This window comes from Lytechinus pictus, chromosome 17 (genome assembly GCF_037042905.1).
Source record: "Lytechinus pictus isolate F3 Inbred chromosome 17, Lp3.0, whole genome shotgun sequence".
NCBI lineage: Eukaryota > Metazoa > Echinodermata > Echinoidea > Temnopleuroida > Toxopneustidae > Lytechinus > Lytechinus pictus.
Window position 1 is genome coordinate 8,854,546 of NC_087261.1, and position 65,408 is coordinate 8,919,953.

A 65,408-nucleotide genomic window follows, 5' to 3' on the forward strand; every position below is an offset into this window, starting at 1 on the left:
GAATACTGAAATTAATGTTAAACAAGTTAATGTCATGATTGTCTCTAAATTTACAATCCGTCCAACGGTTGGCTTTAATTTGTCTTAAAAACTGACGATTGCTGACAGAGATAGTATGTGGTCAAAAGTAGATTCTATTGTGTTTGTACGAGCGAAGCGAGTCACATTCTTTTGTATGTGTATGATTGTCTTCCATTTTTTTTCCATCTCGATATCGAGATAGAGGTAACCTAAATACCCTGACACACATTGCCGTCTGACGATATATTGTTGCCTCTTTCTAAAACTTTCGTTAGAGAGTGGTAAAATGGTCACAACACTGCACACGTTTATACAGCAGATGTAACTGCAAAGAAAGTCAGGTTCCACTCGCTTTACAAAATGTGATCCAAACAAGGGGAGGGGGTTCTGTAATTTACTATAATTATACCGGGAGTCACCATGGTGGAAATTTTTCAATTGACCCGTGAATTCATTTAATTTTATGAACGTTCATTCCGAGGTCATTTTTTTCTTCTATCCGAGACTTATTGCGTGGGGCTACCAAGGTATCACGCTCCATGCAATCCACAATTCTATTTATCCAATGTTGGTAATCACCTATGTCTGATATCTGTCATTACTTGTTGGTGTGATGATTAAGTAAAATATGTTAAACTTCAATCTCCTCTGTTAATTAGTCTCAATTTCCTTCTGTCGTGGCGTCTTGTTGTCTCATTACCTGTTGAGAAAGCAAAAAGACAGGAAAAGGTAGATGAAAGAGCACTCTCAGACTTGACTTTAATAATACCATCATAGTTTACTTTATATATAGGTATTGACGAAACGAGATATTGTGACGTAATAATCGGATGCATTTCCAACTGTCTCATAAAATTACAAATATTCCAAATAAAAATGTGTCATATCGATTTGTTTTAATGTTATAATGATGAGGATAATGATAATAATATCAAGAAGAAGAAGAAGCAGAAGTAGTAGTAGTGGTAGACTTAGTAGTAGTAGTAGTAGTAGTAGTTAAATAGTATCATGAATACTTTATAGTTCAACTCGTGGTAGAATAAGAGTTTCAATAGTTTTGATTTTATCGTGTTTGAAATGTGTCGAAAGAGAAGCTCCATAACCAATGAAGAAATTGACAAAGTCCGGGTAAATGATAAATTTTTAGGGAAAAAATAATACGTAATTATCATGAATGTTTATGAGATGCTCATCAACAAAGTCCTATCACCTGAGTTTCTGTCAAGAGGTTTAAAAAAAAAGAACAACAAATAAACATTCTATCGCCTGTGGCTGAACACCAAGGTGTCAATCAAACATTACTCACAAAATTAATTATTCCCTGTTTACAAATTTAATTTCCTCGTCACTCCCCCTGTGAGCTAAACGGTGAATAAAATATTTCCTCACATCTTGAGGTTATTCGGATTACTATGGGGAGAATTTGAGAAGAAAAGGTAGATAAATAATTTTCTTGTGAGTTGTGAAGTTGCCATCCATTACAAAAAAAGTTAACTCTGATATCAGCATGCACAGAGGATGAATATCACAAGCTCCAATCGAATTTATTCTTTCCATACGACATTCAATTAAAAAAAAAAATATTTCAGGTGTGATTTAACTCGTTACTTACTGCCAACTCGTGATTATTAAGTGGAAATATCGAAATGAGATAAGGTTATCATCTTTCCCATTTGTTTTTACCAAAAAGAAAACTAATCTATCAACAGGCCGATCCCCATATATTGTCCCCCCAAAAAAAAATATTAATAATATAATAATTAATAAATAAATAAATGAATAAAATAAATAAAAATGAAATAAAAAACTAAAAATCCAAGAACGATAACATATAATAAAAAGAAAAGAAAATCGTAAAACATGTGATTAATCTTTTTATTTTATGTTGAATCTGTCACAAAATTCGATTTTCATTTTTAAAAGGAAATTTATTACGAGTTCTCTTCGCTCGCTCTCAACTATTTAGACATTTCCCCTTTACGTCAGGTTCTCATGACACTTTGTGCCTCTGGTTTCTTCCATGTCCAATGATGCAGCTTTATTTACTCGTAAAAGTGCCCCTAAATTTAAAGACGTACCTCACGCTGAAAATTACATGAATGAACAAAAGGAGAAAGATCTGTCATGTCCTTAAGTATATCCAAAGAGCAAGCTGTTGACCCCGCTTTATTTATTCATCTTTTTCATTTTGTTATAAGCAATTATGCTCATTAAAATTGCATCTTCTAATTATACTAAAATCAGAAGGAAATTGATTTCTTACGTAAGATAATCATTGCTGGATTTATTTTGTTATATCGGAGACGTGTTTGTCACGCATACATGAAAATAATCATGAAATAAATATTTGATTTCATTAAATAGAATACTGAAATAAAAGTTGATACAAATCATTTTACCATTAATAGGTCAATGATCAGCCAAACCTAATAATAATAATGATAACAATAATAATAATAATAATAATAATAATAATAATAATAATAATAATAATAATAATAATAATAATAATAATAATAATAATAATAATAATAATAATAATAATAATAATAATAATAATAATACTAATAATAATAATAATATAATAATAATAATAACGTTTTATTTACCCAGGGTAGCCACTTCAGTTAGGAAACTGTTTACCAGCGGGCCCTGCATGACATGCATGACATGATATTTTATCATGAACCTCCAATCTAAATGCTGAGCGCCCAGCAAGAAGGCAGAAGGTCCTTTTTTTTAATCTTTGGTATGACTCGGCCGAGGATCGAACCTACGACCATGACTTCTGATAACTTCAAATTTCGATAAATTCGGTTTTGCTTTAATCAGATTTCGATGAAAGTTTTTCAGCGTGTTTGCTGATTGTATCCTTTAACAACAAATTAAGGAAGATTCAAATAAACCCATTAGATTTAAACAAATATTGAGATAATCAGTTAGCAAGTGGATCAGACGAGGGCATTCGAAGAGTTAAAACGGACTAAATAAAAGATTAATTCGTCTGTCACTCTTCAATCACAGGTTGTGGATTCTCAAAGGAACTTTCATTGTTTCCTCTTGCCATAAATCAAATTAACACGTATGAAATGCCTCCATATCAAGGGCATGGTGAGGTATCCATTGTTACGTCATCACTAAATCGTAAAGTGCATATCACCCCAAGACCATGTGGATCCATTCGATCACTAACTATCCTGTCAGTCTGATCATCTCATACGGTTTACCACCCTTTATTACATGTTTACTCCAATAATTATTTATATAAAAGACCAAAGCAAACTGCATCATATATTATGAGGATTTCGAAATAGATCCAAAGCGATTGGTGACCAGTCGAACTTTCGATCTATTTTTGAATCATAAGGATTTATCTTCAAATCTGACCGGGGAAGTCCCCCTGTGAAGGAAGGTCGTGGCCAATGAATTAAGAGTACATGAAATTTTTAGTCACTTAGTGAGCGCGCTTCGCGCGCTCAGTCACCAGGTATACTGACCTAATAGAGACAATTTAAGGACAGTGCCATTAAACGGATATGTATCTCACTGATCAAATAATGCGAGCGAGAAGCGCGAGCTGAAATTTTTTTATATTCAGACCTAAAAGGGGACATTATAAGCTATTTTTTGTAGTCATGATACGTACCTGCCTCGCTAAACAAACAATGCGAGCGCGAAGTGCGAGCTGAAATTTTTGTATATAATGACCCCAAACAGGGACATTTTAAGGACTATATTTTAGAAATCCATTAAGAGTATATACATATCTCACAATAGTCATCTAATGCGAGTGCCAAGCGCTTGCTGATTTTGTTAGAATTACATCTTAACACGAAAAGCACCTTTAGTCATTGTAATCATGATTAACATACATATCTCACTAATCAAATATTGCGGGCGCGAAGCGCGAGCTAAAATTTAGGAAATTCAGACCTGAAGAGGGGCATTTTAAGGTTTCTTTGTAGGAATTCACTAAGACCATACGTATTTCACTAACCAAATGATGCGAGCGCGAAGCGCAAGCTGAACATTTTTTATATTCAGATTAAAAAAAGGACATTTCAAGAATGAAATTCATGAAGAGCAGACATATCTCACCAATCCACTAATGCGAACGTAAGCACGGACAGGAAATGTTTTATATTAAGACCTTAAAATGCGGCAATGACTGTAAGTAGTCATGAAAAAGAAGCATATGTCACTACATAAAACAATAAAAAATCGAAGTGCGAGGAAATATATTATATTGACTTAAAAACGGGAGGTTTTAGTACAACATGAGTATATATCTCGTCAAACATACAATGCGAGCACCAGGAACAATGAAGACATACGCCCTGAGCAAATTATGTTTCATAAAGTTATAAAAAATGTTTTTATGTAATATAACATATAATTATAATACAATATCACATTATAATGAAGAATAATTTCTTTTTTTCTCACTACGTTTCTTTCCCTTTCTGCCTCTTTATCTCCTTTCCCCGGTTTTTTTCTTTTTTTTTTGCTAGCCGATGGGGGGGGGGGGGGCACGTGCCCCTCATAGTTACACCACTGATAACATGTATACTATGATTATATTGGGTAGGGGATGAGGACGCCCTTTACAAAAAATCTTTAAGAAAAAATGTGGCTGAATAATCAATTTTACTCGATGGTTACACTCTAAAAAAAGGTTTACCCAATATTGGGTAAAATGGGAACATGCATGTTGGTTGGCTAAAAAGATTTGACGCAATGTTGCGTTGAAATAGCCCAATATGGGGTTAAAAAAATACCCAGCAAACATGCATGTTCCCTTTCTATCCAATATTGGGTAAAAATCTTACTCTGTGTTCTTATAGTGTATAAAACAATATTCAAATCATTTATCTTCCAAGTCCGCCTCAAACATGACTGTGTCAAAGATTCAATCTATCGTATTTGTTTTCTTGCGAGGTTAATAAAATCTTTCAGGCCTGTTACAGAGAGATCCCATGTTACATTATGAAAAATGAATAGTTGTTCTTATGTTACCTATCTATCATCTTACATAGTTAACATTCATTTGGCCGAAGGCATTATGCCCCAGGCGGTCTGTCTGAGAGGAAAAGAGATTTTGTTTCGCTATCATTACACTGTATATTATAACAGAGAGGGGAAGAGAGGGTGAGAGAGGTGAAGAAAGGATGGAGAGAGGGGAGAGAAGAGAAGAGAAGAGAAGAGAAGAGAGAGGGAGAAGGGGGAGGGGGGTTGTTAAGATTTATTTCCAATTCGTATGCCAATTCGTCCAATTGCCAACTCGTCTATTGTCATTTGGTCTACCATCAATTCGTCCACTATTCAAATGGTCTAACGCCAATTTGTCAACTCACTATTTCGTCTAATAACCAGTTGGTCCAATAGCCATTTAGTTCATATGCCATTTGGTCTAATTGGACTTAGTGTTCACTGTGCAAAATGAATGTAAATGAGTTGAATATTAGACCAACTGGTTATAAGACGAAGTAGTCATAGACCAAAAGGTGATCAGACGAAGTGATGATTGGACCAAATGGTAATTGGACTAAATGGTTTTTGGACGAAATGTTGATGGACGGAATGGCATTAGACTAAATGAAAGTAGACCATGTATTGAATGGGCGAGTTGGCAGTAGACGAATTCGCAATTTACCGTTAATAACATAGAGCGGGATGAAAAGAGTATGATTTCTATTGTCTTTTGTATCATCATAAAGACATATGGTAATCTTCCATCACACATCTTGACTTCACATCCTTAGTGACTCAGAATTATATGAAGACAAATGATTCAATGTTATGTAGCCAAATTACTCTAGATTTTACCCTTATATCTATGTCACTTTCTTTTCTGAGTGTACGTATATTTTTTAATTTAAAAAAAAAAAAATTCTGCATAATTCTCTAATTATAGCTTATTTGGACTGTAAATTCGATCACTTAAGACAATGAGCTGCTATATTCTTCCCTGTTATTCTAATTATATTTTTGTACCGCGAATGAAACAACCAAACAATCAATGGCAATAGAACCCCTACGACAACTGTCCTCCTGGGTAGGTCCCCCGGACAATTTCTCCCCCCCCCCCCAAAAAAAAAAAAAAAAAAAAAAAAAAAAAAATTATAATAATAAATAAAAAAAAATAACAAATAAAAATTAAAATAAAATGAATTAATAAATACAAATTACTAATAATCATAATAAGAATATAAAAAATCTTGCCCTTAAATTACAACCATCCTATATAGCAAATAAACCCATCGACTTAAAGAAGAAGTAATGTAAGGTGTTTTGCCATTCTCTCATCAATCTTAAAACACATTGAGTGTTTGATATCAGGGTTCATCTTTGCATTAATAAAAATATCCATAATTAGATGTAAAGAAAGATTATAAAAAATAAACCGTAAATGGATGGCCAACTTCAGATTAACTGTGAATGAATGGTTAACCTGTTCTTCCTTGGCGTCCCTCAAGGAAGGTCCATGGGGCCATTCCTTGAGGGCGGAGATCAAGGGGATGATATTCCGGTGGAGGGTGGGGGAAGGGGGTATAAGCGTATATCGGATAAACGAATCAGCCAAACAACAAATTAACCATTAGGTTATGCGATACATTTAATGACCAAACAGTCAATCATTTAATTTACCCAATCAATCAATCAATCAAATCAATCAATTAATTAAACGATCATTCAACCATTCATTCCAATCAATCCAGTCGATCGATAAATCAAGCAATCAATCAACCACTTTATCAACCAACCAATCATTCAGTCAATCAACCAATCAATTTATATATCTATCAGTCAATCAACCAATCAATCAATCTATCTATCCAATAAATAAATCAACCAACACATACATCAATCAATCAATCAAGACAATAGTTCAATTATTATTATTTTTTTAAACAAGTGCACACCTAGTCACCAAGAATGCATATAGCATTTCCATTTATTTGAAAGTAGGATAAAAGAGCATTGTAGATTAAATGCCTTGCTCACGGGCATAGGTGCCGCGGCCGGGGATCAAACCCCGGACTTTCCATGTATAGCCAGGCGCCTTAAGGCCACCGCACACCTTACGACTGGTCTGCGACCCGATTACAGAATAAAATGTAATATAATTTGATGCTAATATTGAGACTTGGAATATCTTACTGTGTAATGTTCGAAATCATCGTACGAATACTTACGATCAAATTTGTGACTATGCTATCATCCTTCTTAAAATAAAAGCGAATTTAACATCTAGTCGTAATGACGTCATAGCAGTCTTACGATTGGCTACGATTTGAACCTAATTTGGACTTTACTCCAAAATAAGAACTTGCAATCTTTCAAAATTGTTATAATATTATTATTTCAATTAATTTCAACCTCAAGTAGAATTATATGTTCCATTCACATCTTCAGAAAATGAGCAAAATGCGATTTGTTCCTAAATCTGCTCGCAGACCAGTCGTAAGGTGTGCGGTCGCCTTTAGACCACTCGGCCACGGCACCTCCAAATTATTCAATCAATCAATCGATCGATCAGTCACCCAGTCTATCGACCAACCAACCAAAACTCATTCAGCAAAAATATCAAATCAAATCAACCACCAACCAATCAATCAAGTACTCATTCAATCAGTCATTATTTTATCCAACAAACAAACGAACAATAATATTAATCAATTAAAAAAATCAATCAATCAATTAATCGACCACCAATTACCTTGCATTGCATGCATCACACTAAACAATAGATCAATCATTCATTCAATTTAACCCAAAAAAAACTTTTAGTACAACAGGTCACTTGAACATACAGTATACATGTAGTATAACGACTTGGACAAAATGGAATAGAAAGTCAATTTATTTATTTACAATATGTACAATGCACTAACGATAGAAACAGCAGACAGTGTTGATTTGACTTAATGAGTCGTTTTCTAATAAAATATTGCAATGATGATTATAATTAAAGACCCCCCCCCCTCCTCCTCCTTGAGGATGGGGGATTTGGATGAATAGAAAGAGAAAGAAAGAGAGAGAGGCGGTGGGGTAAGAGATGAATAGAGAGGAAGGGAGTTAAGAACGGTAAAAGCGTAATAATGAACATTACTCGATTTAAATACAATAAACACGTTGCGCATGTTTTAGGCCTAAGACAAACGAACGAGATAAAGAAGATATTATGGAGTTTCAGGTTTACATTAAAAAAATAACCAATATTGAATAAAAGTTTTGAAGAGACTATAACACAGCATGAAATTAGAATTAAGGTACACTTCACTCTTTACGTAATAATAGTTGTTTAGAACATACACTACTTCAATTAAGAACATTTTCGTGTCAGTAATCTAATCGAATCGTCTTAATAGTTGAAATGATTTTCTTCAGTAACTTTTCCTTTGATCACAACATTTCTTACAAGAACGACGTAGTCTCTTGTCATTAAGTGTCTAATTTGCCCATTCTGTTCTTCATATCCGGTTTTCACACTACAATATGGTTATTCAAATAGCCAACATATATTATGTTGTAATAAACGTTATTCATGCAGAGTGTTACTGTGTCTCGGCTAACAATTGAAATAGGGGTCTCACTAAAAATGCACTGTTTGGATCAATCTTGGTTCAACAAACAAATACATTGCGCATGCGTTCATCACAAAGATAATGTTATTTAAAGGACAAGTCCACCCCAACAAGAAGTTTATTTGAATAAAAAGAGAAAAATCCAACACACATAACACTGAAAATTTCATCAAAATCGGATGTAAAATAAGAAAGTTTCGCTTAAGTTCACCAAACAGTTATATCCTGGTCGTTATGCATATTAAGAGACTGATGACATCATCCACTCACTATTTCTTTTGTATTTGATTATATGAAATATTCTAATTTTTTCCTCATTGTCAAGTGAACCAACAATAATTCCTCCCTGAACATATGGAATTAGCATTGTTTAAAACTATATGGTTTAGTCAAGTTGGTCCACATTGTCAAATTTGTACAAAATGAAACATTGTATAATTCAAACAATAAAAAACAAAAGAAATAGTGAGTGAGGGACATCATCAACTGTCTCATTTGCATGTCACTAAGTTGTGAATATCACTGTTTTGTGAAAAATAAGCGAAACTTTGAAATGTAATAACTTTTTTTTATTTTACATCCGATTTTTAATGAAGTTTCAGCGTTATGCTAGTTTTTCTTTTTCTCTATTTATTCAAATCAATATTTTCCTGTGGTGGACTTGACCTTTAGTGACGAAATATTCTTCCTTTCCAAATTCGTCTCCGCAATTTTTCGTTTCTAGAGTCTATTTCAAATAAAATGAAATAAAAAAAAAAACAACGAGAAAGTGGAATGATAGCAGTTTTCAACAATAATAAATTACTAGTATACATCAAAGATACATTTGGATCCTTCCTTCCTTGGTTTTCCTTTCCAATGGCTGGATCAAACGTTTATGTACATATACTTTATTTTTTTTATGTACAAACATGGCAAAGATGAGATATGTCTTAATTTCGCAACGTCATCAGAAAGCACTTGTTACATACTATAATTATAGGTCTCCCCTTCGACGAAATGACGTAACAGATCGCTTTAGTGAAGATGGAGAATTACATTTTGAGATGAAGTAAAATTGCCGTACGGAGGTAGTCTGCTGTGCAAAGTGCAAACCCTTCACTCGAATTAAGGGTCCGAATGTGCAGTCTATAATGCCTTGTCTAGTGAAGGCCTATGTGCTAGTCTTTGCGTGGAGACCCACCTGTTGAGCAGAGTTTCAATCAGGGTCTTTGCCTGCAGACTAGTACGGAGTCAGGAGCTGTCCACTGAATAAAAACTGAATTCGGGAGAACAGTTTCTTCCTCAGTTGCTTATTCGCGTAAAGACCGAAATAATGGAATCAGTCAACCGATTAAAATGGTCTGCATTGTTCCATCTTTTATTTTATTTTTATTTTGTAAATTTGTTCTTTCTTGTAACAAAACATGCTGTAAAGTTCATAAGTCCAATGAATATAGGATATTACGTGCACCATCCCCCGTCTTCATCTGTCTTCTGATTGGGTGATGAGACACAGGTATCCATGACGTCACAATGACCATTATCCTGGTCATCACTCTCTGTTGGCTTATTGGTGATCGCAAATGGCCAAGTCTGAGGAGTTAATCAGCAATAGAAAAGAAACAAGATAAGTTAGAAAAAGACAGAAAGAGGTTAACTGATTGATTAATTAATTAATTTGTTTATCTATGTATTTATTTGTTTGTTTATTTATTTATTTACTTACATATTTATTTACTTTTTTAATCCATTTATTCATTATATTCATTTATGTTTTATTTATTACAAATGATAACATAAGGTGGAGGGTAGTCCGGTTCAGTTATAAAAACTGCTTCACAACGGATCCCTCCAAATTAATCAGTGTTCCGACTAAAAAAATAATAACTGAGCGGATAGTCCACCAAATATTATAGGGTAATAATTATGTATATTCATGTGGAGCGTTGTGGCCCAGTGGATTAGTCTTCTGACTTTGAAACATAGGAGAGTGGGTTCGAATCCCAGCCATGGCGTAATTTCCTTCAGCAAAAAATCCATCCACATTGTGCTGCACTCAACCCAGGTGAGTTGGAATTTATTTCTTGAAATGCCACCGCGCTGTAAAAGGCTGCTAAACCTGGGGTAATAATATCCAAGTCCTTTGGAAGCGCATGGGGACGTTATGACATACAAGAACTGCGTTATTATTATTATATTATTTAATATAATAATATAATCACAGGAAGCATGGTAACGAAAACTAAGTGTTTCAGGATGAAAAACAAAACGTGAATACTATTTACAGTCATGTAGAATACATGTCATAAAATTATGTTACATTATTATACATGAATAATTATAAAGAAGTAAGAACTGACGGTTTTTGCGATGATGAGTTTGATTAGGATAATATGAACTATATATAAAAAGATCCATTATGTGAACAAAATGTGAACATTTTATTCTACATACACACATAATATATATTGAAGTATGTCTGTGTGTATATACGCTGCAGGTCGGTTGTCATTATGAATATATATTCTTCTTTGTCTATTTTCTTAACTAACTAACTAACTAACTTACTAACTAACTAACTAACTAACTAAATAACTAACTAAATAAATATAAATATAATCAGATGGAAAAGATTCCCCGTTGAGATGAAAGTAAAAGGAACGTAAAGGAAAATGGCATCTGCAGTTTTTTTTATTTCAAAATGAGACAGGGGAATAGCTTCTTCAAAATAGTATGAAAAGGGCACAGAAAGTTTCAGAAACTAACTTCTCTGTGATATTGTTCCGACTCGTTTGCGACAAAAAAAGAGAAAATGTCACAGTGGACCTTTCTGGTGTTTGTTTCACATCCATTTCCATGAAGTTTTCCCCGGAGAAAACATTCATGACAGTTATTATGATTGGGTTACCCTACCTATCTGTTACCCCTGAAACCGGGTCTTGTTTTGATGCCATACAGTTTATTGAACCCAACAACCTTTGACATTGCTCATGATGACGTCATGGCTCATGAATAATTATAGAGTTAAACAATAAAGAGATTAAAGACAACGACAAAATATTCATTAGGCGATCCTCTAACTAATATTGTGACACGACATTTTCTCCTGCGACAATTGCTCCGGGGTTTATATTTCGTCTCTGATAAAGGGTTAGGCCAGGTTAGGCTTAGGATTGCGGGTTTTACTTTAGGTTTAGGGTAAGCCTGAGCAGGGAAGTGTTATCCCTGGCCTGAGTATACAGACTTACAAATCGTGGGTTAAAGTTGGCGATTCCATTAGTGTGTGGAATTGATCGCGGAGCAATTGGCGCCGGAGCAAATGTCATGGAACCCCCCCCCCCTCAAAATTGGTCAAGGAACAACAAATTAACGACATTTCAAAGCTTTGCCTTATTTTTGACCTCTTGGTGAAACGACTCTATGTCTTCACAAAATGCGATTGGTGGGCTGAAGAAGCCATGTCCCTACCTATTTTTTCTATTTTATTTATGAAATGACACTAATTCAAATATTGTCCTCCGAGAATAATAGAAATTGAATTGACCACACCTATTGCCGCAACTTATTTTGTTACAGGGGATACATATAATACACACATTATTGAAAATATGACGTAATTAATATAATTTCATGTAATTATAACATAAGAATAAGGAAAGGGTGGACACCATCAGCGCACCTATTGCATTTCGCGATGGCGTGTTATATCATAACCGTTTTTACAAAATGTCATTAACTTATCAATTCAGTAACTTCGTTTAATATCTGTGATCAAATTTCGATGATTTTTTTTTTCAGCTTTGGCTCAGTGAATGTAATTATATCTATGTAGATGTAGTAACGTCATGTACATCTTCTCCGGAAAAATTATTTTACCCCCCCCCCCCTGAAAAAAGGGACTATGAACTCCATTATCGGTTGCAGAGGTGGGTGGGGTCACTTTTCTTGTTATATTGGCGGGCATTGGGCAACCTACTGTCCACACAACAATTGGTTGAAAAAAATATCCACCTCTGGGTAGTTTTCAATCAATACTCTGTAGTTTTCAACCAAAGCAAACATTATTGGTTTAAAACTACCCAGAATTTGATAAAGTTTTAACTAATTGTTGTGTGGACAGTATGTTGCCCAACATTTTTAAGAGTTTATGTTAGCCAAGGGAGAGATTTCCGATACATATCGTGAAAGTAAAGTGAGAATCAAACAATAACAAATAATTTCTTGATTTTTTCTGGTGACTAAGTAAACCAGGCTTTTTGTGCACCTTTTATGAATAATCGTGTGTCTCATGTAAATATTTTAGCAATCTGTTAGTTCAGTAAATTTGAAGGTTTTTTTTTAATAATTTCACCACTGCTTTACTCAGTATATAGGCCTACTTGGCAAGTTTAGATCAGTCAGATCAGCATTTGTGCTTATTTATTGTTCATGATGTCATTGATATAGCCATAGGGCTTATATATCTCTAACTTTTTTTTCGAATTGTTAACGTTTAAAAAAGATAATTAAGACAACGTAGTTTCCTTGTCATCACATATATCATCTCATTTTTTATGTATGAATCTTTATCATGATTGTGTCTTTGCTGAGTTGGCTCCTCATAATTAATAACCTCTCCAAAAGTACGTTGTACTAACGACGAACACCATCTAACCAGCACTAACGTACAGAGGGGGTGGACCCCTCCCCCCCCCAAAAAAAAAAAAAAAAAAAAAACCTTTATAGGACCAAGAAAAGAAGGGAGAAAAAATAGAAGGAACGTAAAAGGGGTGTCAATTTTATCATTCATGAATATTATGCATTAGTCTTTCACAAAATTAGAGTTGTGATTTAAAATGAAAAAGAAATGCAAAGGGAAACGACTGGTATAAAACAGGTTACGATGAAAGTCCCCAAGTTTTACGACCATCTCTTTGGTCGTTATTACCGGGCGCGTGTCGGCCTGGGAATACCTAAGGTTGGTGTTCTCCACTACACGCGAATAAACAAACCGCGGCGGTTATAACCTACCTACTAGCCCTCTTTGAGATGCCGTTTTATGTTGAAGCGAAAATAAACGAACCCTTAAATAATTTTGGACTTCAACTTGGCATTTTGACATTTGTTAGCAGTTCAGTCATTTCATTCAACATTTCACGAGAATACGACGTTAGCCACGATCACAAGTCACTGCAAATTGCTATACAGCATACAGATTATTATTGCCATTTGATTACAATATGATTCAACAAGAATATAAAAAGGGTCAACATAATATTATTATTCAATCGAGATTAAACCAACCAAGATGCAAAGAAGAGTTTCAATGTAGACTTTCTTGTTGTTATTGTTGTTGTTATACAAGAATATAATAGGCAGGTCAGACAGAAATATCTTTCCTTCAATAATTCGCAATATCGCATAAAATAGGCAAGCTGAAAATATTGACATATAGTAAATAAAAAGCGTTTTATAATTAATATTTCAATCAAATTATCCCAGAAAAGATGGGGTATTGAATTTAAAATAAATTCAAATAAGAGAAAATAGATCTGTTCATGTCTTGTGGGGGTAAGCGACTTGGATGTGCAGAAAAATAAACCCAAATGTTTCACCAATTTATTTTGATCAATATCTTAAAATTTTAGTTTAAAATGGTGGTTGGATGTGCCCACTGTTTTGTTGTCATCTGATCATGATGTAACCATGATGTAACGACCCATTTTAATAGTTAGTACAGAGTTGAATTTTGTTGGAATCATGATGACAAAATCAAGTACGGTTGTTGCTATTATAATGAACATTGCAAAATTGATTAAAAGCTGCGATATATCGAAATTATTCATTCATAAAAAGATGAGTGCGTTTCCCCCTCCCCATCTTGGTATGCTCCTCTTGCAGTTTGCCCAGAGAATTCCTGGTTTGCCTCCCTTTCTAACGGACATGTTACTTTGTTAGAGCATGGTCCATGGTTAGAGTGTCGTGTCAGACATGGAAAGGGATTCTTGTCTTTTATCTCTCGATCTAATTTACGTCGCTCGCGTTCCGTCCACTTTATGCTTTCAAGTTGGGATGTAAGAAAACAAATACTTGATAAATCACTGCGAGCCTCTTGTCAACGTCCAAAGAAACGAGACCGTTCAGAAAATGCTTGACCAAATCACTACTCAGTTGGTATTAATATATACATTACTACCGACGTCGGATTCAACTTCAGCGAAGAACTCATAAGTCATAATATTGAAATATTGCTTAGAGAGTTTTTGGAATTCTATCCATATTGCTTTTGACAGATAATTTACGTGATGAAATGGTAATGAATAGATATTCATACAATTTCATTCCAAGTAATAAAACACAAATATACGATTAAAAACATAAAATTAATTTCTTAAACTAAAGAAAACCATATACAAAGAAAATCGAATATATGCAGAGCCCGCGAGAGATGATCGACACGGTTCATTATGATAAAACAATTAGTAAAAGAATTACAAAGTTGAAAGCCTTGCATGATTCAGTAACTGGACAGGTGTATACTGGTAATGACGAAGTGGAGAGAAGCCAGTGCTGCGTTTCTCCCAAAGGCCAAACGTTTCTTCTCGATTCCTTTCTTTTTTTTTTTTTTTTTTTTTTTTGGGGGGGGGGGGTCTTTCAACATCACAGGTGAATGGTTTGACAATCACGCCTTCTATAGTACATGTATGTTTCCATTGGTTTGAATTGATTTTTGTTCGCTCTCTTTGCTCGTTCACAAAAAATAATTGTGCCCCCCCCCCCCCATTGGAGTCCATACGCCTTTGATTTCGGATAACGGGTCATGCAAGACTATTGGTCATTGTTGTACCATGGAGCTAGTAACACACTAACTTATTTCGTTACAAAGAAAATATGTTTACATGCCTGTGTATAAGGGGGAAAGGGAAATAAGCTTTAAAGTGCGACGGCGGTACGATTGATATTGATAATATTATTATTTTAAGGTCTAAATGATGTCAGAGACGCAATTGATTAATTAATGATTTTATTTTATCAATTAATATGCAACACAACATATACAAAGGTAAAACATATATATAACAAAACAATAATACATAATCGTAATTTATAAATAAAAATACATATGAACAGGATTCACTGTTCACTTGAAAAACAAATATCACAATTTAAAGGAATGCAGGAGACCACAATCGGAATAAATATATATTTTTTTAAATAAATAAAAAAACTCTAGCGGGAACTCATAGCCTAAAACTTACCATTAAAAACCATGGTAACTTCCCCGAAATCGTTGCATTATGTTATTTGGCCATCTGGAATGTTTGGTGAAGTGTTTGGTTTGAGATAAACTTCATGATCAAGAAAATTGCCACGATATTGAAATGAATTCAACCTGTTTGCAACTGGCACACGATTGTGTCGTTGTATACATGAAATGCCGGATGAAAATAAAGTAACATTATAAGAAACGAATAAAAATATTGGCATGATCATGTGATTGGGTGATAAATTTAATAAGCCATGGTGACCATTGAGGTAAATATGAATCTCAAATTCTGACCATCATGGCCATGGACCTAATCCTGTAGTATTTCCATGGTAAGACCAAGGAGATATCACTCTATCTCCTTGGTAAGACGCAATGTAAGAAGGTCGTAAATCATGAAGGAAGAAGGGGTAAGATGTGGAAAGGAAGATGAAAAGGCGAAAGATGAAACAAAGAAATGAAATCTTACCAAGCTAATTGGGTGCATCATTCGGCCATCTAAAGAGTCATCATCTAATATCTTCTTGAGATGTGAGATATAACTAGAAGCTAATCTGAGGGTATCTAGTTTAGAAAGCTTTGTATCGGGGGGAACCCAAGGAAGACTGGTCTTCAGTTTTGAGAAGGCTTTGCTCAATACCCTCATACGAGCTCGTTCACGAGCATTGGCAGCGTTCCGTTGTACAGGTTTGATGGGACCTCGTGAGCTACCACGACCATCATCTCCACCTCCCTTTCCGCCGCCTCTTCGGCGGCGTCCGCTTCCATTTCCCGCTGCTGGTTTTTCAGTATCGTGGTGCTTAGCCCCGCACGATGACGAAGGCGGGCTCCTGTCTGACGCGATGCTTTCACCCGAGACGCTTTCGGAATCGCCGCCTTGGCATCCGCTGCTACACGAGTCTTGATGTCGACCAGAAACGTTGTTGTTTATCGGCATCGTACCCTGGTCAAAGTCGGTTTCGTTGAACTGGGAGTCTTCAGTGATGATGGGGATGAACTCAAACCCTGGTAACATGTTGGTATTTCTTAATAATCCAAATGCAAATGATAATGTTATCTCTCCGAACAAAGAAAGTAACGAACTATAGTATTATCGAACCATCCTCGAGAATAAAAAGATACCCTAGTATTTCGGATTTAGACCTATGATATCATCGAAAGGATAAACGGACATCCAGGAAACCTAATTGCATCTCTTTCCGTTGATAAATTCTGAAATGAATTCAGTTGCTCCAAAGAAAATGGGCTATTAGAGATGTGGCTCATCTGTCTCTAGAATCAGACCAATAGATAATTAGCAAATGAATAGATCCACGTATTGTTTTAAAGTCCTGTAAAGTCCATTGAACCTTTATATCGAGATGAAACACCCGAACAGAGGGGTACAGCAGCGATGTTGATGTTCTTCGAGAGGTCTGGCCAGTTCGTGAGATCACGAGGAAATGCAGATGAGTAAACTTTTTCTTCTCAACCCGGCTGCCATCATACCGCTAAGCCAGCATCTTTCCTGTCCGAATGAGGCGGGCCAGATGGTGAGTGGAAAGGGGTTCCGCAGCGGGAACGACAACTTATCATGTATTACAGGGTGTCCCAGGAACACTATAGAGATGGTGGGGAGGGGGTTCAAGAACTCACAGGGCAGTGAACAACCCTTCATGTAGTACAAGCCGAGTACAAGGTGTTCCAGTAAAGCCGTGGAGATAGCTCCAGGGGTTAACCCACCTAAAGGTGCTACATAATTATCATGGTAGCAATTGGTAGCCCATTTTTTCATAGGTGCATTCAATTTATTGTCCTTTAGACAGTGCAGGTTTTTAGTTATTGATACTGTTAATGCTGTGAATCTCTACCCTATCAATCACTGCTAATAAAAAATACAAACTTGTTGCATATTTTCTGTCTGGTCATGCCAGAATAGTAAGAGCAAAAAAAAAGATTGGTAATGACGACATCGACGACAATGAAATGCATTCAATTGTCAAAATCATTAGTTGCTTTTGCTAGAAAAAAACTCGTCCAGTGAAGGTAACGGACAGTGCATGTTGTGAACATCACAAATAAGAGGGAAAACATGCCATAATGCACTCGTTTGCATTACAGTTCCTCATACTTTTTCTTCAGAAATCGAAGCGACAAGACGCTAGCCGATTTTTTTAATGCACATCCTATACTAAAAGATAAGAGTGATAAAAGTGTGTATGATTTGGTTACCCTCTAAACCAGCGTGCCAGAAATAATCGTACATAACTCATTCACCTTTGAAAGGGGGGCAGTGGACAGTGATTGACGGCTGATGGACAAGAATAGTGATGACTGGACGATTCGTAATAGGAGGGGGGGGGGGGGGGTGAGAATGGTAGGGAGAAAGGGCAGGTGAATATTTTGATTATGATTATGATTATGGAATTAGAAAGTAAATTGACGTCCAATCCAATCCAGTCCAATTCATATTCATTTCCAGATAATCAACACAATGCAATACACACACAAAGAAAAAAAAGAATAAAGACTATCTCATTATAAGAAATACTTCAATAACAGGAAGACACCACTCCCCCCCCCCCTTCCCTCCATCCTGCATCTGCACTCTTATAAGTCCACCCCAACAATACGTTGATTGTGAATAAAGGGGGGGGGGGGAATCCAACAAGCATAACACTACAAATTTCATCAAAATCGGATGTAAATTAAGAAAGTTATGACATTTTAAAGTTATATGCACATCCTTATCGGTATGCAAATGAGCAGACTGATGACGTCACCCACTCACTATTTTTTTGTATTTTATTATATGAAATATGAAAAATTCTTATTTTCTCATTATTGTCATGTAAAACAAAATTTTATTCCTCCCTGAAAATGTGCAATTACCATTATTATATCAGTTTATGGTGAAGTCAAGTTGGTCCTTATTATCAAATTTGTAAAAATTGAAATATTTTTGTATAATTCAACCAATAAAACAACAAAAGAAATAGTGAGTGATGAACGTCATCGACTCTCTCATTTGCATATCACTAAGTTGTGCATATACATGTAACTGTTTTGTGAAAAATAAGCGAAAATTAAAAATGTCATTACTTTCTCATTTTACATCCGATTTTGATGAAATTTTCACCGTTATGCTTGTTTGATTTTTGTCTATCGATTCAAATTAACAATTTTCTGGGGTGGACTTGGTATTATTGAATATAATTGATTTTTTTCCGGGGTTGTCAGAAAGTCAAGCTAAGCTTACAGTGGCAACCCCTGCAACCTTCTTAAATCGTTATGTTATGAAATTACAACCTTGTTCATATTTTTTTTTATTGTGAAATATTTTGTTTTGTATACTATCATGTATATTTTTGTTATTTTGTATATGAAAAGTTGCAGAAACAATAGTTTTGAAAATGAAATAATCGGTGTAAAAACAAAGTGTTGTTATAAAACAATATGGATAAACAAAATGCAGATGATAAACATGAAATTTAGAGGCTTATTGAAGAGCTACGCTAGCAGAGATGGAATGGATAGATTGCATCTGGATGGACAGATAGGCGCTGGATGTACATGGATGGATAGATCAAAGATCAGTGAATGAGAAACAATGCATGGTGCCGTGGCCGAGTGGCCTAAGGCGCCTGGCTATTCATGGAAAGTCCGTGGTTCGATCCCCGGCCGCGGCACCTATGCCCGTAAATCTTTTTATAATAACAAATTTGCAAGAAAAGTTAAAAGCTACTGAAACCCTTCTATCTGATTGGCTGATGGTAAAATTGTTATTGAAAAGGAAGTGTCAGACGGTTCCATGTATACTACCTTACCTTCTACTGGAGATTGCAATCGGTCTGCGACACAATTTTGGAATACAACGTAGTAGAATTTGATGCTAATACTATCTTACTTTGTATAATGTCCTAAATCATCTAACGATTATATATGCTCAAATCTGATACTATATGTTATCATTCTTATTACAATAAAAACGAATTTAATATCCAGTCGTAATGACGTCATATCAATCGTACGATTTGATGCGATTTGAAACTAATTTAGCCTTTACTCGAAAATAAGGCTTGTAATCGGCTTCCAATCATCCGAAATTATCATTTTAGTATTCTTTCAGTTTATTTGAACCTGAAATAAAAGATGCTTTTCATTCACATTTTCAGAAAATTAGCAAGGTGCGATATGTTCCAAATCGAATCGCGGACCAGTCTACGCAAAAGGTGTGCGGTGGCCTTTACAAAGAGCAACTTTCACGGAGTTCATTGTACGGAAGTGTGTGTATTTGAGTTTTGTCAGACGTGTATCAATCAGATATGATTATTTACGTCTGGGACCGACCTTTAACGTCACCATCCGAAAGACGTGACCAGGGCTCGAACCTCTGCATCAATTTGTAACTTCCCCACATAGCTTGGATTACAGGCGCACGCCACAACGCCCAGTTGTGGCGCCCAGTTTGGGCCTCTCGATAATGGGTCAAGTGCACTCACCTTTAATTATCGTTAATAAGCTATAATTACGCTTTAGACTTCTCTGATTATAAATAAAATTCTAATAGTTATTTTTTGCTGAGCTGTAATAATCTGAGATCTGATTACTGTATGCGTTGATATCGGGTATATTGCAGCTCATGCAACAAAGATATCGACAGGAAGATGATATTGTTTTAAACGCAACATTTTTGTTGTGAAGCAAAGCATAAAATAAAAAAATAATTAGATTGAATCTTTGTAATACGATATTTTATCAATTGCAGTTTTTATATCATTCATTAAATCATCTTTTTTTGTTTTGATTTTAATTTTACAGTCAAACTTAAGAATTGATAATATTATTGATTACAATGTTAATTTATAAGATAATAATATTTGATATTATTATTTCATCATACTTTTTAGACCAGATTATTAGGTTGATGGTTACACCTTCTTTTCTATTTTAGATCACTTAAACTGTAACATGGAAATGTCCCTTTTGGTGGGATAACACACCTGGGCCCCGTCTTACAAAGAGTTACGATTGATCCGATCGATCGCAACTATGGACGGCCAGCAACATCAACATGTATTATGCATTTTTATTCAAAATATTTTCTAACTATGACGTATACTCATGCATTCATTGTTTTGTTTACAAAGGATATTGTGCCAATTTCCTATCGAAAAAAATGTGACAGTGATGGACTTCCATAGAGTTACGATTGATTGGATCAATCGTAACTCGTTGTAAGATGGGGCCCATGTAATACAAGTAATAAAACTGAGCTCATTAAACTCTATTTATTTATTGCTACATGAAATGAAGATATGTACTCTCTGTGCATGCATTATTTCCCTTTTCCTGATTAAAAAAAAATAAATTCTAACTAATTTGAATATGTCTTTCAGTTTATTTGTATTTATTATGTAGATATTTTAAGGTTAATTTGGATAAAGTGCACAATTTTTTTTCACAACCATTTATGATCCCACAATATTTCCATTATATCTTAAATTTGTTCTGTTATACTTTGGATAAAGGCCTAATGTTTTAACGAATATGTGAAAATAAATGCAATTCAATTTAATAATTAGGCCTGCAACTTGTTGGTTCCCAGATAGACTGTCCGTTATAAAAATCTTGTTTTTTTTTTCTTTTTTAGGTTTGATCTTTACAGTAATTTGAAGAAAAAAAAACAATGCATTTACAACATTTTTACTCACATAGCTATGTTGTTGGTCCAGGACCACGAATAACTCCATGGTTTCACAACGTTTTCTACAAAAAAAGTCTCTCACGGGGATCTGACCCGGAAAATTGCATTTGCTCGGTGGTATAAGCACACATGTAAAAGGAGTTTTGGTACTTATAAGAATGTAATTTGCCCACACAGATATCGAGAAATACAGTTGATAAAATCTTCCTGTAATAACATGGAACATGTGGAATTAAATCCTGCTGTTCTCATCTTCCCACTATCAACATTACCACCATGCATTATCAATACGATACACCGTTCGAATTCATCAGGGTGTGATGTGTTTTGGACTGTACTGTAAAAACTATGGTGTTAAAACTGACACCAGTTGGTGTTAATAGAGGACCACACCCTGAGGTGTTAAAATTACACCCTAGAAGTTGAACATAACACCAAAGAGTGTAAATGTAACAACCGAACGTGAGTAATAGCACCTAAAGGTGTTAAACTAATACTGTCAATTTAACACCGGTGCGAGTAAAATAACTGGTGTGGTCCTCTATGTACACCGCTTAACACCACAGTTTTTGCTGTGTATAGTAACCTGTTTTCTATACGGCGTACATTCGCTTCATTGCCGTCATAATTGTTGTTACTGCTATATTTTTATCAGTATTATTATGATGAAAATCATAATATTCAACAAATACACAGTAACAAAAAATAGCGCATCTACTCTAACAACAAGTTGTTAAAACTTTGTTTTGTAATTGTTTAAACTTTTTAAACAACTTGTTTAAAAGTTAAAACAGTTGTTTAACAAGTTTAAACAAACGTTGTGACGGGCTTAAACAATGTGCTTACAATTTTAAACATCGTTTTTACAGTGTAGTAGGGCAATGTTTAGAAGCACTGCATGCTGTATATACCCCAGCTTTTTAGCACGGCTACCGTGATCAGGTGCTCGAACATTCAAGGAATGCCTTCCTACCGGGTACCCATTTACTAAACCTGTGTGGAGAGCGGCAAACGTAGATGAACGCATTACCAAATGACGCGGGTGCCGCGGTGGGATTTGAACCTCCGACCTTGTGGTTCAAGGCTTGAGACTTATCCACTGAACTACAATATCTCTACATTATCATCACCATCGTCATCACAGAACATAATTATCATCATTATCATTATTATCATCATCATAAATATCAAGTTATTAATTTCATTATTATTATCATTATCATCATCATTATTATTATTATTATTGTTGTTATTATTATGATTGTTGTTTTCATTATTGTTATCATCATCATTATTATTATTATTGTTATTATTGTTAGTATTATATTTATTATTATCATCATCATCATCATCATCATGATCATGATCATGATCATCCTCATTACATCATCAACATAAAGAATGTCCTAAAGGAGAAAGACAGAAACAAGATATTTCAATCCGTGCCGTTCATTTGGTAATAAGATAAAAACGTGTATGTCTTATTTTTTTACCAGACGAGGAAATAGGAGATTTACTAACGGAATAATTTCCAGATACCAGAGATTCAAGCGTATAATCAGGAAACTCGCGGCCACCCTATGGACATTGACGGCCTGTCAATCAACCCATGATTTACTACTGTATTACGCAACATCCAACGTTCATGTTGTTTTACTAACTGAGGAGGAGGGGCAGAAGTGTGAACCGTAATAAACAACGTAGATACGAAGTGACACATTCCTACCCAGGGGTGTTTGTTCAACAATACTTTGATAAGTAATGCTTTGAGTGATGGGAGCCATGGCCGTGATGGTCTCCGCGTAGTCTGCTGTACAAACCCTTTACTCGATCGAGTAAAGAGGTCTGAATGCGCAGCCTACAATGACTAATGTGTACAGAAATAGAAACAGCAAGTTTTGTATGTGATAGACTTGTGTGAAGACCCAAGTGGTGATCAAAGTGTCAATCAAGGTTGTGGCTATTAGATTAGATGTGATGATCATCATGATAATTCACGAAGCTACATAACTATACAAGAATAATTAATATTGCATGAATACCCCACTTGGCATCATGTAGGCCTATTTTGTCCCGAGATTTTGTCCCATTTACGGGAACTGTGGGCTTTAGGTAAATATATATATATATAATATATATATAAATACATGAGAAAACACAATGCAAAAATCCTTGGTAAAATTAACTATTGAATTGTTCTTGTAAGAAAAAAAAAACTATCGGGTAGTTTTCGAACAACCGGTATGATTTAGAATTTATTCACGGCTTTCGTTTTCATTCTTTCCACTCTTTGATATTATTTAGTAACATTTATGAAGCCTGATATCTGGTCAATTCATAAGCTATCTACAACTTATTTTACACGTGTAGACGTGTTACCTTTGACTATTGTAATTCAAACCAAGTTTTGTAATTACGGAGTAATTTAATTTGATACGTCATGGTGATCAAATTACTTTGTACTATATTTAACTAGTTTGATGATAAAAGAGAATTAAAGATCATTATAAAAAATGAACTTTCTCTCTTTTCTTTTGGAGGCGTTTTGTTCTGGATCATTCAAAATTAATGTGACCGTAATTTCGATATAAACAGTACGTGGATACTGCTTACTTTCTCAAAACAGAAACTCTTCTTTACAAATTTGTGTAAACATGGTAAATCGGACAATGTAATATGGCAATTGAGGAGTATCTTAGCGGGATCTCATCGGAGATACCACTGGAGGTGAAGGACCTCGTTTACCAATCATAACTGTTCATTCAGCTTGGATAATATCCACATGATACTACACATGATGGGTCTATCGAGAATCATTATAAAAGAGCGATTTTTTTTTTCCAATTCCGCGAGGTTTATTTTCGAATGGTCTAACACCAATTCGTCCAATTACCGAATCGTCTACTGTTATTTGGTCTACCACCAATTCGTCAACTATCCACATGGTCAAATTGTCATTTTGTCTGATAACCAGTTGGTCCAATCGCTATTCAGTCCATATACCATCTGGGGCCCTTAACATAAAGCTTTGCAATGATCGTATAACATTTTTCTACGATTGATTTTATTGACTACAATGTACAATCAAGCTTGAAAATCAAGCGTACGATTAATCGTTAACCTTTGTGTTAACGGCTGTGCTAAAGGCTGGGGTACCCTGGGCTGAACATTTCAACGCAATCTCATGACAAAATAATTATATCAAAGTTATGGAAATCTAAAATCTCGCAATATATTCATGTCTAGAATTATAGGTGGGCTGATGTGGGCACTTGTGGGTCTGCACAAGATCTAGACGGGGGTTGATCGTGATCTCCATCTATTACGGGAGTGACAGACTTCCTAAAAGTCCGACTAATTAATTGGCCATTGGACCTCTTGGCCTGATTGGAATTGAACAAGGCTATCCGCCAGGGGGGGGGGGTGAATAGTGTTATGATTGGGAAATCATAGTAATACTAAAGTGGAAGGACTTTAGATGATTTCTGTGAAACTTCTTTGTGTGAGACATCACAAGATGATGACTCAGGTAACCACACATTCCAATGAGATGAAGTACTCTGTACTACTCTCTCTATCCATGCTAAAATGAAAGTTAATTGTACAAATGAATTTAGTTCCAATAAAGTAGTCAAACTATACACACGTGTCTCTCAAGCCTCCTAAATATTGTGTAACTGGAACTCTACATGGTGTCAGAAGTTAAAAAACTGACTGTTATCTAGTGAAAATGGATGGCATGCGACCACCAGAAGCCTTTTCTCTACAGGGCAACATCACAGATAACTGGAAGAGGTGGAAACAGCGTTTTGAGCTGTATTTAACAGCTAGTGGACTTGACAAAAAGGACTCAAAAGTACAAACAGCGACACTGCTTCACATTATTGGTGAAGAGGCGTTAGAAATTTACAACACATTTTCTTTCGAGCAGGTAATTTCATCGTCAGGACAACCTGTAGCACCGACATTAAAAGACTTGCTGGAGAAATTCACTGTACATTTTGAGCCACAGTCCAACGTGACTTTTGAGAGACATGTATTCAACACAAGATTTCAACACGAAAACGAGTCATTTGACCAGTTCGTCACAGACTTGAAGAAAAAAGCTAAATCATGTGAGTTTGAGCATCTTCGAGACAGTCTGATAAAAGACAGAATTGTTGTTGGAATTCGTGATGATTTTTTTTTTTTTTTTTAAAGATGTTTTATTGTTTTTCTCTCAAATCAAATTTCATATACAATGCAGTTAACAAAGTAATAATTGTAAATAATAATTCGAACAAAATAATCTCTTAAACTCGTATACATTATGCACATCATGAAATAATATTCTAAGACACTGCATCGTACCACTACCAGATGAGTTTAACAAACAAATATCAGAGAAAAAACTTTTAATAGTATATGCGTTGTACCTGCCCCCTCCTTACCCACCCCCCATCCCCCCGCCTTCCCTCCGCAAACCCCCACACTTCACACCCTCAAACACTCACACACATCATACGCCCTTGCATACGGTGCCCGCGTCCCGTTTGAAACAAGAAAAACACCATAATGAACGAACATAATCTCGTGAGCTCTGTCGCCTCTATACTCTTGTAGGTGTTGTAAGGAAATGTTCCCATTTCCTTATATGGGTTGATAATTTACCCCGCGTTACTGCTAACATTTTCTCTTCACGTTCATTTTCTAATATCTTCTCTCTAATTTCGTTGGGACTTGGTGGTCTTTTTTTAGTCCTGCTGTATACAAAGATCATATATTTTATTAAAAGAATAATGTGATTAATTATCTGTTCCTTCCCTTTATTAGCATGCTTAAAGGTAAATTCCAGTTCTGGTAACGATCTCAAAATGACTTTTTACAGAATCTAATATAATGACCACCCAAGTGTCTGTTTGTATGAATAAAAAATATGTGCCAAAGGATTCTGGAAGAAATTGTGTAATTGCTGAGAAATAAGCAAAATAAGCGCGGATTCGGTCACTTCCGTCGGGTCTTTATTCCAGCAATAAAAATACACTGTCCCACGTGTGCCTATCTGTGTTGGCGATCTTCAGTGTGATCGTTTTTCAGCTTAGATTTTATGATTTCACAAAGTTCAGTTTATGTAACTGTACCAGATCTAGATCCACGATGATATAGTCATACTTAACCTTCGTTTTACAGACTTTCTCACGAAATCAGTGTTTACTGCAACTGAATAAGTTACCACAATCTATCCATACGTCTCTCGTCTTTTCACATGAAAAAAACAGATGCTCGTAAGTTTCTTCAGTATTCCCACAAAATGAACATTCACTATCTGAGAAAATTTTGAATAAATGTAAATATTTCTTCGTGTATATTAATTCATAAAGCATTTTAAATTGAAACTCTCTAAGCCTACTGCTTAGAGTACATTTTCTGGGTCTTGAAAATATAGCACAGATATCTTTTTCGGAGAAATTATATGTCTTCTCTATATTATTAAACGCATACGATTTTTCCAATTTAATACTTAAAAGTGCCTTGTATATTTTCTTGGATGTCACGTTTGGTAAACTGTTAATCTTACCATTAAATATAAACTCTAGATTTAGACCAGTGTCTTCACAGTTGTCTTCTTTCTTTAAAAGGTGTTTCCATGTTGCTGGAATATTTTCAAAAACTTTATAAACTTTATCTATTTCATTTCCATCTAAACCCATTCTCAGAAAGTCTCTAGGAGATTTGATGTTACCTTCCTTGTCAACAATATGATACAATTTATATATGTTTTTAAGAAATAAGTTTTCATCAAATAGCATTTGCCCGTTTAGTCGAACAAGTTTATTGTTAAAAAATATCTCATTTCTTTTAGATGTTTCTCTTTTAAGAAGGACTTCTTTGGTAGCGGCCCAAATTTGCAACATATCCATATAAAATTTTGGTAATGATATTTTACAAATATTCAGTGAAGTATTAGTGAATAATAACAAAAGTCCTCCTACATCACGGGTTCCAAATATAAAAAAACGTTTCCATCCTATTCTGAAATCTCCTGTCAAAAGCCTTTTCAGCCACATGACTCTTTGTGCATATACAAATAAATGAAAATCAATCATTTTAAGTCCTCCCCTTTCGTACTCCATAGACATCACGTTTCTTTTGACCTTATCTTTACCATTCCATAAGAAATCAAACATTAACTTTTCGATCTCCTCAAACACCCATATTGGTACTGGTAAAAGTGAAGACACATAATTTATTTTAGAAAGTGCAAATGTTTTCAAAAGTTGTATCTTGCCCATCAGGGTGAGATCTCTTTGCTTCCACCATATTAACAATTTTTTTATTTTACTTAAAATCTCTTTGTAATTAACATTTTCCTGAATTTCTACATCTAATGAAAAAGTTATTCCCAATATTCTAATAGCTTCAACTAATTTACCAAATGGAACTTCAATATTTTTTTTAGAAAGAGGACCCAACGCTAATATAAATGTTTTGTCTTTATTCATTTTTAAGCCTGAAATCTTAGCAAAATCTCCAAATATTTTTCCGATTCTATCAATAGATTGGGAGTCCCTCACAAAAAGTGTCATATCATCCGCGTAGAGCGCTTGTTTGACTTCTACATTACCAAAGCTGATTCCGTGGATGGATTTATCTTTACGAATGGTATTAGCAAGGACCTCGATACAAAGTATAAATAAATAAGGAGAGAGGGGATCCCCCTGTCTCACACCTCTTTCAACACTAAAGTATCCTGTCGATATACCCCCATTAAATACGCAACTCAAGGCATTTTTGTATAATGTTTTGATGATGGTACCAGAGCACGACTACTCAGAGAAAAAGACTTGTCTTTGGAGAAAGCAATAGACATTTGCAAGGCAACTGAGATAACGTCACAACATATTGCAGAGCTGAAGCCCAAACAGAACATTCATGCAATGCAGGCGACATCGATGAATAGGAAGACATGCCCGAAGTGTGGAAATAAGCATCCACCCAGAAAATGCCCTGCATATGGCAAAGAATGCCATACCTGCAAAAAGAAAAACCATTTCAGCTCCATGTGTAGAGATCGGGATCGAGATAATGACAGAGACCGATTATCAAGGAAGGTTCCATTTGGAGGACAAACTCGCAACAAAAAGGGTCATCGCCCCAGCAAAAGAGGGATCCATGACATCAAACAGGACAGTGAATACAGTGATGCCGACAGTGAAGAGTTCCACGTCGACGCCATCAATGGAGTCCAGCAGAAAGAGGAGAAATCGAAAAAAGAATGGTATGTCAATCTCACATTTCTTTCTGACAAAAACAGGCATAAAGAAAAAGCAACAACCAAAAGTGCTCAATTCAAAATTGATACAGGTGCTCAATGCAATATACTGGCTGCTAAGGCTTATAAAAAGCTAGGGATGCCAAAATTTGGCAAGTCAAAAGCAAGATTGATGTCATATACAGAACACGTTGAAAAATCACATTTGGGAAAATGTACCCTAACATGTGTGAGGAAGAACAAATTCCATAACATTGAGTTTGAGGTGATTGATAGAGATGCCAAATCCATACTTGGACTTGAGTCATCTGAATTACTAGGCTTTGTAAAGAGGGCAGATTCAATCAAAGATGATAATTTGGCAAACCAATACACAGACGTGTTTGAAGGCCTTGGATGTATGGGGGAACCACAGCATTTAGATGTTGATAAATCAATCAGTCCAACAATCCATCCTCCAAGGAAAGTCCCAGTAGCAATAAAACACGGTGTGAAAAATGAGCTCAATAGAATGGAAGAAATGGGTGTGATAGTAAAGCAAACAGAACCAACACAATGGGTAAGTTCGATGGTCACAGTAGCAAAGAAAGGGAAAAATAAGGTAAGAATATGTCTAGACCCTAGGGACTTAAATAAAGCAATAAAAAGACCACACTACCCGATGAAGACAATTGATGACATTACCGATAATCTAGCCGGCGCACAGACCTTTAGTACATTAGATGCTAATTGCGGTTTCTGGCAGATTCCTCTTGATGATGAGAGTTCAAAACTTCTCACATTTAATACGCCCTACGGCAGATATAGATTTCTTAGATTACCATTTGGAATCAACTCTGCCAGTGAGATATTTCAAAGAATTATGACCGATATGTTTAGCGACATAGAAGGTGTAGAGGTTCTGGTAGATGACATTCTAATATATGGCCCCTCAGAAAGTGTCCATGATCAAAGGTTGAAGCAAGTACTAGAAAGGTGCAGAGAAAAATGCATCAAACTCAACCCAGACAAATGCAATATCAGGCAAACACAGGTCACATACATGGGACACATAGTATCTACAGAAGGACTAAAACCAGACCCAAAGAAAATAGAGGCAATCACAAAGATGCCTACCCCACAGAGTAAAAAGGGTGTTCAACAATTCCTAGGAATGGTAAACTACTTAGGCAAGTTTATCCCTAACTTGACAGAGAAATCAGCACCAATTAGAGTACTACTAGAAAAAGATGTGGCATGGCACTGGGATGACAAAAAAGAAGCAAGTTTCAAAGCGCTTAAAGAAGCGGTAACAAATGCTCCAGTGTTAAAGTACTACGATGTAAGTAAACCAGTCAAGTTAAGTGTAGATGCATCGCAAGCAGGCACGGGCGCAGTCCTACTACAAAATGGACATCCAGTGGCATATGCGTCAAAAGCATTTACCGATGCTCAGACACGATATGCCCAAATTGAGAAGGAGTATAAATTCAAACATGTAACTAGCTCCCCTGGATATCCCAAATCCAATGGGAAAGCTGAAAGCGCTGTCAAAATAGCAAAAAATTTGCTGCGCAAATCTAGCGATATACATCTAGCATTGCTGCAATATCGCAACACACCGTTGGAAGGTTTAGACGCTTCTCCTGCCCAACTACTAATGGGACGAAGGACGAGAACACCCCTACCAACAAACAAGAGGTTATTAAAACCTAAAACGCAACAGAACATCAACACAAAGCTCAAGAAACAACAAGAGAAACAGAAAATGTACTATGACAGAGCAACACATTCTCTCCCCAACCTGGTTATTGGAGATGTCGTTAGGATGCGAAGTACAAGAAATCCTAAAATTTGGCAAAAAGCAATCGTTGTGAGGATTTGTAAAGAGCCACGCTCATACATTATACAAGCTGAAGGCGTAGACTACCGTCGAAATCGTAAAGATCTCAACAAAACAAAAGAAAGTCTGAATCCATTACATCAAAATGATGAATACAATAATCAGACTCAAACTTCTCATGACAACCCACCAAATACCCCTCAAAACACATCTCAACGCACAACCCAGCCGAAACAAGGTTACACTACCAAATATGGCAGACATATCAAACCACCAGAAAGATATGGGACATAAACTAAAAAAAAAAAAAAGGGGGGAAAAGAGAAGGGAAAGTAAAGTGATTAAAATCATTCAATGAAAGTTAAGTTCTGCCTGAGAAGGGAAAGTAAAGTGATTAAAATCATTCAATGAAAGTTAAGTTCTGCCTGACCCAGCCAAGTTGAGCATTGTTTACTTTGTAGTTATTGTTATTTTATGTATAATGTAGTATTAGACTATTATTATTTTATTTCTTATTTTGGAAATTATTTTGTAGTAAAGATAATGCCTAAATATGTCTGGAAGGAAGTATGAGTATGACATATTATTATTATCTAAATAGTTTAAATGAACACTGAATTCAGCCAGGAAGAACCCTATGGACGATATACAGAAGAAATTTGAACAATAAATATTAAGAAGAATAAATTGGACTCTGATTAACAAATTCTATCTCAGGATAAATGTATGCATGTTTATGTTTTACCAATGCTATGTTTATATGATTCTTTGTATTATTATATTGAAGAATAATCTTTTATTGTATGCTCTTTTATTCATCCTGAGTGTACAATCATACAAAATCAAATTTGTTGAAATGAAATGAAATGTTAATAATCACAGCATCAAATTTCTTTGAAGAAGATTTAACAAATCGTTTCTAAAAACCTTATTGATAATTCTGAATTTTTTAGTTGTGAAAATTCATAACTGAAAAGGGGGATGTTATGATTGGGAAATCATAGTAATACTAAAGTGGAAGGACTTTAGATGATTTCTGTGAAACTTCTTTGTGTGAGACATCACAAGATGATGACTCAGGTAACCACACATTCCAATGAGATGAAGTACTCTGTACTACTCTCTCTATCCATGCTAAAATGAAAGTTAATTGTACAAATGAATTTAGTTCCAATAAAGTAGTCAAACTATACACACGTGTCTCTCAAGCCTCCTAAATATTGTGTAACTGGAACTCTACAAATAGTGTTAACGAAGATTTCAGTTGTAAACCAAATACGACAGTTCCCCCTTTGCAATCAATCCTTATGTTGTCTATCTGGAATTCTGCTTGTGGAATTAAAGAAGCTGGTAAAAAAGGGATTTTCTTTACACCATACTACATACATGCCATAGTTTTCTTCAGCCCTCTTTTCCTATCTCTTTCTTATATTTGTTTCTTTCTTTGCCGTATCCTCCCTATATTTCCTATTCCTTTTTTTATTCGAATATGTGCCGATCCACCCCCTGTCTCACTCATACACGGACCTAGGCTCCTCCCGTGTGCTGGATAAATATCTCTCTTGCAGCTTCGTCACCCTGTCCGCCCGTCAGACACACTGAGATCAGTGGTCGGATACTGTCGATGAGTGCTACCAGGTCTAACGAGAGATGGCGCTCTTGTCCTTTCGTCTGTCGTGTGAATAAACTATGCTACAGGATTTCTGCGGCCGGTTAATTCCAGATGTTTTAATTTGATTTTGATAGGTTATCTATAGTCCTTATAATTTGTCCCATTGCACTGGCGTATAGATGGGGAAGGGGGAATGGGACCATGCCCCCCCCAAAAAAAAAAAAAAAAAAAAAAAAAAACTCATTGACCAAGACAAAAATAGATAAAAGTAATTAATGGAAAGGGAAAGGAGTGAAATATGATATTTCTATATACTTTAAAAATCTATGACAAAACAAGCTTATCGTATTGAAAAATATCAGAACATTTGCTAGCTTTCTTTGCTCGTGACTTAAAAAAAAACATTATAATCATAATTATACACTACTACGATATACCCGATATCATCATTGAGACTCGTCAAAAGAGACACATGAAATTGATGTACATTTTATTTGTCACCTCAGGCACATATCACTTTTATTAATGGGTGAATGACTGATAACACATTTTAAAATACATATGAAGATAAGAAGGCTACTAATTTTCAAAATCGGTTAAAAAATGAGCAATGAGTCCGAATTACCGTTCATACATATTTTCTGCAGGGAAGGCCAATCCTGCTCCAGTTTCAACTTTAGAGGAACGAATAAAAAATATTCTCTTCCTGGACGTATTACCCAAGTTTACTGTGAAATATACAGAATCTATTTTATTCTAAGGTTCTTAATAAACTCACAAAAATGTCATAATTACATAAAATTATGGGTTTTATGTGAACCAAAGAGACAATGACGTCACACACCGTATATCTACTCTATTACGAAATCTCAAATCTATACATGTACACTTTTAAAGATTTTTGTATCAGGCAATTAGAACCGCAATACTTTCAAAATAATGGTTATATTAAACCTCCCTTTGACAATTTTATTCATCTTCTTTTCGAATTGGAGGACAAAAACGTCATGTACACTGTTAAAAAACCCTGATTTTACAGAAAAAAGAAGATTTTGCAGAAAGCAATAACAGAATCATTCTGTAGATTCATAAAACAGGAATTTTTCTGCAATTTAAGAGAACAGGTCTGTTTAAAAAGGGGAAAAGGGTGTTTTATTCAAAGACTTTTGTAAGGTTCCATGTACCAATTAATACCAATATCCTGTAAGATTACGCAATTTTGTAAGATTACATGTGTTCTCGAGACTCTGCTGCTAGAACTTCTTTTATTTTAAGGATAAATTTTCTAAAAGTGTAGGCCTACTTTAAATTTAATATTTATCCAAACTCTCATAATTGATCAAACCAATGGAAAAACGGAAATATAAAAAGTAACTATATATATTGTACTGCATGTGCATATAGGTCACCTGCCCATTTCTTGCATATCAATGTTACGTTGAATGTGAAATAATGGAATATCAAATTCCCGTGACCTCTTTATGATCCAGTTGTCATTCTCACCGCAAAATGAATTGCTGTTTGGTGCATTGGGTAGTCAGGAGTAGAACTATATGCAAGAGAAATAATCAGAGTGTGGGGGACAGATATAAGAATAGGGTGGAATAGAATATTGATATGAAATTAGTTGCATGTGATTGTGAACCAAAATAATACTGATCTACATAGTGAACTGATCAGTGGAAATGAAACATCGCAATCAGAACTTCGATTTACGTCGTAGAGGGCGATGTTCTTGTTCAACCATTTCATGCATTTATGACCCTCCCACCCCATCGCTGATCATGTTTGTATCATGAAAGACACACTCACAAAAATTATGCATTGGCTCCCGCTGTTTATAAAACTAAGTGATTGCTTGAACTAGATCAATACAAAGAACGATTCCAACCAAACCAGCTGAAATTTCACAGTTAATCTTGATACAATAACTTATCTTGGATAGATAATTTTTTTTTACTACGAAACACTCGTGCTGAGCTTTCGATAATGGTCGATGTCTCTTCTATTACTGCATAATTTTTTTTTCCAATGGATCATTTTAAGACACTGAACAGTGATCTTAACAATAGCCCGATCACGATACAGGCGATGGCACACAGTAAAAAATACCACGCTGTTTAAACCCGTCACTCTAACAACAAGTTGTACTTTTGTACAATAAAAATTGTTTTTTGTTTTTTTAATTCTTTAAACTTTTTCAACATCTTGTAAAAAAAGTTAAACAACTTGTTTCCAACCTTAAACAATTATTGCTGACACAGTGACGGGCTTAAACAACCTGTTTGAAATTTTAAACAGTGTTTTTTGCAGTGCATGTAATTATGGATAAACAGATGAGACAAAGCCGTCAGCTATGAAAAAAGAAATAGTGCAAAAAGGCCTTGCAAATTAATATGCATTTTAGTTTGAGATCAATGTAAACGCATGAATCAATAAAGTGAAGTCGGACCATGAAAAAACCACAATGACATACTCACTGTCGTGATGGTTAAATCAATAATCATGATTGTCAATCATTTGGAAACTGACTCCTTATGGCAATTGGTAGGTGGTACGGTATAATTATAATAAGCATTGGCGTAATGAGCAAAAATGGGGGGGGGGTGGCTGGACGACATTTTTATCCCAATAATCCTATTTTGTGATAGATTTTGACATAATAAACAGGAAATAATATCACAAATACCCCATATCCGTTTCCCTTTCTTTCCTTTTCTCTTTTTTTTCTTGGTCGTGATTTTTTTTTTTTTTTTTTCTTTGGGGGGGGGGGGGGGCAAGAGCCCCCAAGCCCCCCCCCCCCCCAAACCCGTACGGCAGTGGATATATAAAACGATGAAAACCGGCTAACATGCTTTGGGTATGTGAAGATACATTTCTCCGCAACTGAATTACACCGCCAAACTTCATAAGATGGATCTGGATCCCGTTTCATAAAGACAAGTTACAATATCAAGCAAGTTTACTATCAACCAATCAGATTGAAAGATTTCAGTAGCTTTTAACTGTTATTGCAATTTTTAGGAAACGGGCCCCTGGCCATTGGTATGAAAAGAACAACATGTATCTGCAGACACACCATTCAAGGGCAATTCCACACAAGCAAAAAGTTTATTCGAATGAAAAGAAAGAAAAACAAATTATCAAAATCGGATGTATATAATAACAAAGGGCATTTTCACACGTGAATCTTGAATAATGATGATTGCAACTCGTCTTTAGAATCATCAGACCTTTCACATGGAAAATTCGTACCGTAATTTGAGTGAAACTGGAATTCACCTCCGGAGTGGAATTTGAATTCGTGATTGTGATTAGCGTTCGTGATTTCTAGTTTGGTTTCACACGTGCTAAAAACTTGTCCGGAGAATTCGTCCTTATTTTTTCACTAGAATCATCAATCAAATTACGATTTTTTTTAACCGTGTGAAAGGGAGGATTGTTACCACGTTTGATATGTTCGCTTAAACGGTTATATGCACATCCTTTGTGTGCAAATGAGGGTACCGATGACATCATCCACTAAGTGTTTATAATTTATTTCATTATATTAAATATATTATCATATTCCATAATGTGAAACAAGGGTTGAATCAAAGAAATGTATTTTTGTTGGGTGAATCCTCCTTGAATATGAGAGATTGCCATTGTTGCTACCAACTGTGATGAGTAAAGATGCCGCATCATTGTCAAATGTGCCATCTAGAATGCAGAAGAAATTGTTATTGAGTGACGTCATTGACTGTCTCATTTGCACATCACCGTTCTCTGCACATATCTGGGAGGGTTCAATAAATAAGCGAAACCATCAAGTTTTATAACTTGATTATTTTTACATTCGATTTGAATGAAAATTTCAGCATTATGCTTGTTAGGTATTTTTTTTCTTCAAATACACACACTTTTTCGTTGGGTCGGACTTGCGCTTTAATAAAAAGAAAGAAAGAAAAGAAACGTCTTACTTATAATTATTTTGAGAGTGGTTGCTTCATTACTGAATTCAATAAAATGGTTAAGGTTTATGAGGAAGAGTTTCTACCTAGCTTATGGTGATGTTTGTGACGTCGTTTTCATTCTGTAGTCCGCTGTGTCGCCGAGAGTGCTACCCGATTCGTCCGACATAATATCATCATCGTCGTCATCAATGCCGGCTCCATACTAAACATCGAAAAGAGAGACAGGGATTAAGGGAAAGATATGATTTAATCAGGTGAGTGTTTCATTATAGCTGATGGTAAGTTACGAGCGACTTTGCGAATTATTTAAAGGGATGGTCCAGGCTGAAAATATTGATATCTAAATAAATAGAGTAAAATTCACAAAGCAAAATGCTGAAAATATCATCAAAATCGGATAACAAATTTTAAAATTTATCAATATTTTGTGAAACATTTATGTACACATCGTCGTAAATATTCATAAGGTGGGCTGATGATGTCACATCCCCACTTTCCTTTTTCTACATGTAATAATGATTGTTTCATTTTTTTCATACATGTGTAAATGATGTGTCTCCATTGTGATGAAATAAGATGCGGGAATATTAACTAATGCACTTAACTAGTTGTTAATCAAATTGTTTTAGTTCTTGGTAGAACATTTTTGAATAAACCCAATTTCATGTAATGAAATACAAAAAACCAAGTGAGGATATGTGTAACTGCGTGACTTTAACAAAACATTTTGTGGTCGAGATAACGAAAAAGTTAGAACGCCATCTGCGGCACCACATCTTGAGTTTTGATGATAGGCATAAAATGCCTGATGTTTCCATAAATTGAAGAAAATCTAAGTAATCCCTTAGTTGCAGCCAACTTTAACGACAAAATAGAGGCAAGAAGGTCAGTGTTTACACTCGTATTGTATAATTTATTAGAAATAATGTGTGCTAATATGATATTTTTGTGTTAAAATATTAGTTGATTACACTCGTACATGTGAGTAGCGTTACATGCCCCACATATAAGAATTCATGTTGGTTATAGTTAAAGAAGTTATTACGAAGGTCGAAAGTCATTATGAAATAGTTTCTTTGATAAAAGGATAGATTTATTGTTGAATATAGTATCGACCTGTATGAGACAAGTATTTAAGTGAGTGAATTTGTGAACATTTAGCTATTATAGAAGTGTTAGGATAATTAATGAAATACAAAGAAGGGGCATTTTAAGGCTATATTTATAAGGTCAGATAAAGGGCAATTGTGTTGAAATGCCCATGGGTCACGCCCAAATTTCTAGTTATAGAGATGTTATAAGAGATATATGATAGCATGGACCTAAGGAAGCTTTATTTAATGATATCATCTAGTTTGAAGAGCTATGTCAAGTTTCATGATATTAATTGGTTTCCATTTATGTATTTTATTTGTTACAGTTTTCACGGAGTCAAGGAAAAGACAGAATAAACGAAACCACTCCCGTAAAAACATGTCTGCTATGTTTGATTGATTGACTGCAGCTACAGTGAAAACTTCCAGAGGTTATTCTTCTACGAGGACAAGATGTCGGACGACGATTCGAAGAAGGGCCTGCAGTACCAGCAGCAGGAACGGCAGTTTCGCTCACTGATAAGGGCTTGGCGGCAGGCGGCCAACAAACTTAGAGCTGCCCTCATTGATGAAGAACTTATCTTAGTAATTAAACAACAGAGAGATGAAGTACAGGCAGCTATAGATAATGCATCGATGCTGCAGGAGTCTCTTAGTAAGACTAAAGAGGCATTAAATCTGGATGATGACAGCATTGACAGAATCGAAGAGATTGAGGAGCAACATACCGAACTGATGAAGGAAACTCACATTCGAATGAAGGCTCTACAAGTAGGCTCCTAAAATTCAACGTCATCTAGACATTCCTCCAAACGTTCATCACAAAAGGAGGTTGAATGCAAACGGTGGGTTAATGCTGACAACCAAGATGATTCTCCCACAGAGAAAATGACTCCAAGTGCTCAAGTTCTTGGAACAAGTGATCAATTAGCAGCAACCATACTGGACCAGATGAGTCTCAATCACCTGCCCCCTCCAGAACCGCCTGTGTTTGATGGGAGTTCTCTGCAATATCCCACATGGAAAAGAAGCTATGACCTGCTGATAGAAAGAAAGAACATAAGGACAGAGGATAAGTTCTATTATCTTCTGAAATACTTGAAGGGACAACCCTTACAACTAGTTCAAGGTTATTCATTGTTAGGTGATGCCTTCTCCTATGCTGCAGCTAAACAGGCCTTGGAAAGTAGGTATGGCGATCCCTTTGTTCTGTCCAATGCCTACAGAGACAAGTTAGAATCCTGGCCGAGAATCAACAAAAGGGATAGCCAAGGCCTACGAATGCTGTCTGATTTCTTGAAACAGTGCTGTACAGCAATGCAAACCATAGGAAATCTGGCGCAATTGGACGATGAGAGGGAAAATAGAAAGATCCTGGCCAAACTTCCAGACCATCTCATCATAAGCTGGGGTAAAAGAGTTGCCAAATGGAGAGAAACTCATAGAAACACCTTCCCTTCATTTCAAGCATTTAGCAACTTCATCGAGGAAGAAGCTAACATCGCATGTGATCCTGTTACCTCACTGAATAGTGTAAAGGAGCTGAAGGTAGAGAAGAAGCGGACCGTGTTGGGTGCGATATCCATGTACACCTCAACAGATCAACGCCCACAGCCTCCAAGAAAAGGAAGGAAGCAGGAGCAAGTCTGTTTGCTTTGTAAGGAACATCATCAGCTAGGAATTTGTCAGAAGTTCCTTTCAATGACCTTGAAAGAACGAAAGAACTATGTTCGAGAGAATGGACTGTGTTATGGCTGTCTCAAACGAGGGCACACTTCAAGGGAATGTAACAGGAAGCACACATGTAGTGTCTGCAAAAAACGACATCCCACATCTCTTCATGAATATTGGAACAGAAGTGACGAAGAGAGCCACAGTGTGCAGATGGGGGCCCAGCCTGCCAATGACAGCTCTTGGCCAATAGAGCAACTCAGAACATCAAGTTCCCATACCACAGTAAATCACATGACTAAGAACAGGCAGGCTGTAAGGTGTTCTTCGGTCGTTCCAGTCTGGATATCTCAGAAGGACAGCATTGATGAGAGACTGATCTATGCGTTGTTAGACACACAGTCTGACACAACATTCTTGCTGGAGTCTACCAAAGAAGCGATGAACCTACATGGTTCAAAGGTAAATCTTCTTCTCTCTACCATGTCAAGGAAAAATGAAAGGATACCTAGCGAGAAGATTCAAGGTCTAACAGTTCGTGCCCACAACAGCACAAAGGTAATCAATCTTCCTGCAGTGTATACTCGAGACATTATGCCTGCCAACAGGGAGCATATTCCTGTACCTGAAGTGGCAGCCTCGTTTCCTCACCTGACTGAAATTGCAGAGGAACTGTTACCACTTCAAGAATGTGAGGTTGGACTGCTCATCGGATATGACTGCGCCAGTGCTCTAACTCCTCGCAACATAATTCCTTCCCCTGATGGAGATGGACCGTTTGGTATGAAAACTGACTTAGGTTGGAGCATCGTTGGCGTAGCTAACCAGAAGGAGTTTGAAGTCAGCCCTGACGACAGAATAGGGTTCAGTCATCGCCTCATCACTTATGAGATACCTAATGAGCTGAACGAGAACACGACTTCAAAGGGAAAGAGTGTGATATTTTCGCACAATGTCACTATCAAGGAAGAAATAAATCCTTCGTCAGTGCTTAGGATGCTGGAAGCTGATTTCTCTGATCTCAGAAGCAGTAAAGAACCCTTCTCACAGAATGATGTAAGGTTCATGAGAATCATGAAAGATAATGTTCGAGTGTTAGATGATGGACATTATGAGACCCCACTCCCATTCAAGGAAAATGCTCCAAAACTGCCAAACAACAGATATATGGCAGATAAGAGACTGCAACATCTGAAAAGGAAGTTTGAAAGAGATCCAAACTACCACCGTAGCTACACAGAAAAGATGGAAGCACTCCTTGAGAAGGGATACGCAGAGCTAGCACCAGAACTCAAGGCAGAGGATAGTCCAGTGTGGTATATCCCTCATCATGGCGTTATACAGCCTAACAAACTTCGGGTTGTGTATGACTGCAGTGCTCAATGTAAAGGACAATCTCTAAATGATCATCTCCTTACTGGACCAGACCTGACGAATGCACTTGTAGGTGTACTCTGCCGATTTAGGAAGGACGAGATTGCATTTAGCTGTGATATAAAGGAAATGTTTCACCAATTCAGAGTGAGAGAGGACCACCGTGACTACCTGAGATATCTGTGGTGGAAGAATGGAAATATCCATCAAGATCCTATGGAGCTACGTATGACTGTCCATTTGTTTGGAGCATCTTCCTCGCCAGGCTGCTCCAATTTCTGCTTGAAGCAAATAGCTACTGACCATGCAGATAAATTTGGAGATGACGTGAAGGACTTTATCCATCGAGATTTCTACGTGGATGATGGATTGAAATCTGTCCCTTCTGCTAAGGATGCCGTTGATCTAGCTTCAAGAACGAGGCAGTTATGTGAGAAGGGTGGACTACATCTACACAAATTCATATCAAACAACAAAGAAGTAATGGAATCTGTTCCAGAGCCAGATAGAGCGAAAGGAGTCTCAAAGACGGATCTTCTGGGAACCGACTCACCAATGGAAAAGGCTCTGGGAGTGTTATGGTGTATCGAGTCTGACACACTGAAGTTCAGACTCACTCTACACGACAAACCCCTGACGAGAAGAGGAGTGTTAGCCACTGTCATGTCAATATATGATCCACTAGGTCTGCTGGCACCAGTCATACTACGAGGCAAACAGATCTTGCAAGAACTATGCAAGAAAGCAGTAGACTGGGACGATGAACTGCCTGATGACCAGAGGAGTAAATGGGAGAAATGGAGAGCTGATTTACTCAATCTCGACTTGATATCCATACAGCGATGCTACAAGCCTGCTGGATTTGGAGATGTCAAGAAAATGCAGCTTCATCACTTTTCTGATGCTAGCACTACTGGTTATGGCGAGTGTACATATCTAAGGCTAACCAATGATGAAGGCAAGGTGCACTGTACACTGTTGATGGGAAAAGCCAGAGTGGTACCTCTCAAACCTATCACTGTGCCACGTCTGGAATTGACTGCCGCAGTAATCTCAGTCAAGATCAGTGCATTTCTCCAGAGAGAACTTGTACCCCCAAACACGGAAGAGTTCTATTGGACAGACAGTAATGTAGTGATGGGGTACATTAACAATGACACAAAGCGATTTCACGTGTTCGTCGCTAACCGTATACATCAGATTAGACAGCACTCTACCCCATCACAATGGAAACATGTGGGAACACATGATAACCCTGCTGACCTTGCATCCCGGGGAGCTACAGTCAACCAACTCCTGTCATCTTCATGGTTCAATGGTCCAGAGTTCCTTTGGGAGAATAAGGCAGATGAGTTCAAACAAGAGGATGAGTTTGATGTAGAACCAGATGATCCAGAAGTAAAGAAAGCTCATACAAACATTGTACGGGGCCACTCTAAGCCTTGTGCCTTTGAGATTGATCGATTGGATAGATTCTCCTGTTGGATCAGAGCTAAAAGGGCAGTAGCAAACTGCCTAAGACTGAAGTCTCTCTTGAAACAGCAATGTCGAGAACGAGGTCTTCCCATCTCGTCCCGCACCAGAAAGAGTTCTCACCAGATCGTACCACACAAACTAACTATGAAGGAACTGAACCAAGCCCAATTGGAAATCTTGAAGGCTGTACAAAGAGATGAATTCCATGATGAGTTGACGGCTATACAGAACCGAGCAGCCAAAGGTAATGACATGAATACAGGCAAGAGATACAGACGTAAGCATCAAGGCTATAGTCGGTTTCACCGTCTTGACCCTTTCGTCGACTCTGATGGGATACTAAGAGTAGGTGGACGTCTCACATGTGCTGCAGGTTCTTATGAGAGTAAGCATCCAGTTATTCTACCCAAGAACCACCATATCACAGAGCTGATAATAAGACATTGCCACATTCAAACAGCCCACCAGGGTCGAGGCATGACCACCAACCAGTTGAGGTCAAGCGGTTTCTGGGTCGTATCTGGGAGCTCGACGATCTCAAGATTCATTAATAAGTGTGTCACCTGCCGTAGGCTACGCGGTGAATCTCAGTGGCAGAAGATGTCAAACCTGCCAAAGGACAGAGTTGAACCTTCACCACCCTTTACATACAGCTGCATGGATGTTTTCGGTCCTTGGGTGATAAAGGACGGCCGGAGAGAACTAAAGAGATACGGCCTCCTCTTCAGCTGCATGGCTTCTAGGGCTGTACACATAGAGACTCTTAACTCAATGACAAGTGACTCTTTCATTAATGCTCTCCGACGATTCCTATCCATTAGAGGTCCTGTCCGTCAACTTCGTTCTGACAGAGGCACAAACTTCAGGGTCATTCTCAGAAAAATGCTACAATTGATGGGAGGAAAAATCGTAAAAATAAAATCTACAAAATGGATTGAAAAATACAGATTGTGAAAGTACCATGTATGAGAAAGTGGCAACAGAAAAGGGGCATGTCGCTGTTGCGTCAATTTGAAGTACTGACCGGATTAACTCAAGCACTGTATATCAACGTTACGGAGGTTAATCGTTAGCATTGTTCACTTATGTTACTCAATTAAATCACCTTTGAAATGATTGAAATAGAAATGCACACCATTAAGTTTCAGTGTGGTATCAACAATTTTATTTACTGAAGCAAAAATGTTTGCAAGATAGAAAAAATATTCAATATTCTTTTTCAGAAGCAGGATTTTACCAAATAACATTTAACAAAAAGAACCATAAAAATCATTGCACATCTTTCGTTCAGTTTAATGTTCATAATTTGAATGAGGCAACCTTAAAATAACTTTCATCCATAACCTGAGATCCTAAGCAATGCATGACCAATGCTGGGAATCAAAAGATACTTTACCATCAAATCCTCGAGTGGCATTTACCCTTGTCAATCTTCGTTACGGAAGTTAAATGAAGTTACAAATTGCAGTATTTATTTGTTAGCTTAGGAAAATCCATATTTAGGTATTCGTATAACCTTTTATTAATAAATAAAGATAAATGTGGAACGCATAGCTTAATTTGCCAACCCCGCCCCCTAAAAAAATGTAAAAAACATAAACAGGAAACGGAAACTGTAATTTTATTGTCGTTCTTGTTCAAAGTTGGAATGAAAAAACCGAATAACCGGGCAACAGAATTACAGTTCATCTTTAAAGTTTCTGGCAATAAACAAAATATAACAATCGCAGTCCCGTTACCAGGATGAGTTCTCTGGGTTACGAGGAATCCCGCCGCCTGCCAATAGCCAAAAAAGATAGAAAAAGAGGGAAAAACATTTAAAAAAGGACATGGGGAAATGAATAATAAAAAAGTAAGGTGAATGAAACAAGAGGCTAAAAATTCACAAATACATAAATTATTACTGGAATCTATATGATCTAATCGCGATTTTTTTTTCATCAGTTTGTTTTATCGAGATACGCAATTACACATTCTATTCGTGATTTAAAAAAATGATGAATAGCCAAAATGTTTGATTATCGAAATACGTATTTCATTTATAAATTCCAACAAACCGTGAGAGTTTGAAATACCCCTTTCCATGTTTTCATGTAAGTAAGCCTATATCGATTATTCAAGCGCTTTTCATGCACGTTAAAGGGGTCATCCAGGCTGAAAAATATGATCTGAACAGATAATAAGCAGACAAACAAAATACTGCAAATATGATCAAAATTGAACAAGGAATAGCGAAGTTATGCCATTTTAAAGATTTGCATTATTTTAGTGAAACAATATAGTCTATGCATATCTTCATGAATATTAAAAGAGTTGATTGATGGTGTACATACATGTAATCCCCACTTGTTTTTTTTTTGTATTCTATTGCATGAAATTATTTTTTATTCAATTTATATCCTCTTTATTTGAAAGCGTGCTTAAGATGTCTGGTTTTCATATTGGAATGACACATATTTTCAGCTCGCGCTTCGCACTCACTGCGCATCATTTCCTTAGCAAGACACCCATCCTTTTTATGATTACAAAAAGTTAGTAGAATGTCCCGTTTTGGGGACTAAACCTAAAAAAGCGGGCGTTTTACATTTGCAATAATTGTTTATTGGATATATATCTTGTTCTCAAATTACAACGTCCAAAAATTATTGTTTTCAGATCAACATATAAAAAATTTACAGTCGCATCAATTAAGATACCCATCCTTGTAATTGGTACAAAGAGTGTTTAGAATGTCAAGCTTTCGGTCAGAATACGAAAAACAAATCAGCTAGCACTTTGTACTCGCATTAATAGTTTATTCAGATAACATCCTGATCATTTCTACAAAAAATGCTAGAATTTCAAGTTTTCAGGTTAGACTATTCACAAGTTTTAGCTCGCGCTTTGCGCTCACATTTTTGATCGGTGATACATTAACCCTCCTCATGAGTCATTGCAAACAGTTTTTCTGTCTCTTTCCTTGTCCATGAAAGCTTAATTGTTTCTCCTTCTTCCCTTTCTCTACACCATTTCTGCCGACTACAGCATTAGACAAAGCCATGTCACCTATTCTGGAACTAGAATCGTGCTATCAATCTTAGCAAAGTACAGCAAAGAAGTGTATTAACTTCCGTAACAGTAATTGTTACGGAAGTTAATGCACTTTATATAGCAAAGGAAATTAGAAATCTTAAGTTCTAAAGAAGATGCCAATATTCAAAATTTGTAGTATGTATTATTTAAAATTCTAAAAACATTAAATATATATAATTCTCGGGAAATTGTTTTCGCTGGCAATTTTCCCTCTTTTCAAAGTGATGTTAAAAATAAGGTGTGTAATAATAATTTGACAAGGATGAATAGCTATCATTTGTATGGGTAAGTAGGTGGACGGTACCTTATATGATTTATATCTGTATGATCCGGAGTGATTCAGTATAGCACAAATTTGTAGCATATTCAAGAAAAAATGTTACGGAAGTTAATGCGTTACGGAAGTTAATGTCTTTATGCTTTATGGTCCAACGTGGTCCTTATTTAACAGTCATACCTTTGAAAATTGTATTTATTATGAAAGGTGTCTCTTATCCTATAAGATACTGAATCCTTAACAGAACTGCCAAAGTGCATATTTTCTTAAGGTGCGTTACGGATGTTAAAGCTGTTTAGTCATACATTTTATTTTTTAAGAATAGTCCTTTATTTCCGTGTAATACAGGAAACACATATGATAATTCCCTATCAATTATTTATTAATGAATATCACTCTACTTGTAGACACATTATCATATAATATCATTCAGTTTGAATGGGAAAAAAACTTGTGGCAGTATTCGTTACGGAGGTTAAAATGAATTTGGGACAAAGTTAAAAGTGATATTAATCACAAAGGGATCATCAAATACTAGGATAAGCGCAGTATGTCGGACGTTTACACCAAGCTGCCCTCACCAGACATTAATGTAGGTAAGAAATACAGACTACTTAGGAAAGAGAATGATAGTAAAATCTAAAACTGACCCGAGACAGCGTCGATTCTAACAAAAAGCAAAAATAAAAGGCTTTTGTAATAAAATTAGAGCTTTATTAGTCACTGGTCGTATATGCTTTGTGGAGCTAGTCTATTATTGTAATTTTCTTGATAATATTTTTGTAGAAAATGTTCAGGGTTGTGAAGCTAGCGGCCATAAGATAGTCGAGACACGTTTTTTGTGAATTGTAACATTTTTTGGAGAATGACCCTTCATCGGAGCTGTGTCTGAGCTAGGAGAGGGTAGCGCTGCTCATCATGACCAGATCAGAAAATTCCTTCTGAATAAAGACTGTGACTACATCTACTTCAAATTCAACGTCCCATCAGCAAGTCACATGGGAGGCGTATGGGAGCGACAAATACGCACTATACGCCGAGTACTAGAAGCCTTGCTACACAAAGCTGGACAGCAACTTGATGATGAGTCCCTGCGCACCCTCATGAACGAAGCAGCGGCTATTGTAAATAGTAGACCTCTGACCATCGAGAACTTGAATGACCCCACACATCCAGAACCCTTGACACCGAACCACCTGCTAACGATGAAAACTAGTGTGCTGTTACCACCTCCTGGCCAATTTCAACGAGAGGACTTGTACTCTAGGAAAAGATGGAGGAGAGTTCAGCATCTAGCCAATGAATTTTGGAAGCGTTGGAAGCATGAGTTCCTTCAAAACCTTCAGTCACGTCAGAAATGGACTTATCCTCAGAGAAATGCGCACGTCGGTGACATTGTAATCGTAAAGGATGAGAATCCAAGAAACCAATGGACGCTAGCCAGAGTAGTTGATGTATACCCATCCTTAGACAATCATGTGCGCAAGGTTAAGTTAGTGATGAGTGACTCTAAATTGGACAGTCGCGGAAAGCGAATCTCACAGCAACGTTACTTAGAACGACCAATACATAAACTTATTTTGTTGGTCACACAGGAAGACCAAGGAAGATTCCCTAACAAGGAGCCATAGGGTCTGAATTAAGACTATTTTTTGTTTTGCTGAAATTGGTATCACTTTGGGTCTAATAATAGTAATATTATACTTATTTCATTTCAATCAATTTGATACCACTGTTGGGTCTGAAGTTAAAGACTAAGTAGTTGTTATTTTAAATGTCATTCATTGAGTCTGAAATTAGACTAATTCAGGAATATGAGGTGTTGTTTTTAAATAATTTGAATTTAACCAGAATTCCTAAGTCTGGAAGTGATAATCTCCAAAGTTGTGTAACAGTTTATCATGACTATTGAATTTAGCAAAATACTACAGCCTGAGTATGAGACTAAATTGAAAATTGACAGTTTGTCATTATAATTGATTTTCGAACAAAAACAAAAGAAAAAAAACCAAACAAACACAAATTCCTTGGAACATAAAGGCGTTCCGTCACAATTTCTTCATTTTTTTTGGAGGTTAACCTGAATAATTTGTATTTGTTTGATTGGGTCTATATTTGAGACTACACAAGTTCAAGGTTGTTAGCACTCTACATTGTGGTTATAGTGATAGCTTGACAAAATTTCATCCTTTAAATGATCATTTGAGCCAGTGAGTCTGATACAAGACTATAGAGTGATATTTGTCGTATTATCATTTGAACAAACAAATTGAAAGGATAGAATTGAATTGTATGTGTAAACATAGGCATGAATATAAATGATTAAGAAATGTGTTAAAAAGGTAAAAATTCATTGTGCCTACATTGGATTGAATTAATCCTATTGAGGTTTAACATGCAAGTCCGTTACATTATTTGAATTGAAAACCACAGAAACACTGAAACACTCATGGATTGATGAAGTTTAACATTATCGGTAGTTTTTAAAAATTGCACATGTGAAACATGTTCAAGTTAAATGGTGTGATTAGAAGAATGTAGCACACCTTTACAAATATTTTCATAATCTCTGCGTACTGCATGAATTTATAGCGGATAGGAACTTCAGATAGAAGCATGAAGTGTTGATAGAGTATATCAAACTATGAGGTAATATTACACACTTTAAAATTTGGAAATATGCAAATTTGCTCGTATTAGAATGCTTCATGCAATCGAGAGAATGTTTGTTAAATTTCTGATTGATAACTTTACGAATCAGTACTTAGATTCAAACTATGCAAAAAATAAATGCATGATTTTTTTTGGTAAAGGAGATTATTGATATTACCAAGTGTGAATACTGTTGTTCAGATTTAGTGAAAATTGACTTTGAATATAATATATGTTTAACTGTTAAGGAACGCTACATATTTTTGGAATCAATATTGAAAGACAAAGAAGTTAGATGTAAACACAATCTTGATTTCTATGCTATACATGTGACATACAGTAGTGGTTGTAAGTTCATTGAATAATCTATTGTGGTAAATTAGTTAAACTAATTTAAAGGAGCCATGTAACTGCGTGACTTTAACAAAACATTTTGTGGTCGAGATAACGAAAAAGTTAGAACGCCATCTGCGGCACCACATCTTGAGTTTTGATGATAGGCATAAAATGCCTGATGTTTCCATAAATTGAAGAAAATCTAAGTAATCCCTTAGTTGCAGCCAACTTTAACGACAAAATAGAGGCAAGAAGGTCAGTGTTTACACTCGTATTGTATAATTTATTAGAAATAATGTGTGCTAATATGATATTTTTGTGTTAAAATATTAGTTGATTACACTCGTACATGTGAGTAGCGTTACATGCCCCACATATAAGAATTCATGTTGGTTATAGTTAAAGAAGTTATTACGAAGGTCGAAAGTCATTATGAAATAGTTTCTTTGATAAAAGGATAGATTTATTGTTGAATATAGTATCGACCTGTATGAGACAAGTATTTAAGTGAGTGAATTTGTGAACATTTAGCTATTATAGAAGTGTTAGGATAATTAATGAAATACAAAGAAGGGGCATTTTAAGGCTATATTTATAAGGTCAGATAAAGGGCAATTGTGTTGAAATGCCCATGGGTCACGCCCAAATTTCTAGTTATAGAGATGTTATAAGAGATATATGATAGCATGGACCTAAGGAAGCTTTATTTAATGATATCATCTAGTTTGAAGAGCTATGTCAAGTTTCATGATATTAATTGGTTTCCATTTATGTATTTTATTTGTTACAGTTTTCACGGAGTCAAGGAAAAGACAGAATAAACGAAACCACTCCCGTAAAAACATGTCTGCTATGTTTGATTGATTGACTGCAGCTACAATATGACATCATCAGCCCACCTAATGAATATTCATGTGAAGACATGCCTATAGAACTGTTTCACCGGAATAATGCAAATCTTTAAAATTCAATAACTTCGTTATTTGTTATCTGATTTTGATTAAATGTTCAGCATTTTGGTCTGTGAATTTTACTTTTTTGTGATATATAAATATTTGCAGCCTGACCATCCTCACGCTAAACATGCTAAATGATGTCCCTAATTGTAACTGCCATTGCACTTAAGAGTATGTTCCAGTCGTGCGTAAAACCTAATGTATTTTAGCTATACGAACAGCTTATGAAACACCCTCCTGCATGGTCCTTAATACAATTTTTAGGATTCTTAGCTCTCATGCTCTGATCACAAAATGAGCAAAGACTTTTTTTTGGGGTGCAACTACAACTTGAAACATATGTTAAGACATGAACAACAACAACAAAAAACCTGTCTCTTATGCTTTTCGATGTTTTGTCTTGTTTGATAAACTGTGTTTCCCGGTCTTTATAACAAAATTTGTTTTCATCCTCTGCATTTCTGCTCTATTTTTCCGAGATCTGTGGTTTTCTTCCAGTATTTTAGCAAAGGCCTTGGAACAACAAACTATGCTTTACTTTAGCTCCTTCCACTTTGAATGTAAAGTGTTAAATAATTATTGACAATTCCCAAATAAATTATTTCATAAGAACTTTTTATCACATATTTATTTATTTTGATCATCTAAATTGCACTACAAATTGACATTATGAGCTTAGAATTTCTTTCCAAATATGCGTTTAGCACTTCGTATTTTATGATAAGTCTAAATTCTGTATATATCTTTTATGAAAATTTGAAAGAATTTACGTTTCACAATCTTAACGAGCGTGAATAAAAAACGTAATTACTGGTAATAACTATGTTTACGATACCCATTTGCGATCTAAACAACCTGTGGTAAATTTGTATACGCATAATCATGTTCATAATAATCATAAAAATGGCAATTTCATTGTGATTTTTTTGCATGCTCAGCTCACCCCCCCCCCCCCCCACGTACTTTCAAAATCGTTCAGCGGCCCCTGTCACGTAAGTCGTATTGTACTAAGTTCTTTTCTATTTATTTTGTTTTTACAGTAACATATAAAACTTGTTAAAGTAAATGTTATTTATGAGTCTACTGCTTCATGTACCTATAGGTAAGTAAAAAAAACACAAAAACGAGCAAATCAATAACGCGTTAATAACTGCATAAACGAATGAATAGATATATAAATTATGGATACATGAGAATTAACGAGATTTCAAATATATTCCACACTAAAAAAATGAAATTCATATCGTGTTAAGGGTGTAAACAAGTTTTTTGCATCACCATAGACCATAGGCGGCGGAAGCGGGGGGGGGGGGGCAGAGAGACGTACATGTATTTCAGGTACGGATATTCCTCCTCAAAAAATATCCTGAAGGACTAAAATAAGAAGGGGAAGGAAGAAAAAAGAAAGAGTTTGACCCTTGAATGCTCAGATTAAGACGATCGAATACATGAAAAGTGAGGGTGATTCCTGCTGAGGACTGACCTTATTTGAAGTGCCGCGTTCCTTAAAATACTCATAGATGCTGACTGGCCCTCTGCGACACACTTGAATGGGTGGATAGATCAAAGGATTGCCTTCCAAGTTTGAAGAATGGTCGTGCTCACCCCAGTCCAATCTAGACAGTCTTCCAACACCATGTGGTAATGTTGTCAGTTTGTTCATTCCTAACCAAAGATTAGAGAGTCTTGTGCAACGACCAATGGACTCGGGCAACATTTCCAACAGATTGTAGAAAAGTAACAACGTTTCGAGATTTCTCAGTTCGCCGATCCGAGACGAAAGTATCATAATCCTATTGTCACTCATATCCAGGAATGTAAGCTGTTTTAAAGCGAATAAAGGTTCTGGCACCTCTTCAAAGTAGTTATTGGCGATGTGCAAGCTCTTCAGTTGCTTGAGGTCTTCGAACTCTTGAGGAAGTTTCGTTAGGAGATTGTTGCTGAGTACCAACCGCTCTAGGTGTCCTAGTTGGCATAACGCTGGATGAAGATCCGTCAGTTCATTTGTGTCAAGACACAGTACTCGCAGATTTACAAGTCGGCCAATATCTTTTGGGACAGACGAAAGCTGAAAGAATAAGCAAGACTTCCGGTCTGGACTAAGCGTTAGATATTCCAGTTCGGTTAGTTCGAAAAGTTCCCGTGGAAGATCATCTAGTTCTCTGCCTCCTAGTTTAAGCCTTCTGAAGCCATAAGTGGGGTCGACATCAATAAGAAGTCGGAGCTTACTGACAGTAGTCCCATGGTTCCTGTGAGGATTGAATGAGCGTTTGAAGGACCGGGACGCAAGGGGAGTAGACATCATAGCCAGCTTGTCTGTAAAAAAAAAATAATAAAGATGGGTGGAAAGTAATATTGAGGGTTTGATATCAGCAGAGCAGACTTCAGGGGATAACATTCACTTTCACATTTACATTCATTCATGAATAATTGCATGTTTCATCGTTGTTCAGAGGAACTTGAAAACAAGATCTCTGTGTAACAGATCTTTATTCCCATCACTTCTTACCCCGTTGCTTCCTGGAAACCAAGGTGTTCCTTTACAAAACCTATGCCAAACAGAATTCAGAAGTCAGCGGGTTAAATCAATATGCGAGAGAAACCCGGCTCCGGGAAAACATGTGTATTACTTTTACGGTTTTTTTTACGCACAGGGGTGAATCAAAGATTTATAAAATAAAATGTAGAGGGGGAAAAGAAAATAAAAAATCATGAGCCCCATAAAAAACAAAAATAAACAGAAGATATTCACTGTGTATACATCGTGGTCAATGTGGAAGGGGGTTGGGGATCGTCGATCAGCGCCCTATCAATGTTTGACGTTGGCCTATTATGAGCCATATTTGTATAAAGGCCCCCAGGAATTCTGGAAACCCTCCGAAACAATATGTTTCAATCGACCTATTTTTTTTTAGTAAGGATCAATAAGATCATGGACCTACATGCAATTGATTCACTAGCCATTCCGACTCAACATACTCTAATCTGTGTCTTGAATCATTGCATAGGATTAGTAAATAAAAAAAAAACAGACTAAATACAAGTAACATACAACCCTGCACCGTATTTCACTCGGTTCCACACGAATGTTGCACAATTAAATCTTAATGATTCACACATATCCAGATTGTTAAAGTGTATACCTCTTCATTTACAATGGGATAAATGTACAAAGGCCGTATAACTGGGCCTTATCATGCTTATTGCAACCGGTAGTGTCGCAGCGACACCAACGCAGAATGTCGCAGATTGTGACATGGCGTTGACCATCCTTTGCATATTGTCGCAGCCAACGCACAATGTCACAAATTTTCTTACATAAATATCGCATGTCTTGACGCATAATGTCAATAGATTTCTAAGATGTACCGTCACGTTGGCTGTGACATTATGCGTAGGACTGTCAGCGCATAGTGTCACACTGCTACATCATGCGTTATTTTGACACTGTGCGTCATTACCGTTGTAACAGGCCTTGAATAAATCTCTATGAGGCTCAGATGTTAACGTTCCCATACAACTTTTGTGTTTATCAGATACAGAGTTGGCCCAATAATGTGAAATCATACTCATGAACTCAGTATTACTTGAATATCAAAAAAATTACATTCACCGATTTGACATGCATTTCGAACTCCAATTTACGTACCATTCCGTGTGTCCACGCAAAGAGCGAACCTGGGTTTTTACGTTGGTAGTCTGTTTGCTCCGATCAATTAACTGTGATGATTGAGGAAGAGTTAAATAACGTATAGCTCATGAATACTGGCGCGCATGTCACACCCATTGGGTATCTAGGAGCATGCATCCGATTCCGCCCACACCTCACAACAGAGACATCGTCTCGTCACCATGACGACAATCGACTGGACAATAAGTTGATACCAAGTTTAGAATTCATATTTCCTGTACAATGTCATTCACTTGTACCAGCTATTATATTAGTCTTGTCCAAGTACATTCATCTAGTATGAAAAGAAATTCGCTTACGATTTAATGCATTTGGCTTGGAGTATCAACATGCATGTAGTCCAGTAGATATGTGAAAAAGATGCTCGAATCTGGCAGAAAGTGTGAAATTTGGCATACAGGGGTATTTTTGGGCGCTGATTTCAAATATTGCCGGCCCCAAGCGATTTGAACATCGGGCCGGCCGCCATTTTGAAATCCAAGATGGCCGCCATGAAAAATCATTAAATGTCATTTTCTTGGGTTTTTCATGTCATGTGACACTGAAATTTGGCATATAGGGGTATTTTGAGGCACTGATTTCAAATATTGCCGGCCCCCAGCAATATGACCATTTGGCCGGCGGCAAAATGGCCGCCATCTTGGAATCCAAGATGGCCGCCATGATATTTGTTTGCAATCATTTTCTCGAGTTTTATATGAACTGCGGTATTGAAATTTGGCATATAGGCTTAATTTGGGGTGCTGATTTCAAATATTGCCGGCCCCAAGTGATTTGACCATCGGTTCGGCAGCCATTTTGAAATCCAAGATGGCCGCCATGAAAAATCATTAAATGTCATTTTCACGAGTTTTTCATGTCATGTGACACTGAAATTTGGCATATAGGGGTATTTTTAGGCACTGATTTCAAATATTGCCGGCTCCCAGCAATTTGACAATTTGGTCGGCGGCAAAATGGCCGCCATTTTGAAATCCAAGATGGCTGCCATGAAAAATCATTAAATGTCATTTTCTTGAGTTTTACATGATAGGCGACACTGAAATTTGGCATATAGGGGTATTTTTAGGCACTGATGTCAAATATTGCCGGCCCCCAGCAATTTGACCTCCAGGTCAGCAGCAAAATGGCCGCCATCTTAAAATCCAAGATGGCCGCCATGAAAGATAATTTGCTCAAGTCTTACGTATGGCCTGTAACACTTTAAATTTGGAAAAAAACTTGATCTTTGCATCCTTGATCAATGAAAAGAACATAGTAAATAGATGCTATTTTGAATTCCAATATGGTTACCAAGTTTGAATGATGTTCAACATTATAATGGTGAGTAAAAACCCATTGCATTGGCACTGAAAACAAATCCAACACAACCACATCTTTGTCCGTTGCAAGGAATTTGGCATCCTTAATTGCTGATATAGATGTTACGTAAGTATGAAGCACCATAAATACACAAACCAGCTAGCTTCTTCTGCAGTTACACATTTGAAGTGGCTTTGGTTGAATAATAACAATCCGGAACAATCATTTTCTGTTGAGAGGCTTTAAATTATTTCTTTGAGTTTTATATGATCTGCATTATTGCACTTTGACAAATCAAGGAGTGTGGGGTGCTTATTTCAAATATTGCTGGCCCTCAGCGATCTGATCCTGAGTCAGAGGCAAAATGTCAGCCATCTTGAAATCCAAGATGGCTGCCATGAAAAAAGATCATTGAAAAAAAATCACTTTATCTAGTATCACGTAACGTATTATTTTAAAGTTTGGCATCTAGGGATATTGAAATTGCCCCCAGTAATCTGTCCAACAGATATGCTGCAAAATGGCCACCATCTTGAAATCTAGAGAGGGTAGACTGTCATGAAAATTTATTAAAATAATTTTCTTGGTTTTAAACAATTTGAGGCACTGCATTTTAGAAATACAGGCAGGATTTTGGCACGCTGGTTTTAGAATATTGCTCCAATAATTGTAATATTTTATTACAAATCAACATGAAGAAAACTGCTCCAGACTTGAAGTACTGATGGTTATATAGTAGTATGATGATGATGATGATGATGATATGAAATTAATATTAATAATGGATGATAATAATACATATTTTATTGTTCAAAATAGAATTCAGTAACAGAAATGCTCCAAAAATTTATTTTGCCCATACCCTGTAGATCGTGAGCCCGGCAGCAACTTAGCAGCGCGACATCGGACGTTGCTCTATCCTTTAAAAAGGGAGTCCACCCCAGAGAAAAGTTTGTTGTAAAAACAAAAGAAAATATGATATAAAAAAGATATTGGTGGATCCATCAAAGATATTAGAATTTTAAGTTTTTGATTTGTGACGTCATATAGGCTACTGTACGAGCAGCTTTCCCATTATGTTGCGTGATATAAAATGCATAAATGGTTCATCATGGGTATTTTTTTTTCTTTCTGGAGCGGGTGTGAAATCATTTGTTGATATACTGAGGGTTCAATAAAAAACGTTTTCATTTTTTTTAGGAGGCTACATTTCATTGATTTTTGTACTATAAGAAACATGGGGGAACTGCTTGCATCTGACGTCACAAATCACCAAATGAAATTCCAATAGCTTTTTAAATATTTGATGGAATTTCCTCAAACCTGCAATATTTTTTTTCATTACTTATTCTGTTATTGTTTCAATAAACTTTTTGTCAGGTTGAACTTCCCCTTTAATTCGTTGACCGCCAAACAGGTTAGAAGCAGCTCCCCTTTTCTAACATCTTTTGAGCTGATGCTGTCGGAGCTTGAAATCCCGATCTCCCGATTGTTAGGCGAACATGCTCCCATTGTCAGATTGTCGAACACACGATGGTTATCCAAAATGCCAAATTTCAAAATAATACCTACATTATAATTATGATACTTGATTTTTTTAATGATTTTTTTATGGCAGCCATCTTTGATTTCAAGATGGCTGCCATAAATTGGATGAACATTACTGGATTCGAGAGAAGTCTATGGAGATCACAGGGAAATCTCAGTTGTGGGCGATGCCGTCGAACTTAACACACGTGTAGAAAGCAACTCGGACGCCAAAAGAAAGCTTATTTTCTTCTCTTTTGACTGATGATACATATGTTTACTCACCATTATAATGTTGAACATCATTCAAACTTGGTAACCATAGTGGAATTCAAAATAGCATCTATTTACTATGTTCTTTTCATTGATCAACGATGCAAAGATCAAGTTTTTTTCCAAATTTAAAGTGTTACATGCCATACGAAAGACTTGAGCAAATTATCTTTCAAGGCGGCCATCTTGGATTTTAAGATGGCGGCCATTTTGCTGCTGACCTGGAGGTCAAATTGCTGGGGGCCGGCAATATTTGACATCAGTGCCTCAAAATACCCCTATATGCCAAATTTCAGTGTCGCCTATCATGTAAAACTCAAGAAAATGACATTTAATGATTTTTCATGGCGGCCATCTTGGATTTCAAAATGGCGGCCATTTTGCCGCCGGCCAAATGGTCAAATTGCTGGGGGCTGGCAATATTTGACATCAGTGCCTCAAAATACCCCTATATGCCAAATTTGAGTGTCACACGTCATGTAAAACTCATGAAAATGACATTAAAGATTTCTCATGGCGGCCATCTTGGATTTCAAAATGGCGGCCGACCCGATGGTCAAATCACTTGGGGCTGGCAATATTTGAAATCAGCACCCCAAATTAAGCCTACATGCCTAATTTCAATACCGCAGTTCATATAAAACTCGAGAAAATGATTGCAATAATATATCATGGCGGCCATCTTGGATTTCAAGATGGCGGCCATTATGCCGCCGGCCAAATGGTCAAATTGCTGGGGGCCGGCAATATTTGAAATCAGTGCCTCAAAATACCCCTATATGCCAAATTTCAGTGTCACATGCCATGTTAAACTCAAGAAAATGACATTTAATGATATTTCATGGCGGCCATCTTGGATTTCAAAATGGCGGCCGACCCGATTGTCAAATCGCTTGGGGCCGGCAATTTTTGAAATCAGCGCCCAAAAATACCCCTGTATGCCAATTTTTACACTTTCTGCCAGATCCGAGCATCTTGGCCATTTTTTGTCACATAACCGCTCCACTAATGTGGTCTTTAGACTTTGCTAAAGATAATAACGTGTGGAGCGTTAAATAATGGTCAACGCAGTTCAGTTAGAGTTATTTATTAACAACTGCTCAATATCGAAAAATATATAGAAAAGCTTTATAGATTCCCTGTGACGGTTTGAGCCACTTAATAGTCGTAAGATTGATTAGTTCATATTAATAGGTAAACCATAATAATTGGGTTCTTTTTTTTAAATTTAATTGGCCACATTCTCTTCTGTATTTACCGATTTGAACACTCTTAGTGTAGATAATATACCATACTCAGGCACACACTCAGACACACCTATCCATCACATAGACACACATACACAAACCCACCTATTCTCTGTGGAAGAGCCGTGGTGTAGTGGTTCTGACTCTCGCCTTGTAAACAGAGGGTCGTGTGTTCGAATCCCACCGCGGTCTAGCGTCCTTTGGCAAGGCGTTAATCCACACTTTGCCACTCTCGACCCATGTGCTAAATGGGTACCCGGTAGGATGCGAAAGATATTGTATGTTTGATTTTGCCAGCGCCATAATGAGGCTGCGATGAATGCAAGGAATGCTCCCCAGGGAGTGGAAATTGTGCACATTTCGTGCGGGATTGAAATGAATCCAATGACCGGGGTAATAATATGCTGTAACGCGCTTTGAGCCATTCTGGGAAAAGCGCTTTATAAAAATTGGCTATTATTCTCTTCCACACACTCACACCTCCCACACACACACACGCTCGCGCACCCACACACACACTCCCATAGATTTTTCATGGCCAAAATCTTGGACTTTTCGAGACTATTATTTCATTCGCGATTGCACATGAAACTTTACAGATTTGGAAAGACTCTGATTTTAATTTCATATGAAGTGCGCCTTGATCGATACTACGAATCACATATCAAATGTATTTGCATTATCAAGGGGAACAAGGGGAATAGTGTTTTCTTAGAGTAAACTCAAGCAAACATTAGGCCTAGCAACCTGAAGAAAGCTTCGTGAGTGTAGAAGGAACTGTGTTTACATAGTCCTTATTCAATAAAAAGACAGGCGACCCCCCCCCCCCCCCCTTTCTCCTTCTCTCTCTCCCTCTATCTCTCTCTCTCCCTCTGTTATGCTTTTCACACTGCATTTCCTTAACCCCATACTATCCTTAACCCCGGACTATCTTTAACCCCATACTATCTTTTTTGGTTCCACACTGTCTTTATTTAACCCCATTCTATTTGCTTAGCCGGGGTTAACGCCTTAACCCCGGACTATCGCACATCTCATGAATATTGACGATTTTGCCACACATGGAGTGATTAACGTGTAAATGATTTGCTAATGCTTAGCCCCACTTTTCCTTAGCCCTGTTTCGTTTCACACTGCATCTCTTATTTGCACCGCAATTCTAACCCTTCTGGTAAAGGAAGGTTCCATGCTATAAGCGGGGAGCCCGGCAAAATGCCGGAAAAACATTGCTACGTATAACATTGCTCTGTTATAAGGAAAATATGTGCAGTGTGAAAAGCATATCTGTGTCTTTTTCTGTCTCCCTCGCTGTCTCGCTATCATGGCTGAAGCAACATATGAACAAATATGGTTTTAAGTGTATCACAAACCAAAATGACATCGAAACGGTTAACATTATGCCGTTGCCGTATTTTCTCCAGTCCAACAATCTTACTACGCCTAACGTTCTCGGACATACCCTTTTCGTTTACAAATTATGAAATCCCACTATATGGAATAGTCTCCCAATCAACATCCGTTCACGTTCTACTGCCATGACCGAACGACCAAACCTATTTATTTTCCAAGTAATATCCCCTTCATATATACATGAATTAAAACTTAGAGAGCTGCAGAATTTACTGTTATCTTATTGTAAAGCTTTGAGCAAGTTCAATGAAAAAGCGCCATATTAGTGTATTATGCATGCGTGGGTGAACTGGTGTATGCGTGTGTGTAAGAGTGTGTGTGTTTAAGGGTGGGTGAGGGTGTGTATGCAAGGGTGGGTGTATATATATGTGGGGGTGTGTATGTCAATGTGTGTATGCATGTTAAGCATACCCTGTATCTGGAGTTTGGTTAGACATCAAGATTATAATTATTATTTTTTAACATGTTTCAAGTTTGAATTCATTGTCAAATAAAATAACACTGAGATGATCTTTGGAGGTTTCCATGGTGGAGGGAATAATGAAAGTTTTACGGCAAACACCTTGTATGTAGTCCTGAAAAGTTACCTATTACCTACTGACCTATCACCATCCTCCTGCTTTCCTATTGGTTCATCCTTAACTACCTCTTCATTCTTGGGGAGTGTTTCATCAACATTTTCATCCGACAAGTTGTCAGATCTGACATCTTTCTCTGATGTTGATTGGCTGAGAGGTACTGTTTAATACTATGGTAACTGTCGGATAAAATGGGACTTGTCGGATAAAACGTCCGACAAGTCCTTTCATGAAACGCTCCCCTGCTTTCCTATTGGCTCAACCTTAGTTACTTCTTTATAACTAACCTGGTTATATACCCGAGTTTTTAAGTGGATCATCATTTCTGGTGACGACCAGATACACACTGGTCGAAACGTTAACAATTCTTTTCAGAGCTAATATACAATTGTTATATATAAGTATTGTAAGAGCAATTACATTCATTTATTTAGTTATTTCCTCTCATAGCATATAATGATTAAGAAAACTCGATAATGACTCAGTAAAGCTTTGTTAGGCATACCCATTTAATGAGGCTGAGTTATCTTTGTTATTTCTGGAATGTACAAAGATAGACAATAGAGCCTGTCTGCAGTGAAAAGGACAATAGGATAACCTATGTTGTTTACATTGTTAATTTCTTTGAGGTCATCCGAGAGTCTTCTAAAATTGAACTGCTCTAAAAAGAAGGAGAATGTTCTTTTTAAAAACAATACTAGAAGCTTCCAGAATAGTGGAAATTTATGTAAGCTGGCAGTTTCTTCATCTTATCAGATCAGAACTCAGAGTTTCACACCAGACTTTATGTCAGAGCATAGTTTATTTCCAACTGGAAACAACATTTATCTTCTGTGGAATTATTTGCACGCCATCAATGAACTGTTTGCAGTTACTTTGAGAGAGAAATTTTCAGTTCTCATTGAGATCATCAACCTGTTTTAATGAACGTTTTTCAACCCATGGATTGCTGAAATTGACTGTTAATCATCATCAACATCGTCTTAATTTAAGGATCCTTTGCCAGCCAACTTGGATATCATTTGGAATATACATTTGTGGACTAATCAGAACTGACATTTCAAGAGATGTTATTTTTGTTTTGTTTAGTGTATGATTGATCTATTTCCTGTAATAAAAAGAAAAGGAAATCTAATTTTAAACTTAATTGTCATTGTTATCTGTGTCAGTATCGTAACACAATCAAGAAAGAATAAACAAACAGTCCTTTTCAGGACTACATACATGGTGTTTACCGTAAAACCTCCATTAAATTACACTATTTTTTTCATAAAACGCTTTTTTAAAAGCTGGGATCTTAAGTAACACGTACGTGTTAAAGTCAAAGTCCATGGATGCCAGCATCAAGGTGAAGTTGAATGAAAAGAAGAAAAATATTCAAACAAACAAAACATGAAAGTGGGATGTCCAAATAAGAAAGCCGTGATGAAACTTTATTTTGGCAGCTTATTCAAGTACATACCTCATTTGAATGCAAATTTGGGTAACCCATTTGACACCTGTTCCCTTCTGACGTCGATCCATTCATGTTATGAAACGTTGTTTTTTATTCAAACATGACATATGCATGTTTTCATTTCATTCGATGAAGGTTTATTCCACAAAATCCGTGACATTACAAAGCTTTGATGAATGCGATTTTGCTGAACAAACTTTACATAGGACAAATATAAGCCATTTACAAGAACTCCAAATTAATACGCTTCATGAATTAAGTGCATAAAACGACGGAAAAGTGGATAAAACCTTAGAAGCAGAATGCTTTTAGATAGGTTCCCTATTTATACATGATGTTTAGAAATTCTTTTAAATACATTTTGTTTTGTAGCTGCGATCTTAAGTAAAATTCTCATTCTTAATATTTTCTATGTTGAACTTAATGATTGTATAATTCACACAAGAACACCGACATCTCGAGCGTGGAAAGGAATTGAAATTTCAGGATACAAAATATGCATCTGATACATAATTAATTTACTATATCTAACATGGTAGGTGGTTTATAAGCTGATCGTAAGTTACGAGCGATTTCAAGAACGACTGGTGGACCGTTTTTAGGAACTTAAAGGTCAAGTCCACCTTAGAGAAATATTGATTTGAATCAATAGCAAAACATCAGACAAGCATAATGCTGAAAATTCCATCAAAATTTGATATAAAATAAAAAAGTTATGACATTTCAAAGTTTCTCTTATTTTTTATCAGAATAGTTATGTGCACAATCTAGGCACATGCGAATGGGAAAATCGATGATGTCCCTCACTCACTATTTTCTTTTTTTTTTAATTAAACAATATTTCAATTTTTACAGGTTTGACAAAAAGCGCAAACTTGACTGAACCATGAAATGTTAAACAATGATAATTCGACATGTTCAGGGAGAAATAAAACTTTTGTTTTACATGACAATGAGGAGAAAATTAGAATATTCAATATTTTATTTCAATACAATGAATGAATGATGTCATCAGTTCCCTTATTTGCATACCGACCGGGTTGTATTTTGTGAAATTTAGCAAAACTTTAATATGTTATCACTTTCTTACTTTACATCCGATTTTGATGAAATTTACAGTATTATGCTTGTTGGGTTGATTTCTTTTTATTCAAATCGACTTTTTGTTGGGGTGGACTTGTCCTTTAAGCAACACCTGTTAAAAAAATAAGTTGTATATCAATATCATTCAAAATTCTGTTAATTGTATACAAATCATTAATCGGTCAAGCCCCACATTACATTACAGAATTACTCCCAATCACACAGTCGAAGCCTGCGAAGTTCCACAGCTGCCCCTAAACTATGGAATAGCCTGCCAATTGATATAAGAAGCTCTCCATCCTTGGCTCTCTTCAAATCAAAATTAAAAACATATCTCTTTAGTTAAGAAAATATGCTGCGTAGACATAAGTAAAAAGAGCTCTGAACAAGCGCAGCTGAATATATCCATATAAAAGCTGCGCTATATAAATTAATGCTTATTATTATTATTATTATTATTACCACGAGAATGGGTTACCAGTCGTTCGGAAACACCAGCATGGTGCCTGTAGCCATAGGCGGCGGAAACGGGGGGTCCTGAAAATAGGAAAATAAAATGTATTGTCAAACGCCCTTCATGACAATGAATAATCAAGAAGTATTTGGCATATTTGGCGAAAAATTGTGAATTAAACAGCAGGTTTATCCTTGACTGTGGACAAAAGATATCTTCACAATTTTTCATCAGCCCTGAAACTTATGAAACTTAGGACGATCTGCTGTACCAGTTAACCAGTTTTCGACAAAGGCCTCTCAGCTGTTCATGGTAATTTTGATAGGGGTTTTCAATATATTAATTGTGTGGGTTTTTTTTAGTCCGGCATGCTTCGTGGAGCGAAACTCCCAAAACATTTCGGTTTGTCTCCTACCTGAACCGACCTTCTTTTCGTACTGTTACGTACGTGTTAAAGTCAAATTCCATGGATGCCAACATCAAGGTGAAGTTGAATGAAAAGAAGAAAAATAATCAAACAAACAAAACATGAAAGTGGGATGTCCAAATAAGAAAGTTTTTGTAAAACTTTACTTTGGCAGCTTATTCAATTTCATACCTCATTTGAATGCAAATTTGGGTAACCTATTTGACACCTGTTCCCTTCTGACGTCGATCCATTCATGTTATGAAACGTTGGTTTTTATTCATAAATGACATATGCATGTTTTCATTTCATTCGATGAAGGTTTATTCTACAAATCCGTGACGATACAAAGCTTCGATTTGACCATGCTGAACAGAGTTTACATACATACGACAAATATAATTCACAGTATTGATAATTAATACGCCACATGAATGAAGTGTATAAAATTGAATAGTAGAGCAAACCTTAGAAGCAGAATACTTGTAGATAAGATTCCCTTTTATGATATATATATATATATATATATATATATATATATATATATATATATATATATATATATATATATATATATATATGTATGTATATATATATTTCAATGCGCGTGAAGATATATTCAAGATTATATAACATCGAAAAACAAAACAAAGTATGACACAGAAACATGACGAAAAAAAACCAAAACAAAACAAACAAAACATGTTTGACTCAGTAAAGCTTTGTTAGGCATACCCATTTAATGAGGCTGAGTTATTTTTGTTATTTCTGGAATGTACAAAGATAGACAATAGAGCCTGTCTGCAATGAAAAGGACAATAGGGTTACCTATGTTTTACATTGTTAATTTCTTTGAGGTCATCCGAGAGTCTTCTAAAATTGAACTGCTCTAAAAAGAAGGAGAATGTTCTTTTTGAAAACAATACTAGAAGCTTCCATAATAGTGGAAATTTATATAAGCTGGCAGTTTCTTCATCTTATCAGATCAGAACTCAGAGTTTCACACCAGACTTTATGTCAGGCCATAGTTTATATAGTTTACCACGAGAATGGGTTACCAGTCGTTCGGAAACACCAGCATGGTCCCTGTAGCCATAGGCGGCGGAAGCGGGGGGTCCTGACTCCCCCCCCCCCCCCCCCCCCCCGCTTGAAAATCACCTTATACTTGAAGAGGCTACCTGGGAGAATAAGAGTTATTATATAATAATAAAAAAACACCCGATCATTAATATTTCATCGCATTTTGGGTATAGATATTGGTAATGAACTGGAATGGCGACACGCACCGTAAGGGGGTACTAAACCTAATATAGACAATTGTTTTACAGCACGTGACTATAAAGTTGCCATTGTCCTCAAATAACCATCGGTATTATCGTGAATGTATTTTCTTTTGCCATGGCCATTCCACCCACTGCCCAATTCTGTATTTTAGAGTGTTTCGCTCCATGATGCACAACGGATTTATCCGAGATTGAATCAACAATCATGACATTGGTACGCCAGGCTTCGCAATCTGACATGGGCATGATGAGAGTTGGTAAATCATGTAACAAACTGCCTTTTCACACGGTAAAAAAAATCGTAATTTGAACGATGATTCCAGTGAAAAATAAGGCTAATGACAATATTTAGCACGTGCGAAACAAAACTAGAATCACGAACGCTAATCACAATCACGAATTCAAATTCTACTCTGGAGGTGAATTCCAGTTAAGTTTCACTCAAATTACGGTACAATTTTTCCGTGTGAAAGGTACGATGATTCTAAAGACGAATTTCAATCATCATTACAACGATGATTCAAGATGCACGTGTAAAAAGGCCCAAATTCATATGTAGTCAACATAATTTAAAAATCAGTTTTAGCTCCATGACGCACGACAGATTAAGGGGAAAATAAAATGTATTGTCAAACGCCCTTCATGACAATGAATAATCAAGAAGTATTTGGCATATTTGGCGAAAACTGGTGAATTAAACAGCAGGTTTATCCTGGACTGTGGACAAAAGACATCTTCACAATTTTTCATCAGCCCTGAAACTTATGAAACTTAGGACGATCTGCTGTTTTAGATTTTCAACAAAGGCCTTTCAGCTGTTCATGGTCATTTTGATAGGGGTTTTCAATATATTAATTTTTTTTTTTTTAGTCCGGCATGCTTCGTGGAGCAAAACTCCCTACCAGTGGCGTACCTAGGCTTTTCCACAGAGGGGGGGGGGGGGAGGGCAAAACCGTCCGCCAAAAAATTTGACAAGCAAAAAAAAAAGTCTTCAATCGCAAAGAAAGGATTTCGTACCAGAAAAAAATTGACAAGCAAAAAAAAAAAGGTATTCAAGCTCGTCGGTGGGGGGGGGGGGAAATAAAGGTCTTCAAGCCCGTCGGTGGGGGCAAAAAAGGTCTTTCAAGCTCGTCAGGGAGGGGGGCAGGGATATGTTTTTGCAAAACCGTCCGCCAAAAAATTTGACAAGCAAAAAAAAAAGTCTTCAATCGCAAAGAAAGGATTTCGTACCAGAAAAAAATTGACAAGCAAAAAAAAAAAGGTATTCAAGCTCGTCGGTGGGGGGGGGGGGAAATAAAGGTCTTCAAGCCCGTCGGTGGGGGCAAAAAAGGTCTTTCAAGCTCGTCAGGGAGGGGGGCAGGGATATGTTTTTGCATGGGTTGTGGCTCGTCAGGGGGGGGGGCAGACTGCCCCCCCCCCCCGTAGTACGCTAGTGCTCCCTACCCATTTCGTTTTCTCTCCTACCCGAACCGGCCTTCATCTTATACTGTTACGTGCGTGTTAAAGTCAAAGTCCATGGATGCCAAAATCAAGGTGAAGTGTTGAATGAAAAGAAGAAAAATAATCAAACAAACAAAACATGGAAGTGAGATGTCCAAATAAGAAAGATTTGATGAAACTTTACT

The 65,408-nt window shown here is 36.4% G+C and overlaps 3 protein-coding genes across 3 annotated transcripts; 1 reads left to right on the forward strand and 2 right to left on the reverse strand.

Moving 5' to 3' along the window:
* Positions 1 to 7,857: 7,857 nt before the first annotated feature.
* Positions 7,858 to 17,291, reverse strand: LOC129280001 (transcription factor 21-like). The gene is made up of 2 exons (XM_054916062.2): positions 16,307 to 17,291; positions 7,858 to 10,184 (listed from the first exon to the last, which is right to left on the reverse strand). Exons 1-2 carry the CDS (start codon positions 16,850 to 16,852, stop codon positions 10,053 to 10,055), a joined length of 678 nt encoding a protein of 225 aa, XP_054772037.2. The 5' UTR covers positions 16,853 to 17,291; the 3' UTR covers positions 7,858 to 10,052.
* Positions 17,292 to 36,929: 19,638 nt separating this feature from the next.
* LOC129267694 (uncharacterized) lies at positions 36,930 to 43,614 on the forward strand. The gene is made up of 2 exons (XM_064112240.1): positions 36,930 to 37,050; positions 37,586 to 43,614. Exon 2 carries the CDS (start codon positions 38,148 to 38,150, stop codon positions 42,732 to 42,734), a length of 4,587 nt encoding a protein of 1,528 aa, XP_063968310.1. The 5' UTR covers positions 36,930 to 37,050; positions 37,586 to 38,147; the 3' UTR covers positions 42,735 to 43,614.
* Positions 43,615 to 50,499: 6,885 nt separating this feature from the next.
* LOC129280608 (leucine-rich repeat protein SHOC-2-like) lies at positions 50,500 to 53,090 on the reverse strand. The gene is made up of 2 exons (XM_054916612.2): positions 52,723 to 53,090; positions 50,500 to 51,389 (listed from the first exon to the last, which is right to left on the reverse strand). Exon 2 carries the CDS (start codon positions 51,376 to 51,378, stop codon positions 50,500 to 50,502), a length of 879 nt encoding a protein of 292 aa, XP_054772587.2. The 5' UTR covers positions 51,379 to 51,389; positions 52,723 to 53,090.
* Between the last annotated feature and the right edge of the window lie 12,318 nt (positions 53,091 to 65,408).

Coding starts and splice junctions, on each gene's coding strand:
- LOC129280001 (XM_054916062.2), bottom strand. CDS start 16,852: ATGTTACCAGGGTTTGAGTTCATCCCCATCATCACTGAAGACTCCCAG. Junction 10,185..16,306: donor TGATGCACCCAATTAGCTTG/GTAAGATTTCAT, acceptor TTAACTCCTCAG/ACTTGGCCATTTGCGATCAC.
- LOC129267694 (XM_064112240.1), top strand. CDS start 38,148: ATGACTCCAAGTGCTCAAGTTCTTGGAACAAGTGATCAATTAGCAGCA.
- LOC129280608 (XM_054916612.2), bottom strand. CDS start 51,378: ATGATGTCTACTCCCCTTGCGTCCCGGTCCTTCAAACGCTCATTCAAT.